Source organism: Ahaetulla prasina, chromosome 1 (genome assembly GCF_028640845.1).
Source record: "Ahaetulla prasina isolate Xishuangbanna chromosome 1, ASM2864084v1, whole genome shotgun sequence".
Taxonomy (NCBI): Eukaryota; Metazoa; Chordata; class Lepidosauria; order Squamata; family Colubridae; genus Ahaetulla; species Ahaetulla prasina.
Window position 1 is genome coordinate 363975848 of NC_080539.1, and position 54259 is coordinate 364030106.

Here is a 54259-nt window from a genome sequence, read left to right on the forward strand (position 1 = left end):
CAGACTTAAAGATATCAAAAAAACCTGCAAATAAGGACAGGACGGCTCCTTTGAGCCAGCTTGTTGCAAGAATTCGTCCAGGATGGTGCGATCGTTCAAGGCCACATGGGTTAAAGAAGAAAAATTCAGGCCATCTCTCGCTCTCTCTGTGTGTCTGTGCGTGCGTTTGTATTTGTGTGTGTGTTATCCGATGCCTTCACTCCCTTCTGAATTTTCCCTGGGGAATCCTGGAGAGGTGGCTTTAGTTCTTCAGGGAAGAAGCAACCATGCAGCTTGGCCGGGCCAGCATCCTCCTGTGTCTCTGGCTAACAGCTGAGTCCCTCCCCTCACCTGCAAACAGAAACCTGCTAGAAGAAAACCCTCCGAGACAATGGGAAAGTCCCAATTTAGGACAACTGAAATCCCCAGAAGAAGACGAAGAAGATGTCAAGGTTGCATTGGATTTTAAGGAAGCCCCTTCAAAAGTCTTGGTGGTTTCCCTGGATTCAGAAGACAGCGCTGGACATCTCCCGCCACCCCACCTGCCCTTGGCTGAGGAGGAAGTGAGACCCTTGAGTTTATGGCCCCAACCCAGTTCTCAGTCCTGGCTCTATGAAAGCTCCGAGGAATCGGTGTGTCACGTGAGGCTGGATGGGGGCAGCTTTTGGGGTCCTAACCATCTGGAGGTGGGGGGCCTCCTCAGCCGTTACGACAGTGGGTTCTTGAAGGCCCTGAGCAGATCTGCCTGGAGCAGAGAGGACCTGGAGACCTTTGGGATATGTCCCTCAAGCCCACCCCACAGCCTTCTCGGGTCACTCCAGCGTGTGGCTGATTCTCTGGGCAGGCCCGATGGACATCGTTTCTTCATGCTACATTTGGAAGAAGGTAAGTGCAAACAGGGAAAGGGTGGAAAGGCATCGTAATTACTTCTATTCCCACTGTTCTCGTTTCTAGAAAGCTTTGTTTAGGATTTCTAAAACATCACTGAAGTTTTAGAAATCGGCTTTGAACAGTGATAAGTGTAAAGTGATAAAATAGTATCAAGCGATAGTAATAGTGTAAAAATGCTATAAAATGATGAAGTGCTTATATAAAGCATGTAATGCTTCTCTAAAATTCCTCCTCCTTTCCCTCCTTCCCCTTCTCCCAATGTACATCCCTTCGCTTCGGCAATTCTACAGAATACCAAATTTAAATCTAAAGTACATTCGGTCTAAGCTGATTGTTTTGTAACACCAACACTGAGATAAATATACAAGCAGAAGAGACCATTATCGATGAGTGCCAAAGAAAAAGGGGAAAATACCTTTTTTTTTTTTAAAGAAAAGAGAAAATAATTTAAAAAGGAGGAAAAGGAAGATATCTCTTAACTAGGACTGAAATAGCTTATAGGTGCAAAATTCAGGTTTCTTGTGGGCATGGAGTCCTTTTGATCAGACCAAATATGTTGACTGGCCAGAAGTCTAAATCAGATCCTTCATCATAGGATTGCTCCTGTCCTACATCTCTTTTTTGCCAGGGGAGTGGGTGGTGGGAGGCAGAGGGAGGGGGGAAGATTTTTCGGAAAGGATCAGCTGCCCTTCTGGAAAGTAAATAGGGATCAGCTGCAGAGATTACAAAGAATAAATATCCATTTCCAGCTGTTGCAAATAGTTGGTGGGGGGGAGGAACGGATCTTCCCAATCACTCTGATAGTGAAAGCTTCAGCTGCGACTTTAAATTATTGCCCTCCAATAAAAGAAAATGACCCCTCAAGTTTAGATCAGTTAAGGCATTAAGCAAATCAAGTCGTTTTTTTTTAATTGCAATACGTAATATTTATAAATCGGGAGGACACAAGATGCAGCTTTTTTTCGTGAGCAAATGTAAAAGGAAACCTTGTAGAATAGAATTAGAATAGAATAGAATAGAATAGAATAGAATAGAATAGAATAGAATAGAATAGAATAGAATAGAATAGAATAGAATAGAATAGAATTTTTTATTGGCCAAATGTGATTGGACACACAAGGAATTTGTCTTGGTGCATATGCTCTCAGTATACATAAAAGAAAAGATACGTTCATTAAGAATCATAAGGTACAAATGAAAGTCATAGGGTACAAATAAGCAATCAGGAAACAATATCAATATAAATCATAAGGATATAAGCAACAAAGTTACAGTCATAGGATGGAGCAGACAAGAGTCCCTTGGGAGATAGGGCGGTATATAAATATGATTAAATAAATAAATAAATAAATAAGAGCTCTGCTTTTCCAAAATGTGGACATAACGAAAGAGGTGGACTAGATGGCCAACAGATCCCTCTTTTTAAAAAAAAACATATGTCTTTTTCAAACTCTTTGGTGTAGTCCACATCTTGTTCTTAGCCAGAGACTTGACAAATCCAATTTGCTACAAAATGGGTACAATATGAGGTAAGCCCCTAAATGCATCAAATTAAGAATAGTCCTCGACTTACAACAGCTTGTTTAGTGACAGTTCAAAGTTACAACAGCACTGAAAAAAGTGACTTATGGCTGCTTTCCACACTTATGACCCTTGCAGCATCCCCACGGTCATATGATCAAAATTCAGATGCCTGGTAACTGACTCATATTTATGACGGTTGCAGTGTCCCAGGTCATGTGATCCCCTTTGGTGAACTTCTGACGAGCAAAGTCAATGGGGAAGCCAGGGTCACTTAACGACCGGGATACTTACTTAACAACTGCAGGGAGTCACTTAACAACTATGGCAAGAAAGATAATAAAATGGGGCAAAACTCCATTTCGTTAACTGAGACAATTGTGGCCGTAAGTCGAGGACTACCTGTATGGCATCTTTGAGGATTTGCTCATACCATCGGTTGGCTAAGTTAGTGACTAGATTCCCACAATGTGCTGAATCACAGTCTATCCTGCTCCTCCTCAACCTCACCAAATATCACGTGCGAATCCACCAGTGTCAGGTAAAGCTCCTCTCAATATATCTCTTGTTACACAGACTTCAGGGGATAATTAGAACTGCAGAAAAAATAATTGTTACCAACCTGCCTTCCATTGAGGACCTGTATACTGCACGAATCAAGAAGAGGGCCGTGAAAATATTTGCAGATCCCTCACATCCAGGACATAAACTGTTTCAACTCCTACCCTCAAAACGACGCTATAGAGCACTGCACACCAGAACAACTAGACACAAGAACAGTTTTTTCCCGAAGGCCATCACTCTGCTAAACAAATAATTCCCTCAACACTGTCAGACTATTTACTGAATCTGCACTATTATTAATCGTTTCATAGTTCCCACCACCAATTTCTTTCCACTTATGACTGTATGACTATAACTTGTTGCTGGCAATCCTTATGATTTATATTGATTTATATTGATATATTGACCATCAATTGTGTTGTAAATGCTGTACCTTGATGAACGTATCTTTTCTTTTATGTACACTGAGAGCATATGCAGCAAGACAAATTCCTTGTGTGTCCAATCACACTTGGTCAATAAAATTCTATTCTATTAACAACATACAGTATCACTTCCCTTGAGATTAAACATGGGTCAATGCGGGGGTGGGTTCTTTACTACCGGTTCGCAATGGGGAACGTACGCGTATGTGCAGATCACCAAATATGACGTCAGGGTGGGTGGGCGGAGCCTCCCGCCGCTTTTACTACCGGTTCTCAAGGACCAGACAGAACCGGGAACAACACACCACTGGGTCAATGGTATTGAATTCAGGGGCATCTGCAGGATACGGCCAAAAAAGCCAACATGGCAGCCATAGTACTGAGGTTCTGCCCACACCCTGTGGATGTCCCAGATTCAACGGTTTTCATTTTTTAAAATACAGCCAGTTGGCTTACAACCATTCATTTAGCAACCATTAGAAGTTATCGTGTTGCTGAAAAAAGTGATTTGGGACCATTCCTCACACTTATGACTTGTTGCAGCATCCCTCACGGTCATGCAATTAAAATTTGTGTGCTTGGCAGCCGGCATGTAATGTCCAGAGGTCACATGATCAACATTTGCAACATTTCCAATAAGCAAAGTCAGTGGGAGAAACTGGATTTGCTTAATGACTGCGTGATTTGTTTAATGACCATGGTAATTCACTTAATGACTACAGCAAAGAACAGTGGCAAAATCAGACATGCCTCACTTAACAACCCCCTTGCTAACAATGGCAGTTCTGGTCTCAGTTGTGGTCACAAGTAGAGGAGTACCTCGTTTATCCATGTTTTTTTAACAGTAACAGAGTTGGAAGGTATCTTGGAGGTCATCTAGTCCAACCCCCTGCTGACGCAGGAGACCTATACCAGGGATTCGAACCGCCGAACTGCTGATCTTTCTGATCGATAAGCTCAGTGTCTTAGCCACTGAGCCACCTATTCAGGCTTGTATAAAGTAGTAGTATAAACCTGTAGTGCAAAAAATGAAAAAATAAGTTAAACATGGATCAAGGAAGAGCTCAAATGACGGATTGAAACTCCGATGACCAGGAGAGAAGAGAGTTGGACACTATGAGAGAACGTAGCTAGCACCCCAGATGGCTTATTTGTAAGAGGGCCGGTTTAGCTCTGCCTGGTAAGGCCTGTTATTAAGAACACAAAGCCTGCAATTACTGCAGGTTCGAGCCCGGCCCAAGGTTGACTCAGCCTTCCATCCTTTATAAGGTAGGTAAAATGAGGACCCAGATTGTTGGGGGGGCAATAAGTTGACTTTGTAAAAATATACAAATAGAATGAGACTATTGCCCTATACATTGTAAGCCGCCCTGAGTCTTCGGAGAAGGGCGGGGTATAAATGTAAACAAAACAAAAAAAAAAAAAGAGAATGGATGAATGATGGATGGAAACTGATCATGGAGAGATTCAACCTAGAAATAAGGAGAAATTTTCTGACGGTGAGAACAATCAACCAGTGGAACAGAAGTTCCCTTCAGAGTCTGGACTGCTTGGGTGGAGGTGGGTGGGGTTGGACTAGATGACCTACAAGGTCCCTTCCAACTCTGTTAATCTGTTATCTGTTAAGAAATGGGAGGTCCCTGCTTCGTATCCCTTTTTAATTTTCTTTGTCTATTTCGGTAGTGAAATGGGAAGTCGAGACCAAACTCAGGTTTAAGCTGACCTTTCAGAAGGATGTGGAAGAACCTCTCAGCTCCTTGCAGCTGGTCCTCCTAGTCTTCTATCAAGGAGAAAAGGAACTGGTGCATCACGGGGTCCCAAAGAGATTTCTAGTGGGAGGAGAAGGATTACATCAAAAGCAGGTTTGTGGGACAATTTCCCCCTCACTGCGCTATCCCTAAAAGCACTAAGGAGATCAACATGGCATACACTCCTCCAGTGGTGAACTCCAATTTTTTTTACTACTCCAATTTTTTTTTACTGTGGGTGTGGCTTGGTGGGTGTGGCTTGGTGGGCGTGGCAGGGGAAGGAGACTGCAAAATCTCCATTCCCACCCCACTCTGGGGCCAGCCAGAGGTGGTATTTGCCGGTTCTCCAAACTACTCAAAATTTCCACTACCAGTTCTCCAGAACCTGCTGGATTTCATCCCTACACTCCTCCCACAATTTCAACCTTATTTATTTATTTACTTATATTTATTTGTATATTTATATCCCACCTTTATTATTTTTACAAATAACTCAAGGCGAACATATCCAACAAACCTATTTTCCCAATAACAACAACCAACAGCTTGATGATGATGATGTCCTACAATGGATGACTCAAGGAGCTCTTTTGCTTCTTTAGGTCACATTAAGGCAAATTAAGATAAACACTCTACAGAATACCAAAAATGCTACATCAGAGAATCCAAGATAGTGACCGCAATTATGAAAAGCCCCATATCTTTTAAAACAGGGGTCTCCAACCTTGGCAACTTTAAGACTTGTGGACTTCAACTCCCAGAATTCCTCAACCAACAAAGCTGGCTGAGGAATTCTGGGAGTTAAAGTCCACAAGTCTTAAAGTTGCCAAGGTTGGAGACCCCTGTTTTAAAATACCATTTACACTTGATTTGACACCCTCATGGTTCATAGAATGCTACCCCCCCTCCTGCTACCTAATTTTCTCTCTGTTAAAATCAAGGACCATGGTCTGAAATTTAAAGAAATAAGATTCACTCTGAATATTAGTGAATGTTTGACAATGGGAGATCCTAGGCAGACAATCATTAAGAGACATGGACCCCACTTCACTGGGATTTTTAAATGGAGACTGGACTGCCAGCTTTTCATGGATAATTTAGTAAATTTCTAGAGGTGGTAGAGAGTTGGGCTGCTGGAGGTTCGCAGTGGTTCGGGAGAACCTCTAGCTAAGATTCTGTGCAGTTTGGAGAACCCCCAAATCCCATTCTTGGATGGCCGTGCACTGTCCCCCTGCCCCGCCCCTCCCAGGAGTCTCTACATGGCCTGTTTTGGATGCAGGTAAGTACAGGGCGCAGATGGAGGCTCGGGGAGGGTGAAAAACAGGTCCACCGGAAGTTTGGGAAGCCTGTTTCCAGCCTTCCCAGGGCCTCCAGAGCCTGGGAAGGCCATTTTCACCCTCCAGGAGGCTCGAAGAAAGCCTCCAGAGCCTGGGGAGGGCAAAAATGCCCCCCCACCCCCACCGTGGTGCAGGAGGCTGACTAGGCCATGCCCACCATGGCCAGGCCCACCCAGCAACCAGGCAGAGAACTCCTTGCTAACATTTTTGAAGCCCACCCCTGAGTTGGACTAGATGTACATTTCTTAACGCCAGCAACTCAAAGATGTATGAGGTTCAATTCTCAGAATTCCCCAGCTGGCATGCTGGCTAGGGAATTCTGGGATTTGAAGTCCACACATCTTAAAATTGCCTGCCAAGGCTGAGCTTTTAAAACAGGGGTCTCAACCTTGGCAACTTTAAGACTTGTGGACTTCAACTCCCAGAATTCCTCAACCAACAAAGCTGGCTGAGGAATTCTGGGAGTTGAAGTCCACAAGTCTTAAAGTTGCCAAGGTTGGAGACCCCTGTTTTAAAATACCATTTACACTTGATTTGACACCCCCATGGTTCATAGAATGCCACCCCGCTCCTGCTACCTAATTTTCTCTCTGTTGAAATCAAGGGCCATGGTCTGAAATTTAAAGAAATAAGATTCACTCTGAATATTAGTGAATGTTTGATAGTGGGAGATCCTAGGCAGACAATCATTAAGAGACATGGTCCCCACTTCGCTGGGATTTTTAAATGGAGACTGGACTGCCAGCTTTTCATGGATAATTTAGTAAATTTCTAGAGGTGGTAGAGAGTTGGGCTGCTGGAGGTTCGCAGTGGTTCGGGAGAACCTCTAGCTAAGATTCTGTGCAGTTTGGAGAACCCCCAAATCCCATTCTTGGATGGCCCTGCACTGTCCCCCTGCCCCGCCCCTCCCAGGAGTCTCTACATGACCTGTTTTGGATGCAGGTAAGTACAGGGCGCAGATGGAGGCTCGGGGAGGGTGAAAAACAGGCCCACCGGAAGTTTGGGAAGCCTGTTTCCAGCCTTCCCAGGGCCTCCAGAGCCTGGGAAGGCCATTTTCACCCTCCAAGAGGCTCGAAGAAAGCCTCCAGAGCCTGGGGAGGGCAAAAATGCCCCCCCCCCGCCGTGGTGCAGGAGGCTGACTAGGCCAGGCCCACCACAGCCAGGCCCACCCAGCAACCAGGCAGAGAACTCCTTGCTAACATTTTTGAAGCCCACCCCTGGGTTGGACTAGATGTACATTTCTTAACGCCAGCAACTCAAAGATGTATGAGGTTCAATTCTCAGAATTCCCCAGCTGGCATGCTGGCTAGGGAATTCTGGGATTTGAAGTCCACACATCTTAAAATTGCCTGCCAAGGCTGAGCTTTTAGCACAGGGGTCTCCAACCTTGACAACTTTAAGACTTGTGGACTTCAACTCCCAGAGTTCCTCAGCCAGCTTGGCTGGCTGAGGAACTCTGGGAGTTGAAGTCCACAAGTCTTAAAGTTGTCAAGGTTGGAGACCCCTGTTTTAGCAGGCCGCAGGGATGAAATAATTCTTGACCTGAGAACGAAGCCTCAAGGGAGTTTCTGCATTTCAGGATGCAAATAAATGTTTTGGGGGTGACGGACTTCGATCAAATATCTGGATGTTGGAGTATGTTTATTTTTAAATTTTTCCCATCTCAGGTTGTTTGCCTTTCCAGAGGAACCCGCTACCTCGTCCTCCAAGGCTCTGTGATGTCTGGGAGACATTCGCCTGGTGAATTAAGCTATGAACTTTCCTTGGAAATCAGACACCAAAACAATACAGGTAGGTGAGAGTTTCATGGCGGGTGACACAGTGCTGGGTTGCTACTGGTTCGCCCCAGATCTGGCGAACCGCTAGCGGCAGTGGCGGGAGGGTCTGCCCACCCGCCCAGACACTTCTGCGCATGCGCAGAAGCATTGCATGCAAGCACAAGAGCACCTGTCCCCACGGTAGCAATGGGTTTTGAAACCCGCCCGTGGGGTGACTAGGGGTGTGAGGGTGGGGAAATCTCCCGTTCCTCCATTTGAAAAACACAAATTCTAAACAACTGATCAAAATGCAGTTATTTTCTCTGGTATAAAAAGGAGCCCTTTGCAAGCATCACAAGCAAGAACTTCGTAGACCTCCAAAAGTACTGAACTACAACTCCCAGCACCTTTCATTATGTGACCCATAGTGTGGGAAGCTAGTAACTGTAGTTTAATAATGTTTGGCATGTATGTTTCCTTGTGTCTGTGTACAGGTGGAGTCACAGCCAGGGGTGAAATGCTCCCGATTCGGACCGGATCACTAATGGCGGCGGGTGGTTTGGAGAACTGGTAGCAAAAATCCCTGCCCCCCCTTCTCCCCGCGTGCCCAGCTGAGCCGTGCAATCATCAGAGTTTTTTTTTTTTACTTTTAAAAGCATTTTTTCTTTGGTCGAAAAAAATGCTTTTAAAAGAAAAAAAAGCCTCTGATGATCGTACGGCTCAGCTGGGATTGTCAGAACCTTTTCAAAGCATTTTTTTACAACCTCTTTGGCCGAAAAGGTTGTAGAAAAAATGCTTTTAAAAGTGAAAAAAAAAAAAAAAGGTTGGCCATGCCCATCCAGTCACATTACCCCCCCACCCACCACAGAACCGGTAGTAACAAATTTTACCTCTGGTCACAGCTATTTGTTTAGGGACCAACTCAAAATTGTAACAGGATTGAAAAAAGTGATTTACGACACTTCCATTGTTTCTCGGACCTGAGAAACCTACAACAATAAGAGGGAGAATCTCATTGCTGGTCCAATAAGTCACTTTCTTGTTCCTTTTGGGTTTCCTTGCCTCCCAGATGCTGCTGTCTCCTCTGATGAAGCCCAGGATCTTCTGTTTGGCTTTGATGCCAAGTGTTTCACCCGCAGGACCCCGGCTGTCTTGCTGTTGGTGAGACAAAACTTCGGCGTTGGCTCCCATCCACCCTCGTCTTTCCTCTCTGCGGATGGCAAGTTAGATGTATTACCATACCTGAAACCCAGGTAAATAGCATTCTCTAAACTTTGCATCCCATTCTCTGCCTGTAGACAGGAACTAGTATCCGTGAAATTTCAGGCCTGCATAGGAAAATAATTGCACCAGTAGTGAAATCCAATTTTTTTTTACTACCGTTTCTGTGGGCGTGGCTTGGTGGGCGTGGTGTGGCTTGGTGGGCGTGGCAGGGGAAGGATAATGCAAAATCTCCATTCCCTCCCCACTCCTGGGGGAAGGATATTGCAAAACCTCCATTCCAGGGGTGGGTTCTATTTACCTTTACTACTGGTTCGTATCGTGTCAGGGCACATGCTCTTCTGCGCATGCACAGAAGAGTTCTGATGACATTTGGGTCAGTGGGCAGAGACTTCCACTGGTTTTACTACCGGTTCTATAGAACCGGTCCGAACCGGGGCCAACCCACCACTGCTCCATTCCCACCCCACTCTGGGGAGAGCCAGAGGTGGTATTTGCCAGTTCTCCGAACCGCTCAAAATTTCTGCTACCGGTTCTCCAGAACCTGTCAGAACCTGCTGGATTTCACCCCTGAATTGCACCAACTCTCCCAGTCTTTGCCTCTCTCGGCGTTTGCAGTTTCCCTTGATTGTGTGGGCTTTTTCTTCTATTTATTTATAACTTGCCTTTACAGGTAGTTCTCAATTTATGACTGGTCAGTTAGCGACAGCTTCAAGTTACAATGGACCCCCTCCCCAAAAAATGCTTATGACCCAGTTGCAAAGTTCTGAAGGAAGAAAAGGTCAGAAAAGCAGTCGGTCGCATGATGAACCGCTTTACAACCAATGACTTACAACTATAATAGGCAGACTTCAGTACACTCACAAATTGAGGATTACCTATTATTTTTATGAATAATTTAAGGCAGAGAACATACCTAATACTCTTTATTCCTATTTTTTCCCCTAACACAACAGCCCTATGAGATGAATTAGACTGAGAAAGGGTGATTGGCCCAAAGCCACACAGCCAGCTTTCAGGCCTAGGGCAGGACTAGAACTCACAGTCTCCCTATTCCTAGCCTGGTACCTTACACAAGTCATGTGTAAACCTGCACGTTCTCTACCACTGCCTTTTCCACCCAATTTTGTCCGAAAAACAACTACATGATAAATGGAGGAAAAAAAAATCAAAATAGAGCTGGAAGGGATCTTGGAGGTCTTCTAGTCCAACCCACTGCTTAAGCAGGAAACCCTATACCATTTCAGACAAATGGCTGTCCAGTCTCTTCTTAAAAACCTCCAGTGATGGAGCACCCATGACTTCTGAAGGCAAGCAGTTCCACTGGTTAATTGTTTAGCAAGTTTCCCCTTAATTCCAAGTTGCTTCTCTCCTTGATGAGTTTCCATCCATTGTTTCTTGCCATGCCTTCTGGTGCTTTGGAAAATAAGTTGGCCCCCTCCTCTTTGTGGCAGCCCCTCAAATACTGGCGTTTTGCTGGGGCAGGTGGAATTGCCATTCAACCCAGCATCCAGGTTCCAATAGTGGCCAGAGAAATAGCCAGATTCTATCATACAGGTAGTCTTCAACCACAACTGGCACCAGAATTCCCACTGCTAAGCAAGGCAGTTGTTAAGTGAGTTGTGCCGGCAGGGGTGAAATGCTCCTGGTTCGGACCGGATCGTCCAATCCGGTAGCAATGGCGGTGGATGGTTTGGAGAACCGGTAGCAAAAATCCCTGCCCCCCCATATGTCCAGCTGAGCTGCACGATCATCAGAGGTTGTTTTTTTTTTTTACTTTTAAAAGTATTTTTTCTTTGGCTGAAAACAATGCTTTTAAAAGTAAAAAAAAAGCCTCTGATGATCAGGCGGCTCAGCTGGGATCGTCAGAGCTTTTAAAAGCATTTTTTCTACAACCTCTGTAGAAAAAATGCTTTTAAAAGGCTCTGACGATCCCAGCTGAGCCGCCTGATCATCAGAGGTTTTTGTTTTCTTTTAAAGGCAAAAAAATATGCTTTTAAAAGAAAAGAAAAGCCTCTGACGATCAGGCAACTCAGCTGGGTTCATCAGAGCCTTTTAAAAGCATTTTTTCCACAACCTCTTCGACTGAAGAGGTTGTTGAAAAAATGCTTTTAAAAGTTAAAAAAAAAAAGTTGGCCATGCCCACCCAGTCACATTACCCCACCACCACCAAGCCACGCCCACAGAACCGGTAGTAACAAATTTTATATTTCCCCACTGTGTGCCGGATTTTGTGATTTTTTTTGTGCCACAGTTGTTAAACAACCCATCGCAGTGGTTAAGTGATTCACACAGTCCCTAAGCAAATCTGGTTTCCCCTCTTGGTCTTGCTTGTCAGAAGCCGGGTGAGAAGATTGCAAATGGTGATCACATGACTCCAGGACGCTGAAAGCATTGTAAATACATGCTGGTTTCCAAGCACCCAAATTCTGATTACGTGATCGTGGGGATGCTATGATCATCATAACTGCGAGGCATGGCCATAAGTCTGGAGTGTTGCTAAATGAATGGTTATAAGTCGAGGACTATCTGTGTCTGTTGGCAAAACAGAGACAGGTAGAAATGAAGTCCCCTGCCCCAAAGGGAGAGCTATCCAGCCTGCTGCAGAGTTCAAGCGAGGCATTTAGATCAGGGGTCTCCAACCTTGGCAACTTTAAGCCTGGCAGACTTCAACTCCCAGAATTCCCCAGCCAGCAAAGGTGGCTGGGGGATTCTGGGAGTTGAAGTCCACCAGGCTTAAAGTTGCCAAGGTTGGAGACCCCTGATTTAGACCTCAGGGTTAGCAAGGCTTCCTCTCAGAGGTGGTATTCAGCTGTTCAGACTGGTTCGCCCGAACCGGTAGCAGAAATCGCAGGTGGGCCCCACCCCCCACCCACTTGGGTTCTATGCCATCCTATTTAGGCACGTTTTTGAGGCCAGGCGCATGCGCAGAAGGCTGAGCACCAGGGGTGAAATGCTCTAGGATTGGACCGGATCGCACGATCCGGTAGTGATCGTGGATGGTAGTTCGCCGATCCGGTAGCATTGGCGGAGTGAAGCTCCGCCCACCTTCCCGGGTATTATTACTTCCTGGTTTTAAGCAGGAAGTAATGTGTTTTTTAGGTCTGCACGCCCAAGTGCCATGCGCGCACTTCCGGACCGGTAAGGAAGGTAAATAGATTTCACTCCTGCTGGGCACATGTGTGGATGGGGCACGTGCGAGCGAAGCAAACGTGCGCGCACACGCTCGCTCACGTTTGCAAACCTGTAGGGAAAGTAAGTGAATACCATCCCTGCTTCCTCTGGATACCCAGCACTTGCTAGAAAAATTATGTAAAGGCCTTTTGACTTTCCTGAAATAAATTGGACTTCTCAGAAGATCTCAGATTCCTGCGGGCCTCTTTAATTGCTTCCAATCTAGCCTGCCCAGAAGTCTGATAAGGACTTTGGGAAAACCTCAAAGGGAACATTGTGTCGCTTCCGAGGGCAACGACAGTGTAAATAAAGCAGATAAGAACCGTTTCATCACCATTTGTTTCCAAAATCTCCTCCGAGAAACACTGACATTTTACATAACATAACAACAGAGTTGGAAGGGACCTTGGAGGCCTTCTAGTCCAACCTCCTGCCCAGGCAGGAAACCCTACACCATCTCAGTCAGATGGTTATCCAATATTTTCTTAAAAATTTCCAGTGTTGGGGCATTCACAACTTCTGCAGACAAGTCGTTCCACTTATTAATTGTTCTAACTGTCAGGAAATTTCTCCTTAGTTCTAAGTTGCTTCTTTCTTTGATCAGTTTCCACCCATTGCTTCTTGTTCTACCCTCAGGTGCTTTGGAGAACAGCCCGACTCCCTCTTCTTTGTGGCAACCCCTTTTTGTTTGATTTTTTTTTCCAAAGTTGAAAGAGTGGGAAGTGTCAGCGGGTCTTGCTTGCTTAGGAGTCTTGCAAGAAGATGGCATTTTAAAATGTTCGCGTAACTTTAATGTGAATGTAACTGATTCAGTTAATTGCTCTTCATTTAATGTTTGAGGTCTGTGAGCTGAATGCTATCTTGCATTGTCTTGATGTTTTCTTCTGTGAAATCAGCTTTCTTTTCCCTTTCTTCCCTTTGAAATGCCTGAGAATCTCTTTCAATCTCTTTTTTCTTTATGCATCAAAATTATTTATTATTATATTTTTAAAATTCCTGTATTATTTTATAGTAACTCAAGACAGTGAATATACCAAGTATTCCTTCCTCCTCCTATTTTCCCCATAACAACCATCCTGTGAGGTAGGTTCCGTTGAGAGAGAGGAACTAGTCCAAAGTCAACCAGATGGCTTTCATACTTCAGGTGCGACTATAACTCACCATCTCCTGGTGAGTGCCCCAAAATTAACCAGCCAGCTTTCATGCCTCAGGTGAAACTAGAACTCACCATCTCCTGGTGATTGCCCCCAAATTACCCAGCCAGATTTCATGCCTCAGGTGGGACTAGAACTCACCATCTCCTGGTGATTGTCCCAAAATTACCCAGCCAGCTTTGATGCCTCAGATGAGACTAGAATCCATTATCTCCTGGTTTCTCGCTTGATGCCTCAACCACTAGACCAAACTGGCTCCACTGGAGATTACAAATGATGCCACTGCTAGTACTGTTGCTTTATACAATAATTACCATCCCTTTGTTTGCCACATTTCCCAAAATGAAAAAGGCCCCATGAGTGGGAACCCTTTGGGATGTTTTTGATTGAATTGAGGGGTTGGGTGCCAGTAACTCTGTCAAACATTGAGGGTTTAAGAAGCTTCACAAACTCTTCTTATTTGTATGTCAAGCCCACTTTGCCCTCTACTCTGAGAGTTTCACTGAAATCCCTTGTTTGGAAAAAAAAAATGCAAAAGCATTCGTTCCATTAAGTTTAATGAGAACTGGTAGGAAGAAAATATAGACACAATAATGCCCTTCATGACATTATTTCAAATCAGTCTCATGTAGTTGCGAAGGGATCCATGGTGATCTGAGATTTGAACCTTGCTTTCCTCTTTATAATGCCTTGGTAAGGCCACACTTGGAATACTGCGTCCAGTTTTGGTTGCCATGATGTAAAAAACATGCTGAGACTCTAGAAAGAGTGCAGAGAAGAGCAACAAAGAAGATTAGGGGACTGGAGGCTAAAACATATGAAGAACGGTTGCAGGAACTCGGTATGCCTAGTTTAATGAAACGAAGGACTAGGGGAGACATGATAGCAGTGTTCCAATATCTCAGGGGCTGCCACAAACAAGAGGGAGTCAAGCTATTCTCCAAAGCACCTGAGGGCAGGACAAGAAGCAGTGGGTGGAAACTAATCAAGGAGAGAAGCAACTTAGAACTAAGGAAAAATTTCCTGACAGTTAGAACAATTAATCAGTGGAACAACTTGCTTCCAGAAGTTGTGAATGCTCCAACACTAGAAGTTTTTAAGAAGATGTTGGACAACCATTTGTCTGAAATGGTGTGTAGGGTTTCCTGCCTAGGCAGGGGCTTGGACTAGGAGATCTAGCAAAGCTGGCTGAGAAACTCTGGGAGTTAAAGTCCACAAGTCTTAAAGGGGCCAAGGTTGGAGACCCCTGCTTTGGAGAATAGCTTGACTCCCTCTTTTTTGTGGCAGCCCCTGAGATATTGGAACTGCTATCATGTCTCCCCTAGTCATTCTTTTCATTAAACTAGACATACCCAGTTCCTGCAACCGTTCTTCATATGTTTTAGCCTCCAGTCCCCTAATCATCTTTATTGCTCTTCTCTGCACTCTTTCTAGAGTCTCAGCATTTTTTTTAAATCGTGGCGACCAAAACTGAATGCAGTATTCCAAGTGTAACCTTACCAAGGCATTATAAAGTTGTATTTTTAACACTTCACGTGATCTTGATTCTATCTCCCTGTTTATGCAGCCTAGAACTGTGTTGGCATATGTATGTACCAGATGAGTTGTGCATATGTAGAATAAGGAGACAGGCAAATAATTTAAAAAAAAATATTTCTCTCTCTGCACCAGCTTGCTGAGTTCCAGCGTAGCCCACACACCCTCTGAGGCTGCCGCCATCACTAACCAAACCAACAGCACTGTGTCAGTGCTGACAAACTCTGGATACTTTTTGGAGACCCTCTCCGAATTTGTCAACAAAGTCCTGAACCCCTCAGGTGAGCCTCCTGTCGCCCAGGGGCACCTCCTGCTGGATTTCGACACAATGGAGGCCCTTCCTCACGAACTGCTCAACTTGTCAGAGAAAGTGGCTTTTGAGCGTCTGGTGCAGTCTGAAAATCACCTCGTGGTCCTTTTTCCCGAGGACAGCCAAGCTTTCATGGAGCGCCAGCTCGGCCAATGGAACCTAGAGGGAAAGTTGCTTCAGCAGCTGTTGGAGAAGCTGCGTTCTGTGATCCAAGAGCTGAAAGCCATGCCATCCTTCCACGCCAACGCCGACCTCTTCCGTACTCTGCTGGCTCTGTGCTACTATCCTTCGAAGGGCTCGGGAAAACTTCCCGCTAGCGAGTCTGCAGAAACAGAGGAAACGCAGACCCGCAGAAAAATCCACAGCCTTCTGTTGCTCAAGGCTCTCCAGGTGGTGCGCACTCGTTGGCGAGAGGCCAGGAAGGTGTCGTTACGTGCCAACCGTAGCACTCAAGTCCAGGATGACTACTGCCGGCTGCGAGAGCTCAGGATAAACCTGGTTTCTACCAGGTACATCATTTTACCGGAGTCATACAACGCCAACAATTGCGTGGGCCCCTGCCAGAGCCCGCTCTCCACCCGCATCCCGGACTACTATTCCCACACCATTTTTCTGCTGCGTATGCACGAACAGGGCATGCCCCTCCAGCGAGCCCCTTGCTGCGTCCCGGTGAAATATTCCAAAAGTCTCATGGTTACCTTTACCAGTGATCAAGGGATGATAGTTAAGGCCTACCCAGATATGGTGGCTGAATCCTGCGGGTGCAGGTAGAGAAGCTCTCCTCGTGGGGGAATGGGATATTGGACGGTGTCCTGCTGTCCTGGCCAGTATGGGGTACTATTTTAAACCACAGCACTACAGTAATCCCCCATTCCGTCGATGAAATTTCTGCAGTTTTGTACATAGCCAGTTTGCAACGTTGTTCTTGCTTTTTATGATGGTAGGGAGAGTTGGACCCCTCCAGTTTATTTACAGGAAACACCAACTAGCAAAGTGTAGGATGAGAATTGTCGTTCCCCCGTTCAGAGGACCTTGAGATGGATGTTTAAGTTCCGAAGGGACAAGTTAATGTTTATTAACTGATGTGGCCCAATATGTAAGCTTGGCATTTCTTGAGTTTTCAAGGCTTCTGGTGGGAGAGAAATAGAAAATTCACTACAGGCGGTCCTCCTTGGTGAAATGGGACTGTTGCTAAGCAACATAGTCATAGAAAAATGTGGCCGCAGAGACTCGACAGCAGTTCTGGCTGCCCTTTTAAGTGAATCATGCTTGGTGGCTAAGTGTGATGTCACATGACCGCGACTCGCCGGTGGCTTCCTCGTCCACTTCGCTCGCGGGAAGTAGGCGAGGAAGGTTGCAAAATGGCGATCGGGTCATAATCGCAGTGCCCAAACCTAAGGGACGCTGTGAGGGCCACCACTTCAAGGACCAGCCTCAGTCTCTTCATTCAGCACCACCATCAGGTCGAATGGTCGCTGAATGAGTTGTCGCTAAGCGAGGACTGCCTGTTTTCTTCTTTTAGGAAGTCAGCTGTACAGAGCAAGTCTCCCAATTAGAGAAACAGAGGAATGAGACAATGAGAGGAAGAAAGAGACAATGCGTGCTGTTAATTCGTCTAGTGATCAAGAAGGTAAAATGTGAAATGCTGGTAAAGGTAGTCCTTTACGTAGGACCACAATCGAGCCCAACATGGCTGTCGCTAAGCAAGACAGTTGTTAAGTGAGTTTTGCCCCATTTTATAATCTTTCTTGCCACGGTTTTTAAGGGAATCATTGCAGCTGTTGTCCCAGAGGTACTTTTTTTCTGGAGGCAACTGGACTTTCTTTTCTTTTGAAGACGTTTCGCTTTTCATCCAAGAAGCTTGTTGTGTCTTGTCCGCTCTCACAGCAGCCGGGGGCCTTCTTATCTGCTCTCGAACACGGAGGAATGTATGCCTCCCGGCCCCAGTCCTGGCTCCATGCCCAGACAAGCTGAAGAGGAGGGGGCACCTCCCGGTCCCAGCCCTGGCTCCATGCCCAAGCAGGCTGCAGAGGAGGGAGCATCCCCCAGCCCCAGCCCTGGCTCCATGCCCAGGCAAACGGAGCAGCTAGACCCCTCCCCCTCCTCCACAGCATGTGAGCCTGAGGAAAGTTTATTTCCAACAGCTGCTGATTGGAGTGACCCTCGCATCAGAAGACTGGATAGGCGGAGGCAACAGAAGGAAGGGAGGGGCAGGCCTGGATAAGTGCTGAGTCATGGAGCCACACCCCATGGCCTATATAAAGGATCTGCTTTCTGGCAGTCTCTGAGTCAGGCAAAGTCGAACTTATCTTGCTGAAGTCACTTTCTGGTCTCCTGCCTGCTCTGAGGACTTTGCTAGGACTTTGGGCAGAGCTGCAGAGGCAAGCCTGATTCAGATTTCCCTGACCCAGCCGTCAGCGGAGGAGTGGGACACGACAAAGCTTCTTCAGCTCTGACAGGATAGAGGGGAATGGAAGCTTCTTCAGAGCTTCCTGAAACTCCTGCCAGAGCTGAAGAAGCTGCTTGGATGAGAAGCGAAACGTCTTCAAAAGAAAAAGAAAAAACAAGAAAGTCCAGTTGCCTCCTGAAAAAGCATCTTTGGGACAACCACAACATGGATGACTGAGAATCTCTGCAGACACTGCAGTTGTTAAGTTAGTAACACGGCCGTTAAGTGAATCTGGCTTCCCAATTGACTTTGCTTGTCAGAAGGTCGCCAAAGGAGATCACGTGACCCCGGGACACTGCAACCGCCATAAATACACGCCACTTGCCAAGCATCCAAATTTTGATCACGTGACCCCGGGGATGCTGGAATGGTGTGGAAAACAGTCATAAGTTATTTTGTTCAGTGCTGTTGTAACTTCAAATTATCACTAAAACAATTGTTTGTAAGTCAAGGACTATCTGGGCTTCTAAAGTTGCATTTTCAGCAATAGCTACTATTCCCCCACATTATTCTGGAGTGGCACAATTATATGTTAGGGAGGTTGAAATCTTACTCATCTTCTCACCCTCTCTATGCATTGGGAAGCTGATATGTTCGTAATACCCTAATATTTTACCCAACAGATTTTCTAATGTATCTTCTTATTCAACACAAGATAAGACCTCTGATCTTGGAGAACTTTCCTACCTTAGACCTACATAGCTCCTTCTTTTGATGCCTTTTTAAAAGAAGCGTTGAAGATTTATTTATGCCAAACTACTCTTCGTTGATCTTTATATTTAACTACTTGTAATGTTAGTTGCTATTTCTTTATTATGTTTGCAACCATTTTCTGTATTTTTCTGTTCTATTCTTTTGCTGTTATTATATTTCTCTGCAGCAATTAACATACTTTAGAGAGTCATGTATTCTACTTGGTGATGCTATGTGTAATATTGTTCAGTGAATCGCATAGGTTTTGAAAGGATCACTACAACAAAGCAACAGACCTAGTGTGTCTCAACCTTAGCAACTTTTAGATATGTGGACTTCAATTTCCAGAATTCCCCAGCCAGCCATGGTTCCCCAGGGTTCGGAAAATTGCTACAGCCACATTCAGGGTTCTACAGAGAGAGTCACAACCTAGAAAACAGTTTAATAAACAAAATCTTGAGTACAAAGCAGGAATGGGGGGTGGTGAGAAAACATCTCAGAAATTCCCTTTCCTAATCTCAGAATTGACCCTCCCTAGTTCCAGAACAGGATAATTCACCCGTAGCCATCCTACCATGGCTGTTTCACTCCGGCCAACTCATCCGGCTAACATGATGCGGCACAACTCGAAGTGTCCGATTCTATTCCATCATTTCTTTGATATTAGCGCAACTCTTCTACAGTATATATGTAGAAGAAATACAAATTTCTTGGACAAAAAGTTTCAGTTCACATAAAAGTTGCTTTTTACAGCTCAAAAAACCAAAACAATAGCCCAAGCACCTTGGAACATCAAGGATTGTATTGCGGACTGTGGATCTTACTTCTTCCTTATGTTAAAACATGAAAATATTTAAGAAATTCACGGCCAACATTTATTTCTGAAATTATCACGATTTCCTCCCAATCTGGCTGATTGCTTGCTACGATTTCTCTGGGGTAACGTTTATATCGTAAGAAGAATCAGAGCTGGTTTTTAGCTTCACATTGATAGGCTTCATTTTGTGCAACGCAGGAAAAAAAATAATAAATCCACTTTTCCCGCAAAACAGGAAAGAAGCAAACTCTGAGGAACAGTCTTGCTTTTCTCTTGAAAAGTGACCAAAAATAAAATGGAGATGATGTAATCTATTAATCGAGGTATGGGAGTTGCTAAATCTTAAGGTTCATTCCGGCATACATACTCTTTTGCTGCACTTCTGAATGAAAAATTCCAGTTTTAAACACACAGCTTTGGTATCAGCTCAAAAAAAAAAGAAAAGAAAAAAGAAAACACTCCGTTGTGTACAAGAGAGGCAGTTCACACGTTCCTGCTGAAAATCATGTGTATCAGTGGTGGGTTTCAAAATATTTTACTACCGGTTCTGTGGGTGTGGCTTGGTGGGCATGGCATGGCTTGGTGGGTGTGGCTTGATGGGCGTGGCAGGGGAAGGATACTGTAAAATCTCCATTCCCTCCCCAATCCAGGGGAAGGTTACTGCAAAGTCCCCATTTCCTCCCAATCAGCTGGGACTTGGGAAGCAGAGAATAGATGGGGGCGGGGCCAGTCAGAATTTTTACTACTGGTTCTCCGAACTACTCAAAATTTCCGCTACCGGTTCTTCAGAACTGGTCAGAACCTGCTGAAACCCACCTCTGATGTATATAATGAGGGATTGGGCAATAAGGCCACCTTGTGTGTGAATCTCTCCCAACTCAGGGTCTGAGGTCAGTATAAATGTTTAAGGCTTCTTCTTTGTTATGAAACCAACATTAGCACTTCATATGGAGATAACTGGGCAGGTAAAGCACAAATGAAGGAAGGGGGTGCTTTTTTTTTTTGAGGTTCTTCAATGACGGCAGTTTTGCAGTTCGAATCCCTAGTGCAGGTCTCCTGCGTGAGCAGGGGGTTGGACTAGATGACCTCCAAGGTCCCTTCCAACTCTGTTACTGTTAAAAGTTACTCTGAGGGAGTAGAGTGGAGCAGGTAAGGCTGACCTGTCTAAGTGATTCCTGTCTCTCTCCTGTTCCGGGTGGCACCGGAACTTGGGGTGGCACCACTACCAAAGGGTCGCAACAAGGCATAGAAAAGGCGCATGTGCTTCCAACCTGGAAGACGCCAAGCCTGCCTCTCAGCAGGAGTCACTCAGCTTCAAATCTGGGTGTTTTTAATGTCCCCACACTTTCAGGGAAAGGATGCGCAGAGAGAGAGAGAGAAGAGAGGGAGGGAGGAAGGGAAAGAGCAGCCTGTTGCTTGCCACAGTGACCTCAGGTCAGCAGCCCTTAAATCTCAGTCGTGCCTTTTCCACTCCTGAGATCTGTGCCGCCCAAATGTCTTGCCACTGTCCTTGGGCGAGAGGAAGAAAGGCTTCCTGTCCTTCGCGTCCTTCTCGTGCTTGAGGTGGCCTTTCCCTTTGCCCTGCTCATCCTTGGGGCGCCCCCTTCTTTTATCCACTGAGGGGTGCTCTTCCTTATGGCCTTTCAATGGATGGGCTGTTTCGCTGGGTTTGTGGCGATGGGTTTTCTTCCTGTCCTCATCCTGCTTCTCCTTCCCCTTCCCTTCCCAGCGATGTCTCTTGTCTCGAAGGTGCTTCTTCTCTTCATCCTCCTCCTGAGCTTTGCGGTCTTTCCGGCTTTTATTCTTGGAAGGTGTCTCTCGTTTGATTTTCTCCTGGATTTTCTTGAGGCCCACCTTTGGGACTGGTTTTTCCTCTGTTTCTTCTTCTTCCTCTTCCTCTTCCTCTTCGATTTCTACTGGTTCTGTCTCTTCTTCTCCGTCTTCCCTGTCCTCTAAAGCCCCTTCCTCCTCCTCCTCCTTTTCTTCTTCTTCTTCGACTTCTAAAAGTTCCTCCTCTACTTCCAGGAGTTCCTCCTCCTCTATGTCAGGAGGTTCATCAATGTCCGACCAATCAAACCACCGTTCATAAAACCACAGTTCCTCCTGGAAAGAAAGAAAGAAAGAAAGAAAGAAAGAAAGAAAGAAAGAAAGAAAGAAAGAAAGAAAGAAAGAAGGAAGGAAGGAAGGAAGGAAGGAAGGAAGGAAGGAAGGAAGGAAGGAAGGAAGGAAGGAAGGAAGGAAGGAAGGAAAGATTGATTCAACAGTTTTGATAATGATACAGTCAGAGGTAGGTTTCAGCAGGTTCTGACCAGTTCTGGAGAACCGGTAGTAGAAGTTTTGAGTAGTTCGGAGAACCGGTAGTAAAAATTCTGACTGGCCCCCATCTATTCTCTGCCTCCTGAGTACCAGCTAATTGGGAGGAAATGGGGATTTTTCAGTAACCTTCCCTTGGATTGGGGAAGGAATGGAGATTTTACAGTATCCTTCCCCTGCCACGCCCACCAAACCACACCCACAGAACTGGTAATAAAAAAATTTGAAACCCACCACTGGATACAGTGGCTTCAGAAGTCCTGGCCTGGGATAGTTTAATCTTAAAGGTAATACAATAGGACTCTTTGCATACTCTTTGAGTTCTCCTGGAGCCATTTTAGTCTATTTTAATGAAAAGAAGGACTAGGGGAGACATGATAGCAGTGTTCCAGTATCTCAGGGGCTGCCACAAAGAGAGAGTCTCCAAAGCACCTGAGGGTAGGACAAGAAGCAACAGGTGGAAACTAATCAAGGAGAGAAGCAACTTAGAACTAAGGAGAAATTTCCCGACAGTTAGAACAATTAATCAGTGGAACCACTTGCCTCCAGAAGTTGTGAATGCTCCAACACTGGAAGTTTTTAAGAAGAGATTGGACAACCATTTGTCTGAAATGGTATAGATTAATTCTGTGGGATCAGGAGAATTGGGCGTCTCTTAAACAATTCCAGTTGTATTTAAACCTAAGGCTAACTTTTTAAAGTAGGTGGGGTTTTTTTGCCCTCCGAGGAAATGAGTTTTACTGTGGACTATTTTGCTCTTCTCACTTTTAACTCACCTCTTCCCCAGGACTGCTTTCTTGTGTGGTCCAGGCACTCAGCTCAGCCTCAAGAACAGCCCCACCATATTCTATTACCTCTGTAAAGAAGACAAGATGGTGACTGAACAAGCTCACATATTAAAATTATTTTTTTCTGCATATATTTCTGCACTTGCTTTTATCCTCTCTTTATTAATGTTATGAACAAGGCAGCAAGCATACCTCATACACCTTCCTCCTCCTATTCTCCTCACTACCACAACCCTGTGAGGTGGGTTGGGCTTGAAGCCCACACCTGAACTCAAGGTAACAGACATACTGTATCAGCCACAGCTTTCTCCTCCTATTTTTCCCACAACAACAACCCTCTGAGATGAGTTGGGCCGAGACCGAATGATTGGCCCAAAGTCACACTGTTGGCTTTTATGGCTAAGATGGGACTTCAACTCATGGTCTCCTGTTTTTTACCCTGATACCTTAAACCCTAGATGGAACTGGCTAATAAAAAAAGTATTTAACACCCCTTCCATTATATCTCCTCTTCTGAATATTTTTAAAACCCAAAGTTGCTTCCCCATTCTGCTCAAAAGGGCCCCAGATTTTTGATCCGAGGCTTATTGTTTGAGTTTCATGATTATTCATGCTGATTCAGTTCTATAGAGGAATTATTGAGTCTGTCATTTGCACCTCTATAACTGTCTGGTTCGGTTCTGCAACCCAACAAGAAACACAGAGACTTCAGAGGATAATTAGAACTGCAGAAAAAATAATTGCTACCAACCTGCCTTCCATTGAGGATTCGTGTATACTGCACGAATCAAGAAGAGGGCCGTGAAAATATTAACAGACCCCTCGCATCCTGGACATAAACTGTTTCAACTACTACCCTCAAAACGACGCTATAGAGCACTGCACACCAGAACAACTAGACACAAGAACAGTTTTCATAATGATACAGTCAGAGGTAGGTTTCAGCAGGTTCTGACCAGTTCTGGAGAACCGGTAGTAGAAATTTTGAGTAGTTTGGAGAACCGATAGTAAAAATTCTGACTGGCCCCCATCTATTCTCTGCCTCCCGAGTACCAGCTAATTGGGAGGAAATGGGGATTTTTCAGTAACCTTCCCTTGGATTGGGGAAGGAATGGAGATTTTACAGTATCCTTCCCCTGCCACGCCCACCAAACCACACCCACAGAACTGGTAATAAAAAAATTTGAAACCCACCACTGGATACAGTGGCTTCAGAAGTCCTGGCCTGGGATAGTTTAATCTTAAAGGTAATACAATAGGACTCTTTGCATACTCTTTGAGTTCTCCTGGAGCCATTTTAGTCTATTTTAATGAAAAGAAGGACTAGGGGAGACATGATAGCAGTGTTCCAATATCTCAGGGGCTGCCACAAAGAAGAGGGAGTCAAGCTATTCTCCAAAGCATCTGATGGCAGGACAAGAAGCAACGGGTGGAAACTAATCAAGGAGAGAAGCAACTTAGAACTAAGGAGAAACAATTAATCAGTGGAACCACTTGCCTCCAGAAGTTGTGAATGCTCCAACACTGGAAGTTTTTAAGAAGAGATTGGACAACCATTTGTCTGAAATGGTATAGATTAATTCTGTGGGATCAGGAGAATTGGGCGTCTCTTAAACAATTCCAGTTGTATTTAAACCTAAGGCTAACTTTTTTAAGTAGGTGTTTTTTTTGCCGTCTGAGGAAATGAGTTTTACTGTGGACTATTTTGCTCTTCTCACTTTTAACTCACCTCTTCCCCAGGACTGCTTTCTTGTGTGGTCCAGGCACTCAGCTCAGCCTCAAGAACAGCCCCACCATATTCTATTACCTCTGTAAAGAAGACAAGATGGTGACTGAACAAGCTCACATATTAAAATTAATTTTTTCTGCATATATTTCTGCACTTGCTTTTATCCTCTCTTTATTAATGTTATGAACAAGGCAGCAAGCATACCTCATACACCTTCCTCCTCCTATTCTCCTCACTACGACAACCCTGTGAGGTGGGTTGGGCTTGCTAAAATTTTTGAAGCCCACACCTGAACTCAAGGTAACAGACATACTGTATCAGCCACAGCTTTCTCCTCCTATTTTTCCCACAACAACAACCCTCTGAAATGAGTTGGGCCGAGAGCGAATGATTGGCCCAAAGTCACACTGTTGGCTTTTATGGCTAAGATGGGACTTCAACTCATGGTCTCCTGTTTTTTTACCCTGATACCTTAAACCCTAGATGAAACTGGCTAATAAAAAAAGGATTTGACACCCCTTCCATTATATCTCCTCTTCTGAATGTTTTTAAAACCCAAAGTTGCTTCCCCATTCTGCTCAAAAGGGCCCCAGATTTTTGATCCGAGGCTTATTGTTTGAGTTTCATGATTATTCATGCTGATTCAGTTCTATAGAGGAATTATTGAGTATGTCATTTGCACCTCTATAACTGTCTGGTTCGGTTCTGCAACCCAACAAGAAAAACACAGACTTCAGAGGATAATTAGAACTGCAGAAAAAATAATTGCTACCAACCTGCCTTCCATTGAGGATTCGTGTATACTGCACGAATCAAGAAGAGGGCCGTGAAAATATTAACAGACCCCTCGCATCCTGGACATAAACTGTTTCAACTACTACCCTCAAAACGACGCTATAGAGCACTGCACACCAGAACAACTAGACACAAGAACAGTTTTTTCCCGAAGGCCATCACTCTGCTAAACAAATAATTCCCTCAACACTGTCAGACTATTTACTGAATCTGCACTACTATTAATCTTCTCATAGTTCCCATCACCAATCTCTTTCCACTTATGACTGTATGACTATAACTTGTTGCTGGCAATCCTTATGATTTATATTGATATATTGACCATCAATTGTGTTGTAAATGTTGTACCTTGATGAACGTATCTTTTCTTTTATGTACACTGAGAGCATATGCACCAAGACAAATTCCTTGTGTGTCCAATCACACTTGGCCAATAAAAATTCTATTCTATTCTATTCTATTATCGGGCAACGAGGAGAATTCAGGGTGCTGGAAAAAATAGGAATTTGGTGTTCTGCATGTATCTATTCCACGAAGTTCCATCAGGAGACAAAAGCCCAAACGTGCTATCGTTATACAGGTAGTCCTTGACTTACGACCACAATAGAGCCCAAAATTTCTGTTGTTAAGTGAGACATTTGTCAAGTGAATTTTGCCCCATTTTTACATTTGTTAAATTGATATGTTAGTAACCTGGTTCTTAAGCGAATCTGGCTTCCCCATTGACTTTGCTTGTCAGAAGGTCACAAAAGGTGACCTTGGGACACAGCAGCGGTCATAAATATGAGCCAATTGCCAAGCAGCTGAATTTTGATCACGCAATCATGGGGATGCTGCAAAGGTTGTAACTGTCGTAAATGGTCACAAGTCACATTTTCCAGTGCCATTGTAACATTGAATGATCACTAAACGAACTTGTTGTAAGTCAAGGACTGCCTGTACATTCTCATCCCAAAGGTGCTTTTCTAAAAGGCAACTGGACTTTCTTGGTGTTTTTTTTTTCCCTTGAAAAACCCAAGAAAGTCCAGTTGTCTTTGGGAAAAACACCTTTGGGACAACCATGACTTGGATGATTGAACATTTCTATAGACGGTTCAGTGGTGGGTTTCAAATTTTTTTACTATTGGTTCTGTGGGCGTGGCTTGGTGGGCGTGGCATCGCTTGGTGGGCGTGGCGGGGGAAGGATACTGCAAAGTCCCCATTTCCTCCCCATCAGCTGGGACTCGGGAGGCAGAGAATAGATGGGGGCAGGACCAGTCAGAATTTTTACTACTGGTTCTGCAAACTACTCAAAATTTTCCACTCCAGAACTGGTCAGAACCTGCTGAAACCCACCTCTGAGACGGTTACACATTCTCTTTGCTGTCTTAGGAGGTTTCCTTTTAACCCTAAGGCAGGGGTGTCAAACTCAAGGCCCGCGAGCCGGTTCTGGCCCATGGGGTGCTTAGATCTGGCCCGCAGGGCCGACCTGGAAACAGCAAAGGACCAGCCTGTGGCCCTCCCGAGCTCCGTTTTCGCTGGCAGTGGGTTGCTGGAGGCCGTCGCAGCCAAAAATGGAGCCCGGGAGCCCGTTTTCTCTGGCAGAGTGATTGGGCCTCCAGAGGCGCCTCCGACACGAGTGACATTGAGTTGGCCACACCCACTGTGGCCACGCCCATCCCGGCCCCCCCTGAGGTGAAACACAATCCTGATGCAGCCCTCAATGAAATCGAGTTTGAAACCTCTGCCCTAAGGCATGATCTCCAATGGAGGCAGCAGCTAGATGAGGGAAGAAGTGAGTGGTAGGGGAGGGATGCACTGATGGTATTCAGCCGGTTCTATACCGTTCGGACAAGCCGGTAGCGGCGGCTGCAGGAGACTCTGCCCACCCGTGTGGATGTAATCACGTCCCATTTATCCACGTTTTTGATGCTCTGCGCGTGTGCGGAAGGCCCTCACATTTGCTTGTTGGTAGAGTGAAGGTAAGTGAATACCACACCTGAAAACGGGGAGGGCATATGTGATCCTGGAGAAAGTGCTCTTCTCTCTTACCTTGAACTACCTGACAGCTCACACTGAGGAGAGCCAGGAAAGTTGCCACCAGAATGCATTTGTTCAAAGACAGATTTTCCCAAGGCAGCGTGTCCTTAGCAGCTCGGCTTTCTGTCTTCCGCTTCACAGAGACAACCTTCGGTGCTTCAAGCAGAGAAAAGGGAGGGCATTAGCATAGTAAATTGGCTTTCCCACCATAAAGTCTTTTGCCACCAATTCCTGAATGTTTTTGAAGGTGATCTTTGTAATAAACACAGGATTGGAATTCAGGCCAGAGCTATGGAAAGTTACATCAATTCCCACAATGGGAGAAACCAATGGAAAAAGTAAATGGAGCTAACAGAGCGGGCAAAATTAACTACTCTAATTAAAGAAAAGAATGACTCCAGCTTTGTTACTACTTGGAAACCACTTCTGGACTCTGTGCTTGAAAGAGAAAGGGGGGAATTTTTTTTTTTGATTTGGGGTTTTGATGATTAAATTAGTTTGTTGTTATAGAAAAGGCTAGTATTTATTAAATACGTTAAGAAAAAAGTTGAGATTGTAACTGTGTTTTGTATTAAATGGCACTGAAAAATATGGGCAGTCCCTACTTTTTTTCCTTCTTTTTTCTTTTCCTTGTACTCCTTTACCTTTTCCCCTATTTCCCTATTATCTTTGCTTTTATTTGCTGTTGTTGTTGTTGTTGTTGTTGTTGTTGTTGTTGTTGTTATTATTATTATTACTATTATTATTAAAAATTCAATTGTATTGAATATATAATTATATAATTGTTTTCTGAGGTTTTCGCGGGTGTTTGTATGTAGGTCTTTGGTTATTTGGGTTTTCTCCCACGTAAAATTGGAAGTGTCTTGGTAACGTTTCGATAAAGTCTCATTCTTCATCTTCAGGCTTCAGCTTCGTGCTTCTAGGAGCAATGTGTGATCGCAGCTGTTTCTTCCTTTTAACTGCTAGTGTGCAGACTCAAGCTCAATCCCTCCAAGACGGAGTGGCTGTGGATGCCGGCACCCTGGTACAGTCAGCTGCACCCGCAGCTGACTGTTGGGGGCGAGTTAGTGGCCCCAAAGGAGGTGGTTCGCAACTTGGGCGTCCTCCTGGATGGACGGCTGTCCTTTGATGAACATCTGGCGGCCGTCTCCAGGAGGGCCTTTTACCAAGTTCGCTTGGTCCGCCAGTTGCGTCCCTTCCTTGACCGGGATGCCCTATGCACAGTCACTCATGCTCTGGTTACGTCTCGGCTGGATTACTGCAATGCTCTCTACATGGGGCTGCCCTTGAGGTGCACCCAGAGGCTGCAGTTAGTCCAGAATGCAGCTGCGCGAGTAGTAATGGGAGCCGCGCATGGCTCCCACGTAACACCACTGCTCCGTAGTCTGCACTGGCTTCCTGTGGTCTTTCGGGTGCGCTTCAAGATTCTGGTTACCACCTTTAAAGCGCTCCATGGCTTAGGACCCGGGTACTTATGAGACCGCCTGCTGTTACCGTATGCCTCCCACCGACCAGACGCCTCACAGAGGGTCTCCTCAGGGTGCCGTCCGCCAAACAATGTCGGCTGGCGGCCCCCAGGAGTAGGGCCTTCTCTGTGGGAGCATCGACGCTCTGGAATGAACTCCCCCCTGGCCTACGTCAAGTGCCTGATCTTTGGACCTTCCGTCGTGAGCTAAAAACATATTTATTTATTCAAGCGGGACTGGCACAATAGTTTGATTTTATATTGGGGTTTTATTAATATTTTAAATTTTAAATTCATTTTTAACTATCAGCCGTTTAGTAATTGCTATATTTTAATTCCTTTTAATTGTATATATCTTGTATTTTATTTCTGGCTGTACACCGCCCTGAGTCCTTCGGGAGAAGGGCAGTATAAAAATTTAATAAAATAAATAAAAATAAATAAATTTAATAAAATAAATTTTACGTGGGAGAAAACCCAAATAACCAAAGACCTACAATTATATAATTATATATATATTATATTACAATTGCATTTTTAATAATAATAATAATAATTATTATTAATAATAATAATTAAAAAGTTCAAGCCACATTTCCTTTTTTGCATGGCCAAGCCATAACTTTGGAGAAGCCCACATGCAGCGTGCAAAGACAGCCATCTTCCACACTCTTTGGATCAATTATGAAAAATAATAGAATTCAGAATAACAGAAGTATAAGGAATTTGGAGGTTTTCTAGTCCAACCCTCTGCTCAAGCAGGAGCCCTTATACAGGTGATCCTCAATTTACAACAATTGTAATCCACCAAAATTTCTGTTGCTAAGTGAGACATTTGTTAAGTGAGTTTTGCCCCATTTTACAACCTTACTTGCCACAATTGTTAAGTGAATCACTGCAGTTGTTAAGCCAGTGATTCTGGCTTCCCCACTGACTTTGCTCCTTAAATGGTCACAAAAGGTGATCACATGACTCCAGGACTGTTATAACTGTGAGTCAGTTGCCAAGCGTCTGAATTTTGATCATGTGACCATGAAGATGCTGCAATGTCTCCATAAGTATACTTATGCTGTCTTAAGTATAAAAAACAGTCATAAGTCATTTTTTTCATTACCGTTGTAACTTTGAACAAACTGTTGTAAGTCGAAGACCACCTGTACCATTCTGGACAAATCGCTGCCTAATCTCTTCTTAAAAATCTCCAGTGATGTTGTGCCCATTCTGTAGGCAAGCCATTCCACTGGTTAATAAGATGAGAGAGAGGAAGAGAGGGAGAGAGAGAGAGGGAAGGAGAGGAAGGGAGAGAGAGAGAGAGGGAGAGGAAGAGAAGGAGGGAGAGAGGGGGAGAGAGGAAGAGAGAGAGAGAGCGAAGGAGAGAGAGGAAGAGGGAGGGAGGGAGAAAGGGGGGAGAGGAGGAGGGAGGGAGGGAGAGAGAGGGAGAGGAAGAGGGAGGGAGGGAAGGAGAAACGGGGAGAGGAGGAGGGAGGGAGGGAGAAACGGGGGAGAGGAAGAGGGAGGGAGAGAGAAAGGGAGAGGGAGGGAGGAAGAGAGGGAGGAAGAGGGAGGGAGAGGGAGAGATTAATTTCTTTCTTTATCTCTCTCTGTCCCCCCATATCATACATCATTTTATAAACCTTTTATCATCAGTTCTCACCTTTGTCCCTACAAATTGTCTCCTATAAATCCATCTTCCCAAGTAAAGCCTCCTGAAAATCTTTTAGACTTCAACTCCTAGAATTCCTGCCTGTGATGAAAACTGCTGAGAATTCTGGGAGTTTCCCCCATTGTCCGCAAGTTGTCCAGATCTGAAAAAACTGTTCTAAACCATCCAGTGGAATGGCTTGCGCTTCAAGGTTTTGGTGACCATCTTTAAAGCGCTCCATGGCATAGGGCCGGGCTACTTACGGGACCGCCTACTGCTACCGAATACCTCTCACCGACCCGTGCGCTCTCACAGAGAGGGACTCCTCAGGGTGCCGTCAGCTAGGCAGTGCCGTCTGGCGACACCCAGGGGAAGGGCCTTCTCTGTGGGGGCTCCCACCCTCTGGAACGAACTCCCCCCAGGACTTCGTCAACTTCCGGACCTCCGAACCTTCCATCGCGAGCTTAAAACGCATTTATTCATCTGCGCAGGACTGGATTAGATTTTAAATTTACTGGTTTTAATGGGTTTTATCATTTATACTGTTTTTTAATAATTCGGCTATGTAGAATAAGTTTTTTAATTGTTATTTTAGTCTGTATTTATATGTATTTTTTACTTGCCTGTGAACCGCCCTGAGTCCCTAGGGAGATAGGGCGGTATATAAATGTGAAAAATAAATAAATAAATAAATAAATAAAAATAAATAAATAAAAAACCCCTGGAGATGGAAGTCCCCACCCTACAAAAAAAACCCAGGGTTCAGCATGCTCTTCCTCTCTTGCCCTTGGCATCTCCATGGCCTCTCCAGCATAATTCTTTATTGGCTCAGAGAAAAGTCATACCTGCTAAGTGTGGTTTCTCAACTGCCTTCTCTACTCGTACCGCCTTCTCCACTTGATGTGCCTTTTCGACCCTCGGCATTTTCTCCATCGCCTTTTCCAATACTGGTGGTTTTTCGACCCGTTGGGCTCTCTCCACCACCCTTTCAGCCCTCAGGACTTTTTCTGCAACTTGCTCAGCCCGAGGCAACTTAGCAGTGGCCATCTCCATCAACAGATGCTTCTCTGCTTCGGGTGATTTCTTAGGAAGCCCAGGTGGCGTGGCTTTGCTCATGCCATCCACAAATTCATCCAGATCTTTCTCAATAACGTGGAGCGTGCCTTTCTGTTTGTCCTCTAGGCCCTGAAAGAGAACGGTAACGATGATTTACTAGCTTTGAGTAGCCAGAGAAATTTTCTCATAATTTCTCTGATCTATAATAATAATAACAGAGTTGGAAGGGACCTTGGAGGTCTTCTAGTCCAACCCCCTGCCCAGGCAGGAAACCCTACACCACTTCAGACAAATGGCTATCCAACATTTTCTTTAAAATTTCCAGTGTTGGAGCATTCAGAACTTCTGCAGGCAAGTTGTTCCACTTATTGATTGTTCTAAGTGTCAGGAAATTTCTCCTTAGTTCTAGGTTGCTTCTCTCCTTGATTAGTTTCCACCCATTGCTTCTTGTTCTACCCTCAGGTGCTTTGGAGAATAGCATGACTCCCTCTTCTTTGTGGAAGCCCCTGAGATATTGGAACACTGCTATCATGTCTCCTATCCTGTGACCTAGGTAGGGTAATGAAACGTTTGCAAGAAAACAAGCAAGCTCAGAGAGCACCAAGGACCCCCTCATTTCAACCCGGAGGTACAAATGTTCTCCTTTCAGTCATATTTTGACTTGCGATTGACACTGAGTAACAGAGCCGGAAGGGATCTTGGAGGTCTTCTAGTCCACCTCCCTGCTCAAGCAAGAGACCCTATACCCGTGATGGTGAACCTATGGCACGTGGGCCAGAGTTGGGTCTCTGTGGGCACGTGTGCTGTCGCCAGCCTCTCTTCTGGTTTCTGGTGCTGGTCTTTGCGGGTGCCAGAGCGCCAGAAAATGGCCTGAAAACGGCCTGAAAAACAGCCAAAAAACAGGCATGCGCGCACTGGCCAGCTGATCTTCGGGTTTCCGGTACTCTGGCACACGCATGCACATACACGTGCATGCGTGTGTTGTGGCTCCAGCCCCCCCTCGGGCCTAGCCCCCTGCCAGAAAGTGACTCAGAGACTGAGGGGGAAGGGCCGTCAGGGCTCCCCTCTGCAGGGCTGGCCTCTCTGGCTCAGCTCCAGGAGCCAGAGGCAGGCCAGGTGGAGGAGGTGACGAGGCCTCTGTCTCCTGTATCTCCTCCTGCCCAGGCAACGCTTCCAGACCCAGCTGTGGACAATCAGTCCTAGTTAGATCCCAGGTTTTGTAGACAAGAGAGGCGGGAACAACAGAAGCAGGGCTGGGGCAGGCCTAGAAAGTGCTGAGTCACGGAGCCACACCCCACAGGGTATAAAAGCAGGAGGGGCTGCTATACTACTTTGTGACGAACAAATCAACTGACTGGAGAAAACTTGAGCTGAACTATCTGACTGAGCATTTGGCCTGAATTGCTGTTTGCTCCTGAGTTCCTGGTTGCTCCGATAACGAGCTCTGCGATGCCGGCATCAAGGAGATAAAGAAAACCTTGGCAGACAGAGCTGATAGTTTGCTGCCAGAGCTGATAGTTGCCATGGACTAAATTGCTGGCAAATTGAGTCAGTTCGTGTGCTTCCCGGACTGAGGTGGAGGACAGAACAGCACGCACGTTCTGGTTTGGTCACTTGGTGTCGAAAAAGTTCGCCATCATTGCCCTCTACCATTTCAGGCAAATGGTAGTCCAATCTTCCTAACAAACAGGAAGCAGCAGGTGAAGCTAAGCAAGATCACATCAAATACCTGTACAATTAGCACAGGGGCCCCCCAAGGCTGTGTGCTCTCCCCACTTCTCTTCTCTCTGTATACCAATGACTGCATCTCCAATGATCCATCTGTTAAGCTACTGAAGTTCGCAGATGACACAACAGTGATTGGTCTCATTCGAGACAATGACGAATCCGCATATAGACAAGAGGTCGAACGACTAGCCTTGTGGTGCAACCAAAACAATCTGGAACTGAACACACTCAAAACCGTAGAAATGGTGGTAGACTTCCATACTTCCACCTCTCACAATACTTGACAACACAGTATCAACAGTAGAAACCTTCAAATTTCTGGGTTCTATCATATCGCAAGATCTCAAATGGACAGCTAACATCAAAAACATCATTAAAAAAGGACAACAAAGAATGTTCTTTCTGCACCAACTCAGTAAGCTCAAACTGCCCAAGGAGCTGCTGATCCAGTTCTACAGAGGAATTATTGAGTCTGTCATTTGCACCTCTATAACTGTCTGGTTCGGTTCTGCAACCCAACAAGAAAAACACAGACTTCAGAGGATAATTAGAACTGCAGAAAAAATAATTGCTACCAACCTGCCTTCCATTGAGGACCTGTATACTGCACGAATCAAGAAGAGGGCCGTGAAAATATTTGCAGATCCCTCGCATCCTGGACATAAACTGTTTCAACTCCTACCCTCAAAACGACGCTATAGAGCACTGCACACCAGAACAACTAGACACAAGAACAGTTTTTTTCCCAAAGGCCATCACTCTGCTAAACAAATAATTCCCTCAACACTGTCAGACTATTTACTGAATCTGCACTACTATTAATCGTTTCATAGTTCTCATCACCAATCTCTTTCCACTTATGACTGTATGACTATAACTTGTTGCTGGCAATCCTTATGATTTATATTGATATATTGACCATCAATTGTGTTGTAAATGTTGTACCTTGATGAATGTATCTTTTCTTTTATGTACACTAAGAGCATATGCACCAAGACAAATTCCTTGTGTGTCCAATCACACTTGGCCAATAAAATTCTATTCTATTCTTTTCTTAAAACCTCCGGCGATGGAGCACCCATAGCTTCTGGAGGCTAGCCGTTCCACTGATCGTTTTCCCTGATAGGAAATTTCTCCTTATTTCTAGGTTGGTTCTCTCCTTCATTAGTTTCCATCCATTGCTTCTTGTTCCGCCTTCAGGTTGCATGAACTCAATTAGAGACCCACCCAGCCTTGTAGTTGAGAATGCATTTGGACTCTTCTGTTCCCAAATCCAACCTCACAATCCAATTCTGTACAGTTTCTTTCCATGAGGAAAACAATGAGAGATTTACTTTAACAGGGACGTGGGATAGCGTTTATTAATCCTACAGAACAAAGTAATCTTGCAGGAGGGACTCAGAGAGAAGGTCAAGCTCTTGTTAAGCATTTTCAAATTCAAGGAGCCAAGGAATAGGTTTTCTTTGTGTAGTATGAGTTGGACAATAAGTTTCTTTTTATGCGAATTTGTTTGTGGTCTGCTTCGCTGGAATTCCAGTGTCCTTGGCTACTTTTTCTGTCTCAGATAAAATTCTCTGCTTTGTGAGTTCTCCTCTACTTCGACTGCCTAGCATGTATTTATTTTTATTTTATTTTATTTATTTATTTGTCAATCGTATATAAGATAACAGGTAAAAGTATAAACATAATTTGGATACATGAAAAGAGTAAGTGAAAAGGAACATTTAGGACAGGGACGGTAAGCACCCAGGTGTGCTTATGCACGCCCCTTACGGACCTCTTAGGAATGGGGTGAAGTCAACAGTAGACAGCTTAAGCTTAAAGTTTTGGGGGTTTGGGAAAGAAACTACAGAGTCAGGTAGTGCATTCCAGGCATTGACCACTCTGTTGCTGAAGTCATATTTTCTGCAATCGAGTTTGGAGTGGTTTACCTTGAGTTTGTATCTATTATTTGCTCGTGTATTGTTGTGGTTGAAGCTGAAGTAGTCAATAAATAATAATAATAATAATTGACAGGTAGGACATTGTGGTAGATAATTTTATGTACTATGCTTAGGTCAGACTGAAATCTGCATAGTTCTAATGTATGTAAGAATTGATATGTATGGGGTTGTGACCATCACCAAGTTCCATATTTAAACTCAGGTCAAGGAAGTTACTATCTTCTCCTGTTACACTGACTGCTGTACTCCGTTAAATTCCTGTGTTTACCTCAACTCTAAATGCTTAACTTTTCTTCATTTTGAAGAAAACCGGATCATCAAGTAAAATGCACCATGAGAGTTTATTCTTCGTTACCTAGTTTATTACAGCCGTGGAAGGAAAAATACATACATTTGCACCTCACGAGGTCTCCTATCTTAAATATTTTAAATATTTAAATATTAAAGTTTTAAATATTGGACAAGTTGGGTTCTTTCCCAAACTTCCTACAGCAGGTACCTTTAGGAAATGTTTTGAATGTTCATAAAGATACACCCAGTAAACGTTTTAAAAAGAGACAATGAAGTGCCTTTTCAAGATTTCTACAACCAGTACAAGAAGAAAGACAAAATTGCAAATGACGTGGTCAAATGATTGCGGCTGGTCTGTATGTGTCCATCAGCACTTAGCTGGGGAGGATTGTTTGTCCTCAGCTGGCCTGGAGATTTAGGAGTTTGCTTGGCAACAATATTTGGACCAACTGACAATGGTTCCTGTCTTTTTCAGAAGTTTAGGGAGAAGGTTCTGAACCAAATGCAAATGATCGACTTGTGCTATCCAGAGGTGCAAAAAAACAGAGTCACTCAACAATGAGATGGGTGACATATAAATGTAAAATTACATAAATAATAATAATAAAAAACCAGGCATCTCAGAAATGGCTTAAGACCGGGTTACTTATGGGACCGCCTACTGCCACCGTTTGCCTCCCACCGACCCGGGCGCTCCCACAGAGAGGGACTCTTCAGGGTGCCTTCACCCAAATAATGTCGGCTGGCAGCTCCCAGAGGGAGGGCCTTCTCTGTGGGGGCCCCTACCCTATGGAACGAACTTCCCCCTGGACTCCGACAGCTTCCTGACCTTCGGACCTTTCGCTGCGAGCTTAAAACCTATCTATTCTTTTGCGCAGGAGTGGCATAGAGTTTTTAGAAATTTTTAGATATTTTTATGGGTTTTAATTTTTAATCTGTTTTTAGAGTTTTAAATATGTTTTAAATCTTGGGCCAAATTTTGAATAAGTTTTTTAGTTTTTGTTTTATTTATATTGTATGTACTTTGTCTGTTGTTTTTATTTGGCTGTTAACCGCCCTGAGTCCTTCGGGAGAAGGGCGGTATACAAATTAAAATATTATTATTATTATTATTATTATTATTATTATTATTATTATTATTATTATTATTATTATTATTATTATTATTATTATTATTATTATTATTATTATATGCTGGGAAGGATACCAATTAAGTCCCGTGTCTTAGCAAGAAGTCAAATTCTCTTGCTGTCATACTCTTTCCCAGCTGTTTTATTTGGATAGAGTTAGTTGCCCATCACAAAAATACTGTAATAATCATTCGCTCCGGAGGCAAATGTCAGGAGTTGGAAGCAAACATGTCTGGTTCAGATTCTTTAAGTCTTGGAGAGACACCTCAAGGCCTAGAGACAAACGTGTCTTGTGTCTTGTGAAGCAACTTTTAAAACATGCCTCAACGCTCGACTACTTACGTTTGTGCTGACGTTCACTTCTTCTCGACTTGCAGGTATCTTGGCATCTGTTAAAACACACCCACCCCTGCATTTATTCGTGGTTTTCATTTATTGTGCTTATACATTTCATTTTTCTTTTGTGAGCTCAGAGCAATTGTCATTGCGTTTCTTCATGCAAGCATGAAGAGGCTGCGTTTTTGTACCCTCTCAATAAAGGGATATTTATATAAACACATTGATAACACACCGATTTACATTATCCTTGGGTTTTGAGATCTTAGAACTTAGAATCATAGCATTGGAAGGACCTTGGAGGTCTTCTAGTCCTGGGGTCTCCAACCTTGGCAACTTTAAGCCTGGTGGACTTCAACTCCCAGAATGGGAGAAGCTGTATTTGCTTAATGACCGTCTGATTCACTTAATATCACTTAATATCTGCTTAATGACCGTCTGATTCACTTAGCAACCATAACATCGGGCACAAGTCACTTAACAGCCACCTTGCAGAAGTTCTGATCCCAAATGGTGGTTCTAAGTCAAGGGCCACCTTGTTTGAAAAAAAAATTTGCTAGACCCTATTCTAACTAAATACATTTGAGAAGTAACATTTTCCTTAGCAGGCATGATGAAAGAGCAACACAAACTCAACTCACATGCCGAACACAGTCCTACCTTTTTTATTGTGTTCTTTCAGATGATAGTGAATGCCGTCCTCCTGGGTGAGAAGCTCTTTCACAAAATCTGGGCCTCCTTCACTTTGTTCCAACTGCTCACAAGGACCTGTGGCCATATCAGCCCCTTGGTATTCTGGCTAAGCAGATGGAAAAATAACACACAGGCCTTTTAGCACCAGTGAGATCTATTTAGTTGGCATTTTAATGCCGTCTACATAATTTTGCTCCTCTTAAAAAATACCTAGAGATCAAGTTCAGTTATATGTGGGTGGCTTGAACACTTGCAATCTTTCCTAGTATCCATGGGAAGATAGCAGCAACACAACTTTGATTTTTGAGACTTTGGGAATGGAGATTGGTGTGCCCAGCAGTTCGAGACGGTGCTGAGTGCTGGCCAATCACCAAACGTGTTGAATGCTCTTTATACGCCATGCCTCGTTGGTCATTAGATGTTTCTTTCCTTGACTGTGTCAACAATGACACAGTTCGGAAGCAAATGGGCAGTGTGCCAATCTCAGAGAAAAAATAAGGGAGAAAAACCCGGCAGTGGTACGAACATGTTCTACAAGCAGCACCCCACACCATCACCTACATTGCCTTCCACTTTAATATTAATGGCAAGCACTTGAGTGGAAGGCCAAAGCAAAGATGGCAAGATACAATAAATACAGACATGACAAATGCCCAGTTGGATCCAGATGCTAAGTTTAACCATGCAAGATGGCACTTTTTGGCCCTGGACCTGCGGGAAAAACATGAGGAGGAGGAGGAGGAGGAGGAGGAGAGGTGGGTTTCAGCAGATTCTGACCAGTTCTGGAGAACCGGTAGCGGAAATTTTGAGTTCAGAGAATCAGTAATAAAAATTCTGACAGGCCCCATCCCCATCTATGCTCTGCCTCCCAGGTCCCAGCTGATTGGGAGGAAATGGGGATTGGGGAGGGAGTGGAGATTTTGCAGTAACCTTCCCCTGGAGTGGGGTGGGAATGGGGATTTTGCAGTAACCTTCCCCTGGAGTGGGGAGGGAATGGGGATTTTGCAGTAACCTTCTCCTGGATTGGGGAGGGAATGGAGATTTTACAGTTTCCTTCCCTTGCCACGCCCACCAAGCCATGCCACGCCATGCCACGCCCACTAAACCATGCTCAAAGAACTGGTAGTAAAAAAATTTGAAACCCCACTGAAGAGGAGGAGGAGGAGGAGAATGGAAAAGACACATCTTTTCATCCGCGCGGGGCTGGCTTGAATTGAATTTTAATGTCAAATTTTTATCAATTTTAAATGGGGTTTTAATGTATGGTAAATTTTAAATTTCCAGGCTAATTTAAATAAGTTTTTTAAATCGCATTTCAAATTGTACTTTGTATTGTTTGTTTTATTTTGCCTGTACACCGCCCTGAGTCCTTCGGGAGAAGGGCGGTATAAAAATAATAATAATAATAATAATAATAATAATAATAATAATAATAATAATAATAATAATAATAATAATAATAATAATAATAATAATAATAATAAATGAGAATGGAAAGTCTACCATAGATGAGGGACTACATAATTGGGAAACATTCAATTTATATGGATAATCTAATTAGCTGAAGTCTTGATTGGGAACAAAAAGTCATAGTACATGATTGATTGGACAGAAACAGACCAAAGTTAGTTGGTTTTTGAAAAGACATTCTTTTCCAACTCGCTCTTGTCCATTTTTGCAAGTTCCCACGTTCTTTTTCTTTTACAATAAACAATAAATAAACTTTGGGCATTGACCTTTTCCTTTTTGGCCTTTTTGGGCACTACTATTAATCGTCTCATCGTTCCCATCACCAATCTCTTTCCACTTATGACTCTGTGACTTTAACTTGTTGCTGGCAATCCTTATGATTTATATTGATATATTGATCATCAATTGTGTTGTAAATTTATTTATTTATTTTTATTTATTTATTTTTGTCACAACATCATACAAAAAGATTATATAGTATATACACATATAAACATATATAGGAAGAAGAAAAGAAAAACAATAGGACAGGAACGGTAGGCACGTTTGTGCGCTTATGCACGCCCCTTATGGTCCTCTTAGGAATGGGGTGAGGTCAATAGTAGAAAGTTTTTGGTTAAAGCTATTAGGATTATGGGAAGAGACCACAGAGTCAGGTAAAGTATTCCAAGCACTGATGATTCTGTTGCAGAAGTCATATTTTCTGCAATCTAGATTAAAGCGGTTTACATTAAGTTTAAATCTATTGGTTGCCCTTGTATTATTGCAATTAAAGCTGAAGTAGTCTTTGACAGGAAGGACATTACAATAGATGATTCTGTGAGTTAAACTTAGGTCTTGTCGAAGGCGACGGAGTTCCAAGTTTTCTAAGCCTAGGATTTCAAGTCTGGTGGGATAAGGTATTTTGTTGTTTTCAGAGGAATGGAGAACTCTTCTTGTAAAATATTTCTGGACACGTTCAATTGTATTGATGTCAGAGATGTGGTGAGGGTTCCAAACAGGTGAGCTGTATTCTAGAATTGGTCTAGCAAACGTATCTTTTCTTTTATGTACACTGAGAGCATATGCACCAAGACAAATTCCTTGTGTGTCCAATCACACTTGGCCAATAAAAAATTCTTGTTCTTGTTCTTGTTCTTCTTGTTCTTTTTTTCCCATTTCTTTATGTCTTTATTCAAAATCTAGAACTCCCTTTGGAAAAAAACCCAGAAAGGCTTTGGAGAAGAATCTTCTCAGGTTTTTAAATAGCAATTGAGTTTCCCTCACTTGAAATGCTTCATTCACACTTGGATACATAAAACCCAAGCCTCGCCTGCACAGTCATCCTTAAAGCCTCCGCGCAGTTTTCTAAGAATAGGGATATGAAATCTAGTACGCTGGCCCGCTTCCAGTCTGGGAAATGCCATTCCGATTTGGCGAACTATCAAAACATTAATCAGCCAAGCACAGTTTAATAAAGGCTGTTTTTTTTTTCAACATTTAAGCTGTGCAGTGTAGGTGAATCTGAATATTTTTTTAAAAAAATCCTGCCTTTATTATTTTTATAAACAACTCAAGGTAATGAACGTACCTAATACACCTCCCTCTACTATATTCCCCACCAAATCATCCTGTCAGTGGGTTGGGCTGAGAGAGAGTGATTGGCTTAAAGTCACCCAGCTGGCTTTCATTCCTAAGGCGGGACTAGAATTCATTGTCCTCTGTTGATTGGTCCAAAGTTACCCAACCAGCTTTCATGCCTGAGACGGGACAAGAAGTCGGTATTCTGGTAATCAGCCCATAGTCACCCAGCGAGCTTTCATGCCTTAAGGTGCAAACTAGAACTCACAATTTCCTGGTCCCTTAATCGCTAGACCAAACTGGCTTTTCATTATTATTATTATTTTTATTTTGCTCAACACTAGACAATAAGTTCCAAACTTGCAACTACACCTATGGTAGGTTGTAACCCAAGTTCTCAAGAAGACCCATACCCAGAACTATGTTGCTAAGGACACTTGCTAAGGTCCTGCCATCCAATTTAAAACGGCAAATATCCCTGGGTTCTAAAAATACATCTTGGAAGGTGCTAGTATAAAAATCATATGTTAAAACTTTGGGTAAGCTAAGGAACCATGTTCTTTAGTTAAAGACTAAGTTAGTGCTGCAGTTTCTTAAATATATATATATATATATATATATATATATATATATATATATATATATATATATATATATATATATATATATATATATATATATATATATATATATATATATATATATATATATATATATATATATATATATATATATATATATATATATATATATATATATATATATATATATATATATATATATATATATATATATATATATATATATATATATATATATATATAATAATTATTATTATTATTATTATTTATTCAATTTTTATACCGCCCTTCTCCCGAAGGACTCAGGGCGGTGTACAGCCAAGATAAAACAAAACAATACAAAAATATGCAATTTAAAATACAAATTAAAAAACTTATTATAAAGGTGGCCTAAAAACTTTAAAAATATATAAAACTAAAACCCCATTTAAAATTAGTTATAAATTTAAAACCAATAAAATTTAGGCCAGCCCCGCGCGAATGAATAGATGTGTTTTCAATTCACGGCGGAAGGTCCGAAGGTCAGGTATTTGGCGTAAACCCGGGGGAAGTTTGTTCCAGAGGGTGGGGGCCGCCACCCTGGGCCGCCAGCCGACATTGCTTGGCGGACGGCACCCTGAGAAGTCCCTCTCTGTGAGAGCGCACGGGTCGGTGGGAGGCATGAGGTAACAGCAGGCGGTCCCGTAAGTACCCAGGCCCTAAGCCATGGAGCGCTTTAAAGGTAATAACCAAAACCTTAAAGTGCACCCGAAAGGCCACACGCAGCCAGTGCAGTCTGCGCAGGAGCGGTGTTACACGGGAGCTACGCAGAGCTCCCTCTATCACCCGTGCAGCTGCATTCTGGACTAACTGAAGCCTCCGGATGCACCTCAAGGGGAGCCCCATGTAGAGAGCATTACAATAATCCAACACACACACACACACACACACACACACACACACACACACAGATAGATAGACAGACAGACATGGAACTCTGGCCATGATTGTCCACACAATGTAAATACACAAGCACGTACTCCATGCTACATCAATATTATGTATTTCTCCATAGCAGGGGTGTGAAACTCGATTTTATTGAGGGTTGTGTTTGACCTCGGGGGGGGGGGCTAGTTAGCCATCACTCGGGCTGGGGGGGCACCTGTAGGGGCCTGAGTGTTCTGCCAGCAAAAACGGGCTCCCAAGCTCCATTTTTGGTCGCACTGGCAGAGGGCAGCAGGAGACTGTTACGGCCAAAAACGGAGCCTGGGAGGGCTGCGCGTGGCAGAGGAACCGCGGGCCGGTCCTTTGCTGTTTCCAGGGTGGCCCCGCGGGCCAGAGCTAAGCACCCCGTGGGTTGGATCTGGCTCCCGGGTCTTGAGTTTGACAGCCCTGCTCTAGAACAAGGGTCTCCAACTTTGGCCACTTTACGACTTGTGGACTTCAACTCCCAGAATTCCTCAGCCAGTTGCCAAGGTTGGAGACCCCTGTTCTAGAACATGTATTTCTGTAGTCCCAACAGCCGAAAGAAAACTCCACTTTCTTTACACATTCAAACCAGACATGCATTTCACTCAGAGTTGAAATCCAGTAGGTTCTGGAGAACCGGTAGCGGAAATTTTGAGTAGTTCGGAGAACAGGCAAATACCACCTCTGGCTGGTCCCAGAGTGGGGTGGGAATGGAGATTTTGCAATATCCTTTCCCCCAGGAGTGGGGAGGGAATGGGGATTTTGGAGTATCCTTCCCCTGTCAAGCCCACCAAGCCACATCATGCTCACAGAACTGGTGGTAAAACAAATTGGATTTTACCATTGATTTCACTCCTCTATGTTACAAAAAGCTGCATCTTAAGAAATATACGCCTCTCTGCATGACTTCAGAGAACGCAAACTTTAGAGATACAGCTGAGTTTCTGTAACAAGGAGTGATCATTTTTTTCTAATCACTCAGAACCCCAGAGGCACAAATAAATTACTGTATCTACCTCCCATCCACGGGATGATTAGAAGTGAAACAGAGAAGTTGAATCATTAATACAACTTGCACTTTTGAGATACCGGAATTTTGCCGCATTTGTGCATTAACTAGAAATGACCTTAACTCACCGAAATAGAAAACTGACAGAGACACTTTTCATTACAGGTAGTCCTTGACTTGCAACCATTTCTTTAGCGACCATTCAAATTTATAATAGCACTGAAAATAGTGACTTTCGACCAGTCCTCATACTTACGACTGTCGCAGCATCCCCACGATCATATGGTCAAAATGCAAATGTTTGGCAACTGACATATATTTAACAATGATTGCAGCATGGGGTCCAGCAGTCACGTGACTGCCATTTGCGACCTTCCCAGCTGGCTTCCGACAAGCAAAGTCAATGGGGGAATCTGTAGTCACGTAATGACCATGCGACTCACTTAAGAACTGACGCAGTGGCCTTAACAACCGTGCCAAAACAGTTGTAAAATTGGGCAAGACACACTTAAAAACCTCCTGGCTTATCAGTCCCAACTAGTCCCAACAGCAGGAAATTTTGGTGGAAATTTTAACCACAGGTGGCGCAGTGGTTAAAGTGCAGTATTGCAGGCAAACTGCCCAAGTCAGGAGTTCGATTCTGACGGGGTTCAAGGTTGACTCAGCCTCCCATCCTTCCGAAGTCTTTAAAAATGAGGACCCAGATTGTTTGGGGTAATATGCAAATAATGCTTACATTGTAAATTACCCTTAGAATGCTGTAAATGGGACTCTCCATATATGGGTACGTATATAAACCTAAATGCTTGCTATGCTAGTATTAGGAAAGAGCTGTCGTGTTTCTGACATTAGAATATCTCCGATCATATCTGCCATATCTGATGCAAAGGCTACAGAATTACACTGACTAGAAATAGAGAAGGTCAGAACCAGTAGTGGGTTTACTTAGCTTTGCTACTGCTACTTCACTCACATGCACACCACTTCTGCGCATGCAAGAAGCTGCGCATGTGCAGAGCCTATTTGATGACTTCTGGGCAGGTGGGTGGAGCCTCCTGCCACCGCTACTACCGGTTCTCCCGAACCGGTGTGAACCGGGAGCAGCTCACCATTGGTCAGAACATTAGAAAACAGAGAACTGTAATAATGCACCTATTCTGTATATTGGTATACAGAATAACAGAGTTGGAAGGGACCTTACCGGTCATCTAGTCCAACCCCCCTACTCAAGCAGGAGACCCTATTCCATTTCTCACAAGTATCTGTCCTATCTCTTCTTGAAAGCTTCCAGTGATGAAGCTCCCACAACTTCCGAAGGCAACTTCTGTTCCATTGGTTGATTGTTCTCACTGTCAGAATGTTCCTCCTCATTTCTAGGTTGAATTTCTCCTTGATCAGTTTCCATCCATTGTTCCTTGTCTGGCCTTCGCGTGCTTTGGAAAATAGCTTGAACCCCCTCCTCTCTGTGGCAGCCCTTCAACTCTGCTTCTGCATTAGGAATGACCAATTGCTCCCCATTGTGGAGACATGGACTGACTTGCTCTTAAAGAAAGCAATTGGAAAATACCACAGGCAGAACACAAATCCAATAGAATTATTGGCAGGTAAAAATGAAAGAAACAGCAGGGATGTGTGAATGTTTAACCATATTGACCTAAAAGGTAAATGTTTAACTGTATTCAGCTTTATCTAATGATTTAAAAACTAGACCACAAACAGAGCTATTGCAGTGGAAAAACAACATTTAGCATGTCTTGACATATTTGCAAACATCATGTTTTCTTGATCAAACTTCTAGGATCTTTCTAGGCCAGGGGTGAAATCCAGCAGGTTCTGGAAAACCGATAGCGGAAATTTTGAGTAGTTTGGAGAACCGGCAAATACCATCTCTGGCTGGCCCCAGAGTGGGGTGTGAATGGAGATTTTGCAATATCCTTCTCCCAGTAGTCGGGTGGAAATGGAGATTTTGCAGTATCCTTCCCCTGCCACGCCCACCAAGCCACGTCCACCAAGCCACGCCCACAGAGCAGGTAGTAAAAAAAATCGAATTTCACCACTGATCTATGCACACATATTGAGGGCAGAACGGGTAGCGGTTATGATCCCTCAGGTATTTTGCAAAATCAAAATATAATTTGTTTAATTTTTACTGAGCTCAGGTAACATCTCCAGCTGGTGATGAGGAAGACGCAGAAGGAGAGGAGTTGGAAATGAGAAAAAGAAGGGGGGAGAAACAGATTTCTGCATGGGGATAATTAGCAGTCGTGTGAGAAACCTTTAGTAAATTGTAGGCAGAGCTGTACTTTTTGTCCCATATAGCAGGTTTGATGTGTAGAAGGTCCCACATTCTTTTCCAGTGAAAGGAAGTGTCAGAGTTTGAAAAAAAAAATCAGAAAGCAGCTGGCCAGCTGATAAGCTGCTTCAGCATAAGGTACTTATGTTTTTAGGGTTTTTTTGCGGGGGGGGGACGGACTCACAGATAGTGGTATAGCACATGTTTTGCCTGCAGAGAATTGCAAAATGAGTTAGAAAGGTTTTTCCTAAAGAATCTGCTGCTAATAAGAAACTGCATAGTAGCACAAAAGAAACTGCATAGTAGCACAATTGAGTTTGCATACTAATCTTCCTTCCTTCTTTCCTTCCTTCCCTGTTTTATACCACTGAGTAGTCTGCCCAGGACCTTTGTGATTCTTTGCAGTTTTCTAGAGTATCGAGGGAAAATCATTTCTATTCTACTAACTGAGGTCCTTCTAAACTAGAAACTCAACTTACAGAAGTAACTAAAATACAAATAAAATTAAATTTCAATTTAATTTGAAAAATAAGTGAACACACTCTGGCCGATCTGGTAGCAATCGTGGTGGTTAGTTTGGAAAACCAGTAGCAATGTCGCTGGAAGGCTCTGCCCATCAGTTGTTGTTAAAACCAGTTGTCATTACTTCTTGATTTTAACCAGGAAGTAATGTGTTTTTCACCCTCTGCGCATGTGCAGAGGGTAGACGCCCAATGCGTGCACTTCCGGACTGGTAAGGAAGGTAAGTAGATTTCACCCCTGACCCACAGCCACATATTTTGTAAGAGCAATGTGGGTGTACTACCTAGTTATGGTGATGGACTAGAAATAGAGAGGTCAAGGTTTTAGTCATCTCTGAGTCATGAAAAATAGCTTGCTGAGTTTGGGACAGTCATTCTTTGCTGAGTTTGGGACAGTCAGCTCTAGATTCTGAAGTCAAAAAGCATCTGTCCATCAACCCACCCTGGGCAAGAATGATAGATTATAGTCCATAAACTCCAGTGAAGAGGCTTAATCCTACAGTGGATTGATATAGCTTTGTACATTTATTTGTCACACATTCTCTCTCTCTCTCTCTCTCTAATCTTCCAGTCCTTTTAACTAAAGTTTACCTGCTTTATTTGGGTGTCATTTTCTTTTAAAGAATGTTAGGGCACTTCTACAGATTTCACATGCTTCTAATCTTCTGTGATATCTTTGGAACATTTTCCAAGTCATCCTGAAAATTCCGATTGAAAGTAAACTCTTCAATTAAATTAGCATTAAATTATCAAAACAGATAACTTTTTAAAAACGGCAAGATGGTGTTTTATACACGCCCAGACAAGAACTTTGGCAAACCTCTAATGTCAGGTGCAGAGGTGGGTTTCAGCAGGTTCTGATCAGTTCTGAAGAACCGGTAGTGGAAATTTTGAGTAGTTTGGAGAACCGGTAGTAAAAATTCCGACTGGCCCTGCCCCCATCTATTCTCTGCCTCCCGAGTCCCAGCTGATTGGGAGGAAATGGGGATTTTGCAGTAACGTTCCCCTAGATTGGGGAGGGAATGGAGATTTTACAGTATACTTCCCCTGGGGTGAGGTGGGAATGGAGATTTTACAGTATACTTCCCCTGCCACGCCCACTAAGCCATGCCCACCAAGCCATGCCACACCCACCAAGCCACACCCACAGAACCGGTAGTAAAAAAAAATGAAACCCACCCCTGTGGTTCCAGAATGAGGAAACAGCCAGTGAAAATATCTGATTGGAAGGCCTTCAGGGAAGTCTTCTAGCAGACCGTATTGCATTTCATGTACAGCTATTTGGGTTTACTATAACCACAGACACCCCAAATTAGTGGCTTTATATCTGCAGAAACAGATTAGAGTGGAATATCACAGAGAAGAAAGTGGGTGAGTTTCAGGCTTGAGGGGAGGTTTCTCTTGGATCCTGGTGGGCTTATCGACTATCAGCCTAGAGCAATGCTTTGAAGATTCCTAAGGACAGGATCTAATTGCTTGTTAACACTTCGATAATGCCCTGGAATGATGATTTGCTGGCAGCATCTTCTGTGAGAAATTAGTAATTAGGTCCTATCTGGAGGATTAGGGCGGGAATTTTCGGGGCAGGGAAGTCCAATCTCATCTCACCGGGACATTCGTCTTATAGAGTAGAAGACAGAAAAGAAGATCCATGTCTAACCATAAGAGGTGGTGTTCACTTACTTTCCCTACCAGTTCGCAAATGTGAGTGTGCGCGCCCGGCCTTCTGCGCATGTGCTTTGCCCGCCCTCAAAAACATGCCTAAATAGGATGGCATAGAGCCGGGGTAGGAGGGTGGGCCACCTACGATTTCCGCTACCAGTTCGGGTGAACCATTCTGAACCGGCTCGATACCACTTTTGCTACCCATCCTTGTGGTTCTTAATTGGAGCCAAACAATCAAATGATTTCAAGAGCACAGATTGAGTTTTGCTGATCCTCTCCTCAACGAAGGTCCTTCTCATACATCCTGTATAAGACCTGCCCACCATCTAAGAATTCCAATGCATATACAGCTACACGCTGCTATATTGTCAGCACCATTAATTCAAATGCATGTCTGGGAACGCTAAGCAGTTCAGTTTCTGTGAACAGGAATGTCACACAGCCATAGATGTGAATCCTACAAGGAAGTGGTAAAATCCATTTTTTTTACTACCGGTTCTGTGGGCGTGGCTTGCTGGGCGTGGCATGGCCTCGTGGGTGTGGCATGGCTTGCTGGGCGTGGCAGGGGAAGGATACTGCAAAATCCCCATTTCCACCCCACTCCTGGGAGAAGGATATTGCAAAATCTACATTCCCACCCCACTCCGGGGCCAGGCAGAGGTGATATTTGCCGGTTCTCCGAACTACTCAAAATTTCGGCTGCCGGTTCTCTGAACTGCTCAAAATTTCCGCTACCGGTTCTCCAGAACCTGTCAGAACCTGCTGGATTTCACCCCTGCTACAAGGGTAGACGGTAGGATTTCTGAAATGACTGATGGACCTCTTTTCAAATCGGTTGAAATCAGCTTTATAGAGCAGCTTTGTCCGAGAGTAGATCTCTCTGCAGGGATACCTCTGTCCGCTAGAGCTACAACCAGTTGTAATTTACACTTAGGAAGCAGCTTTGCGAGTCTAGGGGAAAAAAACAAACAGACACAGCTGCTTGGATTCAAAAAGTGAGGCTCTGCAGGCACTTGGTCTATGCGACGAATTGCTTTCAGGGGATTTGCACAGTCCTTATGGACAATGGATCTCTATAGAAAGACGTACAACATGCCAGCAAGGGGCTCCCTGCTACACACAGGTCCATGTACCTTCCATAATAACAATAGCCTTTGCTATGAAATGGGAGTAAAAATGCCACCTCCCCTTTCTCTAAATCCATTAACTGGCTTGCAAACAGGCAGTGGGTTTCCGCCCCACACAATCCCCTCCTGAATTGTTCACCTGCTGTTCACTTTTATCCAGCAAGGGAAAACCCACTAAAGACCTACGGTTCATGCATTTCAGTAATAAAAGAAAATACCTTTCCACCTTCATTGCTGTGTTTAATTTCTCGCATAAACCAGCAAAGGGCAGCTCTCACTCAGGGAGCTGAAGCGGGGGCTTTTCAGAGGCTGCTGCTGACTCAACATCAAAGAGTCATCCAAAAATAGTTTCCTTTCCTATCCAGGCAAAACCATGCAAGGCAGCCGAATTGGACTACAGCCGAACGTTGCTGTCCCCGTCAGCCCCGGGGGACCGCAGAACCCAGCATGCGGATGGATCCACACGGTCATCAGCCGTGGTGGCTCTGAAGTTTCATTCAAACCCGCATGCATAGGTAGATAGATGTACCCTTTTAAAGCCAGAACCCCCGAATATTAGACGCAGATGCTCGTCCGTGGCATACCACCAGTTCAAATCGCACCGTCTGGACTTCGACTTGTCGCCTGGATTAGTTGCCTTCTCCTTCTCCCTCTTCAATCCACACAGCTGTAATAATATACAGCAACAGGTGTTGGATCCTTTCCGAAGGAAATATTAGCCAATCAAGGAGACGCTGCTACTCTTTCTTTCGGATTAAGACAAGGAGGTTGCTTTGCCAACTGTGGGGATGAGGACGGAAGGCAGAAATAATTATGCACAAAGCAGGGCCAATGCTTCTCAATGGCGACAATCTCAGGAATAACAGACTTGGAAGGGACCCTCGGAGGCCTTCTAGTCCAACCCCCAGCTCAGGCAGGAAACCTTATACAAGCAGTCCTCAATTTACGACCACAATTGAGCCCAGAGTTTCTGTTGCTTAGTAAGACATTTGTTAAGTGAGTTTGATCCCATTTTATGACTTTTCTTCTGCATTGATTCGTTAAGCGAATCAATGCAGTTCTTAAGTTAGCAACATAGTTGTTAAGTGAATCTGGCTTCTTCATTGACTTTGCTTACAGGACACCAAGACACTGGAATGAGTGACTCTAAATGAGTCAGTTGCTGAGCATCTGAATTTTGATCACATGATCACAGATGTTGTTGTGTCTTGTCCGCTCTCACCGCAGCCGGGGTCTGCTTATCTGCTCCCGAACACAGAGGAATGTATGCCTCCTAGCCCCAGTCCTGGCTCCATGCCCAGACAAGCTGCAGAGGAGGGGGCACCTCCCGTTCCCAGCCCTGGCTCCATGCCCAAGCAGGCTGCAGAGGAGGGAGCATCCCCCGGCCCCAGCCCTGGCTCCATGCCCAGGCAAACGGAGCAGCTAGACCCCTCCCCCTCCTCCACAGCATGTGAGCCTGAGGAAAGTTTATTTCCAACAGCTGCTGATTGGAGTGACCCTCGCATCAGAAGACTGGATAGGCGGAGGCAACAGAAGGAAGGGAGGGGCAGGCCTTAATGAGTGCTGAGTCATGGAGCCACACCCCATGGCCTATATAAAGGATCTGCTTTCTGGCAGTCTCTGAGTCAGGCAAAGTCGAACTTATCTTGCTGAAGTCACTTACTGGTCTCCTGCCTGCTCTGAGGACTTTGCTAGGACTTTGGGCAGAGCTGCAGAGGCAAGCCTGATTTGGATTTCCCTGACCCGGCCATCAGCGGAGGAGTGGGACACGACAGATGTTGTAATAGTTATAAGAGTGAAAAATGGCCATAAGTCACTTTTTTCAGTGCCGTTGTAACTTTGAACGGTCACTAAATGAACTACTATAATTTGAGGACTACTTGTACCATTTCAGACAAATGATTCTCCAAAGATTTGCTTCTGAATTACAATTGTGACATTTAAAAGGGGAAATGTGTATTTATTTTTCACTGTTGTATTTTTAACACTCAGGGAAGGAGGAACAAGCACTTGCAAAAAAATTCTAGCTATCTCCATAGTGATGAAAGCTAAAAAAAAATGTAATTTTTCCATTTATTTAGTAAAGCAGGTGAATCCAAGGCACTTGTGGCTTCTGAACCAAGTTTTCTTTAAATGCAACTTATTAAAACAGAGAGATCCAGAGGCTGGTTTCAAAATGATCGTCAGGAATTAAATAGCAACAAAAGTGCGAATAGTCAAGGCTATGGTTTTCCCAGTTACAATGTATGGCTGTGAAAGTTGGACCATAAGAAAAGTTGAGTGCCAAAGAATTGAACTATGGTGCTGGAGAAGACTCCTGCGACTCCCTTGGACTGCAAGGCGAACAAACAAGTCAGTCCTAGAGGAGATTAACCCTGACTGCTCTTTAGAAAGCTAGATCCTGAAGAGGAAACTCAAATCCTTTGGCCACCTAATGAGAAGGAAGGACTCCCTGGAGAAGAGCCTAATGCTGGGGAAGATTGAGGTAAAAAAAGAACGGGATGATAGAGAACAAGGATGGAGTCACTGAAGCAGTCGGCGTGAGCTTTAATGGATTCCAGAAGATGGTAGAGGACAGGAAGGCCTGGAGGAACCTTGTCCATGGGGTCGCGATGGGTCGGGCACGACTTTGCAACTAACAACAACAACTCAAAGTGGAGTGGCTTCTTGGTAGTGTTGGAAGAAATACCCATCTGGGTTCAGTTCCAAGTGGGGAGAAAGACACTGGAAACATGGTAGCTGCTTGGAAAGATGGTTTTAATGGTGGACAGGATCACATGCCTTGAAGATCTTAGGTGAAGGAAAAAGGACAGAGATGCTGAGAGTGCCTGGGTTTTATGCCCTCTCTGGGCTTTTGAATTTGACCTTGCATTCTGATTGGTTGTCAGACTCCCATGAGGCCACGCAGGGGTAACTTTTAGGTTGTCTTTGTCCTAGACTTGATTGAGCCTTGCTGGGTGATGATGTAATGAAGGGGCTTTGGGCAATTCCTATTATGGCTCTGCCTGAAGGACATAGATCTTTGTTATTTAATTGTAGGAAGTTAGCACCCACCCCTCTCCTAGAAGAATGAAATATTTTAGAAAATATTAAAAAGGGCAGAATATTATATTTCCCTGGATGAGAAATTGAGAAACATGTTTTAAGGACAAAGCAGCTCCCTGCAGCTTCCTGCCTCCCCCCACCTTTGTCAATGGGCCAGAGGCAGAAACTCATTCTCCCCACCTTTGCAAATGGACCATCATCTGCAACACAATAGGACCCATCTAGCAACAGAAACTCACCACATGACATCTGGGAAGATTATATCAGCCAGCAAGGCTAGCTAAAACCCCCACCCTCTGGGACAGGAACTCAAGCCATGTGATCCTGTCCACCATTAAACCATCTTTCCAAGCAGTCTCCATGTTTCCAGTGTCTTTTTCCCCACTTGGAACTGAACCCAGATGGACATTTCTTCCAACAGTAGAATAGACTGGCCCAGGCCTTAATGGCCCATTGACAAAGGTGCGGGGGGGGGGTGAGTTTCTGCCTCTCTTTTAGGGGAAATATTCTGCCCTTTTAATATTTCCTAAAATATCTCATTTTCCTAGGAGAGGGGTGGGTGCTAACTTCCTACAGTAATCAGTCCATGGAAGAGGAGAAAGCTCTCTCAGAAGTGAGAGATTCTGAAGAAGACAAACAGATCATTAGTATTTAGGCTAAACTTGAGTGGACTCTAACAGTTAATACATGAATTGGTGAGTGATGGGTATGTTAACTGTATGGTGATTTGCCTGCCTGCTGAGGAGATCATGGATATCCCATACTGGTAGGAAGGAGCCAGCATTACCAATGATGTGAAGGAAAGGAGCCTAAAACATGAAGATTGCTGGAGATAGAATAGAATAGAATAGAATAGAATAGAATAGAATAGAATAGAATAGAATAGAATAGAATAGAATAGAAGAGTTGGAAGGGATCCTGGAGGTCTTCTAGTCCAACCCCCTGCTTAGGCAGGAAACCCTAGACGACTTCAGACAAATGGCTATCCAACATCTTCTTAAAAACTTCCAGTGTTGGAGCATTTACAACTTCTGGAGGAAAGTTGTTCCACTGATTAATTGTTTCTCACTGTCAGGAAATTTCTCCTTAGTTCTAAGTTGCTTCTCTCCTTGATTAGTTTCCACCCATTGCTTCTTGTTCTACCCTCAGGTGCTTTGGAGAATAGCTTGACTCCCTCTTCTTTGTGGCAGCCCCTGAGATATTGGAACACTGCTATCATATCTCCCTTAGTCCTTCTTTTCATTAAACTAAAAGACATACCCAGTTCCTGCAACCGTTCTTCATATGTTTTAGCCTCCAGTCCCCTAATCATCTTTGTTGCTCTTCTCTGCACTCTTTCTAGAGTCTCAACATCTTTTTTACATTGTGGAGACCAAAACTGAATGCAATATTCCAAGTGTGGCCTTACCAAGGCATTATAAAGTGGCACTAACACTTCACGTGATCTTGATTCTATCCCTCTGTTTATGCAGCCCAGAACTGTGTTGGTTTTTTTGGCAGCTATTGCACACTGCTGGCTCGTATCTAAATGGTTGTCCACTAGGACTCCAAGATCCCTCTCACAGGTACTACTATTGAGCAAGGTATCACATACACTATACCTTTTTCTAGATAGAATAATGAACTTTCGGATTGCTAAAAGGTCTATGCTTTCTAAACCAGCTCGATAGGCAGATCAGAGCAGCCTTTACAAGAGATGAGATGAAGGTGTTAGAATAATGTTTCTCAAGCTCAGCAGCTTTTAATATGTGCGGATTTCAACTCCCAAGCCCTCACCTTGTCCAAGCATGAAAATGCTAAACCAAATGAAAACAACAACTATAACCCTACTAAATTCATAAAACCAGTGAAGCAGGAAAAGGCCCTCTCAGCCACAGAGTCCAAGTCCTTGCCCGCTGTTGGGATCCACATTAAAGCCTCCATGACAGAAGGCTGTTTGAACATATCTCCATTCTAGGCCATCAGCTCCACTGTCCAAACTGCTTTTGCTGTTAGGAAGTAGTTCAAATGGAATTTACTCCCATTTTATACTGTGTTATGCAGCCTGCAATGGCAGAGAAGGGCTCATACCTTTCACTAGGACATCTAATGGGTATTTAAAGCATGCTATCATATTCCCCCTCAGTTTCTCCTTCTTGGAGCTGAGCACAGCCAGCAATGTTGACCTCTTCTCACAGGACTTGGTTCCCAGTCCATGATCATGCTTCTTGCTCTTCTATGAATCTGTTCTAGTTTGACCACACTTTCTGAAATTGTGGAGCCCAGAACCTGGTGAGTCTTTGAGGAAAAATCTGATCAGGCCAGAACAGAAAAACTATTTGTCCCCAATATTTGGAAATGATATATTTTTGCTGAAGTACCCTGAAAATATGTTTGACTTGTTGAGATCCTTTTCATAAATTGAACAATGCTCAATTTACATAAATATAAGCGAGTGGTTAACACATCAAGCTAGAAACCAGAAAACTGTGAATTCTAGTCCTTCCTTAGGCATGAAAGCTGGCTAGGTGACTTTGTGCCAATCACCGGGAGACTG

The 54259-nt window shown here is 44.0% G+C and overlaps 2 protein-coding genes across 3 annotated transcripts; one reads left to right on the top strand and one right to left on the bottom strand.

The window, feature by feature from the left end:
• The first annotated feature begins 266 nt into the window (after positions 1-266).
• AMH (anti-Mullerian hormone) lies at positions 267-17313 on the top strand. Its single transcript, XM_058163076.1, has 5 exons — positions 267-864; positions 5064-5242; positions 8133-8256; positions 9292-9475; positions 15443-17313. The coding sequence occupies exons 1-5, from the start codon at positions 267-269 to the stop codon at positions 16386-16388; spliced, it is 2031 nt and encodes a 676-aa protein (XP_058019059.1). The 3' UTR covers positions 16389-17313.
• A 1868-nt stretch (positions 17314-19181) lies between these two features.
• Positions 19182-49344, bottom strand: JSRP1 (junctional sarcoplasmic reticulum protein 1). Of its 2 annotated transcripts, none has more exons than XM_058163413.1 (7): positions 49208-49344; positions 37472-37606; positions 36818-36864; positions 31173-31512; positions 27233-27376; positions 24407-24486; positions 19182-21679 (listed from the first exon to the last, which is right to left on the bottom strand). In XM_058163413.1, exons 2-7 carry the CDS (start codon positions 37587-37589, stop codon positions 21029-21031), a joined length of 1380 nt encoding a protein of 459 aa, XP_058019396.1. In that variant the 5' UTR covers positions 37590-37606; positions 49208-49344; the 3' UTR covers positions 19182-21028. The 2 variants fall into 2 exon arrangements, with proteins under 2 accessions (XP_058019396.1, XP_058019395.1); XM_058163412.1 differs by lacking the exon at positions 49208-49344 and adding an exon at positions 48897-49139 and having other exon boundaries at positions 37472-37610.
• Positions 49345-54259: the final 4915 nt, after the last annotated feature.

Bases quoted from the DNA above. Each gene is read 5' to 3' on its own strand.
- AMH (XM_058163076.1), top strand. From the start codon at position 267: ATGCAGCTTGGCCGGGCCAGCATCCTCCTGTGTCTCTGGCTAACAGCT. The intron at 5,243-8,132 runs GTTTGTGGGACA...TTCCCATCTCAG, and splicing joins AAGGATTACATCAAAAGCAG to GTTGTTTGCCTTTCCAGAGG. The intron at 9,476-15,442 runs GTAAATAGCATT...TCTCTGCACCAG, and splicing joins TTACCATACCTGAAACCCAG to CTTGCTGAGTTCCAGCGTAG.
- JSRP1 (XM_058163412.1), bottom strand. From the start codon at position 48,932: ATGCGAGAAATTAAACACAGCAATGAAGGTGGAAAG. The intron at 37,611-48,896 runs GTATTTTCTTTT...CCATCTGCTTAG, and splicing joins ACAGCAATGAAGGTGGAAAG to CCAGAATACCAAGGGGCTGA. The intron at 27,377-31,172 runs GTATGACTTTTC...CTCTGCTTGAAG, and splicing joins TGAGAAACCACACTTAGCAG to CACCGAAGGTTGTCTCTGTG.